At 34.5% G+C, this 60,460-nt stretch overlaps 2 protein-coding genes across 2 annotated transcripts; both read left to right on the forward strand.

Moving 5' to 3' along the window:
- The first annotated feature begins 25,798 nt into the window (after positions 1–25,798).
- LOC130052808 (fibrinogen C domain-containing protein 1-A-like) lies at positions 25,799–38,125 on the forward strand. The gene is made up of 4 exons (XM_056158850.1): positions 25,799–25,921; positions 27,579–27,675; positions 28,130–28,291; positions 36,669–38,125. The coding sequence occupies exons 1-4, from the start codon at positions 25,802–25,804 to the stop codon at positions 36,911–36,913; spliced, it is 624 nt and encodes a 207-aa protein (XP_056014825.1). The 5' UTR covers positions 25,799–25,801; the 3' UTR covers positions 36,914–38,125.
- A 3,491-nt stretch (positions 38,126–41,616) lies between these two features.
- LOC125646721 (multiple epidermal growth factor-like domains protein 6) lies at positions 41,617–47,388 on the forward strand. Its single transcript, XM_056158854.1, has 5 exons — positions 41,617–41,701; positions 44,470–44,525; positions 45,661–45,792; positions 46,048–46,107; positions 46,807–47,388. Exons 1-5 carry the CDS (start codon positions 41,625–41,627, stop codon positions 46,863–46,865), a joined length of 384 nt encoding a protein of 127 aa, XP_056014829.1. The 5' UTR covers positions 41,617–41,624; the 3' UTR covers positions 46,866–47,388.
- Positions 47,389–60,460: the final 13,072 nt, after the last annotated feature.

A 60,460-nucleotide genomic window follows, 5' to 3' on the forward strand; every position in this document is an offset into this window, starting at 1 on the left:
AGTGGTGTACATGTACGTATACCCAATTTATGTACATACAAATGATTCCATGATAAAAGATATACCACACATTACACACATGCATTAATCATAATAGCAAAACTATCAAAATTCAGTTTGTTACTTTCGTTTTACATGTACATTGTGAATACCATCTTCTAGAAATATTTGTTTTCAGATAAAATGTAAAATCTAATTGCAAACCACATGTATCTATGATATTTATAGTTTAACACAGTTCAAATTATTATCAAATGTTGTAAATATACTCAAATTTCAAATGTCGTATGAAAATATGATAATGTATAATTCAAGATTTTTTTTTGGGGGGGGGGTGTACTTGTTGTAGAGCTTATAGCTTTTAAAATGATGCGTCAACATATGATTTTCTTATGCAAATCCTTTTTCTGAGATAATAATCTGTAAATTAGAAACAATTTATTCAAGGTTTAGTCCATAAAAATTGGAGGAAAAGACCAATATTGACATCAAATGGCATTTTCAACAGTATCTCTTTTAACATGTGTGGGCTCACAAAGTGTACATTATGAAAATAGTTATTCAAATGTATTAAGATAAATGATTACATATCATTAAATAATGGGTATATAGTCTATGTTGCTTATTACAGCCCATTTGTTTTGGAAAAATAATAATTATTAAGAAAAATAAGAAGGAGGAATACATTTTCATTAATGCTGATTATATGTGGATGGGGTACTTACTTTTGAGAAGCAATAACAATGAAATTATCATGTTGACATATATATTTGTCAATGTTTATCTGTTACTGGAATATATATTTATCTTATAAAGGCAATTTTTTCATGATTGAGTCCATTTAGGGCAGAGTATAGGTCTACCTTAAGCAATGTGTAAAATATAATTCCAGAAGTAAATATGTACATGTATGTGTTACAAAATACATGTAATAATTGACATCTAGAATAGGCCATGAAATTCTAAAACTAATTGATATTGGTTTTAAGATGATGAACAAACTGAAAATTCGTCAGCATAACTATTGAACATTTGTCTATCACGTGACTGTAAATAATTTCTCCATTACTGTATAAATCGTGCAATTAGCAGAAATGTCCAAAAACGCTTTAAACATTGTAAAAGGGATTCCTCTGCAATTTCTAAACTGTAATAACTCATATCAAAATTTTATGAAAAGTATGCACGTCATATTGATTTACGTGTCTATTGGAGAATTCGCGGCATCGGGAAAATGCTAAAATAATAAATGTACATGTACGTCACTGAAGAATCAGTAACTGCGCATGTTTAACACTACTGTTAATTGATATATAAACTCAAGAGGAATGAAACTAAATGTATTGCATTAGTTTTGACTGTGTGTCAGATCTCCAAACTTACACTGGTCCATTGGTATCCTGATTTTTTAAATATTTCATGGCGTCACGGCATTGTATTAAACAACAATAATAGAAGTCATTGATAACACAACTGTAGTACATGTATAAAAAGCGACTGTAAGTCACGCAGGAGATAGTGAGGATTTCTGTCGCGGAGTGTGAGTTTTTTCTCATCGTTACTTAATTTGACTTGTGCTAATACTTGTGCTGGATCTCTAACCGACAAAATGAAAGCGATCATTGTTTTCATCCGCTGTATTCTGTACATCATTGTATGTACTTTGTCAAGAGCAGATGTAAAAACACAACGCTACACGGTGGACGTTTCACTTGACAACAAAGCGTCGAATGTCAGCCTCATTGGAATACATCATTCGGATTCCCTTACTGAATGTTCCGCTATGTGTGGTGAACTTTGCGCATGTTTTGGCTTTAATTCCCAACTAAAGAAGTGCCGTGTTCATCAGTCATGCGATTCATCAGACATGACCATTAATGAAACAGGATGGAGGAATTTTTATCCTGACGGTATGTTACAATCCTTATTTTTGGAAGTAGAACTTCCCTTGACCATTACACAATGTGACCATGAATATATTGGATAGGACTTTGATGTGTATTCCATCACATCCTCGTTTTGAAATATACACCACACATAGATACACACATCTACACACAAACACACGCACGTATGTAAATATATATAAAATCCAATATATATGTAACTAATTCTAATTGTAACGGGGACCGTTACATATGTTCCCCAAACCTCCCCTAATTTAAAAGTGATGTCATTGTAAACCTATACCAAAGAATCATTTTATTTCAGCTTTTAATTACACGTAGTGCGTTTGATATGGTCATTTCAGTACCAAGAGATGAAAAAAGTAATGCACGTGCATATACGCGCACGTGAGTATGAGTTGGCTCTTCTGTTGATATCATTCAACAGACATTTGTATGAGTTACTCACAGCATGAATTTCATAACGTTTCCATCATATGTAAGGAAGTTATAGTGATTTGAAAATCGTCCAATCAGAATTCAGCACACCTGCATGCACGTGCTTAGCAGTAGTTTTAACCAGAGCATTTTGGAAAGAATACCAATACACACCTAGAACCTCAAGATCAAAAGAATTTAATAAAAAACAAAAACGTTTTCATCCTTTAAAAATTAACTTTTGAAAGACGATGCACACGTGCATGCACGTGCGCATGCTGAGCAGTAGTTTTAACCAGATCATTTTGGAAAGAATACCAAGACGCACCTAGAACCTCAAGATCAAAAGAATTTAATAAAAATCAAAAACGTCATCCTTTAAAAAATTAAGTTTTGAAAGACGATGCACGCGCATGCGCGTGTGTGTTGGCATTTATTACACCAAGATATATATAAACATATTATCTAGCTATGGTGTGAATATCAACTCATTCGCTTTATTCATCAAAGAGTTACAGGTGTTTTAGTATTATCCAATCAAAAGGAAGCGCACGTGCATGCGCGTGCAGATTTGTAATTTTGACCATGCACATCAGTTAAAGATCTCAATACCTACCTATGATATGAATATCAAAATATTTTAATGAACAACAAAAAAGTTAGACTGATTACAAAGTTAGTGTACGGATAAATTGTGATGCACGTGCATGCACATGCCCGCGCTTGGAGACAAAATGAATATCATTTCTCACATCTACAAATGATATACTAGCATCTTATGAAGGTTTCATATCGATCCCGTCTGAATTTCGATTTCGTAAATGTACCAAAATTACAATGCACGTGCGCGCGCGTGCATACAAAATGACCATCGTTCTGCACATCTACGCTATACTACCATCCTGGAAAGTTTCATATTGATCCCTTTTGTAGTTTTTGAGAACACTCCCGGACAAAAAAGTCCGGAGAAAAATAAGAATAACTAGAAATGATCTCGTTGCGAGCCACGAATAGGTCTTCCGTCCAATTTCTGACGAGATAGGCTCTTGACTGGGATAATTCAATTAGTGAAGAACGAATATACATGAAAGAAATAAACACGTACATGTAACACGTGATTTATCAATTATAAACAATTTCGGTTTTGTTTTATTCACTTTCGAGTATCGCGGGAGTCCATAAAACGAATAAAAATTCCAAATGGACGGGGTAGGAACCCACACTAAAAATTGTCATGAAAAATACTGAGTTTTCGGACAACTTCCGGTTTCTAACAACCAACTTCCGGTGGAAATGGTATGACATATATTTTTAAGGTACTTCCGGTTGTTGACGGAAGTGACGGCAACAAAATTGAAACACGTATTTCACATCTACAAGTCACCATATAACTTTCCTGAAAGTTTCAAGACCCAACCATTGATTATTTATGAGAAAACGTTTGGAGAAAAATATCCGGAAATCGTAGATATTTAACGAACGGAATTGAATTTTGAAGAAAATATTATCTACACTCTGAAGATGGATAATGTCAATTATATATGTAAAAATCATATCAAACACTTGATTTCTAAGCGAGAGATATGATAGCAAAGAAAGAACAATTTCTCGAAGATTGTTTCTAAAAACCGGAAGTTGCTGGTTAAACTTCTGGTAAGTGTAACATTTTCTGAAACTTCGAAAGAGACCTAATTAATCTATGCAAGTTTTGTTTTAAAAGCACAACTTTGAAATTTGACGTTTCCTTTGTTCACTTCCGGTGACGGCCTGAAGAGACGGATCGCAATGATAAACCTCATTACAAAGTTGCAAGTCACCATCCATCATCTCTGAAAGTTTCAAGACTCAATCTTTGACCGTTTATGAAAAAACGTCTAGACAAAATGTCATTTTAAAAACGGTAAATCGGACGTAACTTGCGACCTGAAGTAAAATTTTCCAAAATTGAAACGACGGTACAAACTGCAGATGGCAAGACATCTCCCTGAATATTTGAAGCAAATCGATCGAGCCATCTCCGAGAAATCCTCTGTACAAAATCGGTAAGGGGAAAAAAGAACAAAAATAATAAGAAGAAAAGTGAAAAATCAACAATAAAACTAGTTCTAATTGTAACGGGGACCGTTACATATGTTCCCCAAACCTCCCCCAATTAAAAAGTGATGTCCTTGTGAATCTATAGCAAAAAATCATTTTATTTTAGCCTTTAATTACATGTAGTACGTTCAATATGGTCATTTCAGTACCAAAAAATGAAAGACAGCGTTGCACGCGCATACACGCGCACGCGTGTATGATTCCGAATTTTTGTTGATGTCGTTCAACAGGCATTTGTATCATATACCCACAATGTGAATTTCATAACGTTTCCACCAAATATAAGGAAGTTAAAGCGATTTTAAAATCGTCCAATCAGAATTCAGCACACGTGCATGCACGTGCTGAGCAGTAATTCTAACCACAGCAATTTGTAAGGAGTACCAAGACACATCTAAACCATTAATATCAATGGAATTTGATGAAAAACAAAAACCTTATCGTCCTTTAAAAATTGAACATTTAAAAAACGTTGCACGCGCATGCGCGTGTGCGTTGGCATTTTTTGTTACACCAATATATAGATACTCATATTGTCTACGAATGCTGTGAATATCATCTCATTCGCATTATAAATAAGATAGTTACAAATGTTTTAGTATTATCCAATCAAAATAAAGTGCACGTGCATGCGCGTGCAAATTGGTAATTTTGACCATGCAAATCAGTTAAGGGTCTCAATATCTACTTATGATATGAATTTCAAGCCATTTCAATGAACAACAAAAAAGTTAGACTGATTCCAAAGTTAGTGTACAAATTATGTAATGCGCGTGTACGCGCATGCGTGCGCGTGCTGACAAAAATAATTATTATTTTTCATATGTACAAATGATATACTATCATCCTATTTAGGTTTTACATCGCTTCCTTCAATATTCTGATTTTCCATTTTTTATACCAAAATTGCAATGCACGTGCGCGCGCGTGCATGCACGTGCAGACAAAATGACTATCACTATGCACATCTACAAACGCTATACTATCATCCTGGAAAGTTTCATATCGATCCCTTTTGCAGTTTCTGAGAACACTACCGGACAAAAAAGTACCGGAGAAAAAGAATAATAACTAGTTCTAATTGTAATGGGGACCGTTACAGATGTTCCCCAACCTCCCCCAATTAAAAAGTGATGTCCTTGTGAATATATAGCAAAAAATCATTTTATTTTAGCCTTTAATTACATGTAGTACGTTCAATATGGTCATTTCAGTACCAAGAAATGAAAGAAAGCGTTACACGTGCATACACGCGCACGCGTGTATGATTCCGAATTTTTGTTGATGTCGTTCAACAGGCATTTGTATCATATACCCACAGTATGAATTTCATAACGTTTCCACCAAATATAAGGAAGTTATAGCGATTTTAAAATCGTCCAATCAGAAATCAGCACACGTGCATGCACGTGATGAGCAGTAATTCTAACCACAGCAATTTGTAAGGAGTACCAAGATACATCTAAACCCCTAATATGAATAGAATTTGATGAAAAACAAAAACGTTATCGTCCTTTAAAAATTGAACATTTAAAAAACGTTGCACGCGCATGCGCGTGTGTGTTGGCATTTTTTGTTCCACCAACATATAGATACACATATTGTCTACATATGCTGTGAATATCATCTCATTCGCTTCATAAATAAGATAGTTACAAACGTTTTAGCATCATCCAATCAAAATGAAGCGCACGTGCATGCGCGTGCAAATTGGTAATTTTGACTATGTAAATCAGTTAAGGGTCTCAATATCTACCTATGATATGAATTTCAAGCCATTTCAATGAACAACAAAAAAGTTAGACTGATTCCAAAGTTAGCGTACAAATTTTGTAATGCGCGTGCACGCGCATGCGTGCGCGTGCTGGCAAAATAACTATTATTTTTCATATGTACAAATGATATACTATCATCCTATTTAGGTTTTATATCGCTTCCTTCAATATTCTGATTTTCCATTTTTTGTACCAAAATTGCAATGCACGTGCGCGCGCGTGCATGCACGTGCAAACAAAATGACTATCACTATGCACATCTACAAACGCTATACTATCATCCTGGAAAGTTTCATATCGATCCCTTTTGTAGTTTCTGAGAACACTACCGGACAAAAAAGTACCGGAGAAAAAGAATAATAATAATAATAATAATAAGAAACAGAGTAAAAACAATATGTTCCCAAACTTTGTTTGGGGAACATAATAATAACTAGTTCTAATTGTAACGGGGACCGTTACAGATGTTCCCCAAACCTCCCCCAATTAAAAAGTGATGTCCTTGTGAATCTATAGGAAAAATCATTTTATTTTAGCCTTTAATTACATGTAGTACGTTCAATATGGTCATTTCAGTACTAAAAAATGAAAGAAAGTGTTGCACGTGCATACACGCGCACACGTGTATGATTCCGAATTTTTGTTGATGTCGTTCAAAATGCATTTGTATCATATACCCACAGTATGAATTTCATAACGTTTCCACCAAATATAAGGAAGTTATAGCGAGTTTAAAATCGTCCAATCAGAAATCAGCACACGTGCATGCACGTGATGAGCAGTAATTCTAACCACAGCAATTTGTAAGGAGTACCAAGAAACATCAAAACCCCTAATATCAATAGAATTTGATGAAAAACAAAAACGTTATCGTCCTTTAAAAATTGAACATTTAAAAAACGTTGCACGCGCATGCGCGTGTGCGTTGGCATTTTTTTGTTACACCAATATATAGATACTCATATTGTCTACGTATGCTGTGAATATCATCTCATTCGCTTCATAAATAAGATAGTTACAAACATTTGAGTATTATCCAATCAAAATGAAGCGCACGTGCATGCGCGTGCAAATTGGTAATTTTGACCATGCAAATCAGTTAAGGGTCTCAATATCTACCTACGATATAAATTTCAAGCCATTTCAATGAACAATAAAAAAGTTAGACTGATTCCAAAGTTAGTGTACAAATTTTGTAATGAACGTGCACGCGCATGTATGCACGTGCTGACAAAATAACTATTATTTTTCATATGAACAAATGATATACTATCATCCTATTTAGGTTTTATATCGATTCCTTCAATATTCTGATTTTCCATTTTTTGTACCAAAATTGCAATGCACGTGTGCGCGCGTGCATGCACGTGCAGACAAAATGACTATCACTATGCACATCTACAAACGCTATACTATCATCCTGGAAAGTTTCATATCGATCCCTTTTGTAGTTTCTGAGAACACCACCGGACAAAAAAGTACCGGAGAAAAAGAATAATAATAATAATAATAATAATAAGAAACAGAGTAAAAACAATATGTTCCCAAACTTTGTTTGGGGAACATAATAATAACTAGTACTTATTGTAACGGGGACCGTTACAGATGTTCCCCAAACATTCCCCCATTTAGCAAGTGGTGTCATTTATTTCAGTACAAGTGGTTTTGACCATTGCAAACTGTGAAACATGTGAATATATAACTATCTTATAACGTTCAGTCCATTTCATACTAGTTCAAATCAGTTATAAAGATCTGAGAGTTTTGTGCACGTGCACGTACGTGCATGCACGTGCATATGAATAATTCGACCATCTCAATACATTAGAAGTCTTACTGTATGTGTACAAGAGAAGTTTTACAACTGTTCAATGAAAAACGAGAAAATAACGGCAACTCGAAACTACAAAGACCGAAATCAATGCACGTGCATACACGTGCGTGTGAGTACCACACAACAATTTTGTTGATACTATTCAATAGACATTTGAATAATATACTTACTATATGAATTTGGTATCGATCGCTTCACTCTTAAGAAAGTTATTGGGATTTCAAAATCGTCCAATCAGAATTAAGCGCACGTGCGTGCACGTGCAGGGAAGTGATTTTGAGACTATTAATAAATTAACAGGCCCAAAACATACCTACAACCTAATTTTCAAACCTATTCATTGCAATCTCAAAATGTTATAGACCAATACTTAAATTTAGATGTCAAAAATTACAATGCACGCGCATTCACGCACACGCAATTTTGATAATGGAAAATTTGTTGACATCATTTCATAGACATTCATATCATAGATCCTCAGGGTAAATTTGAATTCATTTCAGTTTTTAATTCAATAGTTATGACCATTTTAGTACCCGAAAAATGAAAGAAAAGCTATGCACGTGCATACACGCGCACGTGAGTATGACTCAGCATCAATGTTGATGTCATTCAATAGACATTTGATAGATATACTTACAGTATAAATTTCATATTGTTTCCATCATTTACAAGAAAGTTATGGCGATTTGAAAATCGTCCAATCACAATTTAGCACACGTGCATGCACGTGCCGGATGGTAATTATGACTGTACACTTTTGTTAAGAATATCAAGATACATATACAATACAAGTTTGAAAAGATTTGGACAAAAAACAAAAAAGTTATGGTCATTGAAAGAATTGAACCTTCAAAAGACAATGCACGTGCGTGCGCATGCGCGTTTGCAATTTTTATTACATCAATCTGTATATATTTGGCATGTCTACCTATCCTATAAATATCATTAAATTTCCTTAATTGGTATGAATGTTATAAAGGGTTTTGTATTATCCAATCAAATTGAAGCACACGTGCATGCGCGTGCAGAATTGAAATTTTGACGATGCCAAACAGTTAAGGGTCCCAAGTTATACCTACCATATAAATAGGAAATGATTTCATCGAAAAATAAAAAAGTTAGACTGATTCCAAAGTTTGTAAACAAAAAATCCAATGCACGTGCATGCACATGCATGCATTTTCAGACAAAATGACATTCGTTCCGCACATCTACATATGCTATACTATCATCCTAAAAAGGTTTCATATTGATCCCTTGAGTAGTTTCTGAGAACACTCGTGGACAAAAAAGTCCCAAGAAGAAAGAAAGAATAATAATAATAATAATAATAATAATAATAACTAGTACTTATTGTAACGGGGACCGTTACACATGTTCCCCAAACATTCCCCCATTTAGCAAGCGGTGCCATTTATTTCAGTACAAGTGGTTTTGACCATGGCAAACTGTCTAGCATGTGAATATATAACTATTTCATAACGTTCAGTCCATTTCATGCTAGTACATATCAATTATAAAGATCTGAGAATTTTGTGCACGTGCACGTACGTGCATGCACGTGCTGATAAGTAATTTGACCATCTCGATACATTAGAAGTCTTACCATATGAGTACAAGAGAAGTTTCACAACAGTTCAATGAAAATCGACAAATTAACAACAACTCAAAACTACAAAGACCGAGATCAATGCACGTGCTTACACGTGCGCGTGAGTACCACAAAACAATTTTGTTGATACTATTCAATAGACATTTGAACAATATACTTACTATATGAATTTGGTATCGATCGCTTCACTCTTAAGAAAGTTATTGGGATTTCAAAATCGTCCAATCAGAATTAAGTGCACGTGCGTGCACGTGCAGGGAAGTGATTTTGAGACTATTAATAAATTAACAGGCCCAAAACATACCTGCAACCTAATTTTCAAACCTATTCATTGCAATCTCAAAATGTTATAGACCAATACTCAAATTTAGACGTCAAAAATTACAATGCACGCGCATTCATGCGCACGCGATTTTGATAATGGAAAATTTGTTGACATCATTTCATAGACATTCATATCATAGATCCTCAGGGTAAATTTGAATTCATTTCAGTTTTTAATTCAATAGTTATGACCATTTTAGTACCCGAAAAATGAAAGAAAAGCTATGCACGTGCATACACGCGCACGTGAGTATGACTCAGCATCAATGTTGATGTCATTCAATAGACATTTGATAGATATACTTACAGTATAAATTTCATATTGTTTCCATCATTTACAAGAAAGTTATGGCGATTTGAAAATCGTCCAATCACAATTTAGCACACGTGCATGCACGTGCCGGATGGTAATTATGACTGTACACTTTTGTTAAGAATATCAAGATACATATACAATACAAGTTTGAAAAGATTTGGACAAAAAACAAAAAAGTTATGGTCATTGAAAGAATTGAACCTTCAAAAGACAATGCACGTGCGTGCGCATGCGCGTTTGCAATTTTTATTACATCGAGCTGTAGATATTTAAAATGTCTACCTATCCTGTAAATATCATTAAATTTCCTTAATTGGTATGAATGTTATAAAGGGTTTTGTATTATCCAATCAAATTGAAGCACACGTGCATGCGCGTGCAGAATTGAAATTTTGACGATGCCAAACAGTTAAGGGTCCCAAGTTATACCTACCATATAAATAGGAAATGATTTCATCGAAAAATAAAAAAGTTAGACTGATTCCAAAGTTTGTAAACAAAAAATCCAATGCACGTGCATGCACATGCATGCATTTTCAGACAAAATGACATTCGTTCCGCACATCTACATATGCTATACTATCATCCTAAAAAGGTTTCATATTGATCCCTTGAGTAGTTTCTGAGAACACTCGTGGACAAAAAAGTCCCAAGAAGAAAGAAAGAATAATAATAATAACTAGAAACTTGTTGCCATGGCAACAAGAAGGTCTTCCGTTCTTTCCTTGTCCAGTAGATAACCTTAAATTCTTCATTTGTTATAAAGTGGGGAAAAAATATTAGAGTAATCTGGGGGATTGACCCCGGGTCGCCCGCATGAAAATCCACCACGCTAACCATTAGGCTAGCGACGACCTCGCTTCAAAAAGAAAATTACAAATATCTAGAGTTTGGTTTGATCAATTTAAAAACAAATATCATATTCAGCATTCTATATAATAATATAGACTTAATAAATTAGTATAGTTTCAATTTAAAGGAAAATGTTTGAAATTTGCTTCTTTCCATCACTTCCGGTGACGACAGGAAGTGACGGTCGACATGTTCAACCCCCTACTGCACGCCTACAAACGGAGATTGATCTTCCCTGAATATTTGATGAACCTATATTTTACCTTTTCCAAGAAAAATGCTGGAGAAAATTCATTTTGAGAAACAGAAAATCGGCCACATTTTCCGACCGGAAGTGAATTTTGTAAAAACAAATAATTATAGCAAGGTCATTTCATAAGACATTATTCCTGAAAATTTCAGCCATCTCTGAGAAATCACTCAAACAAAATCGGAAAATCGAGATTTTTTCAAATACTTCCAGTATAGACCGGAAGTGACGGACAAAAAATTTAATGTATGTGTACAATGGACTAATGTTAGTTGATCAACTCTACAAGTTTTAAGCGTCTATCTATATTCATTATTGAGAAACTGAAAAAACAAGGTTTGAACATGTCAACCCTATATCTCACGACCGGAAGTGAATTTTGCAAAAATATTTAAATTTACTCTAGACATTTATAGTGTCTATAACATATGTAAAACTCAAATCATTAACTTGTTTTATGACCGAGATTTATGGCACTGGAAATGAGAGAATGAATAGTCTTTCTTTGATATAACTGGAAGTTCGAGATTCAACTTCCGGCGGGGTAAACATTTTTTTGAGAATGGGAACCAGACCTAGTAAACCGATATAGGTTTCAGTTTGAAAGAAAAAAGTTTGAAATATATGATTCATTTAATCACTTCCGGTGACGACCGAAAGTGACGGCCGAAATTTTTAACCCCCTACTGCACGCCTACAAAGTGAGATCTAATAACTCTGAAAATTTGGTGACTCTATCTTTTACCGTTTCTAAGAAAAACGCTGGACAACGAAAGCAGCTAATAAGCCGTATTTGCCGACCGGAAGTAAATTTTACAAAAATATTTGAGGTTACTTTAGACATTAATAGTGACTATAATATATGTAAAACTCAACTCACTAACTAGTTTCATGACCAAGATTTATGGCACTGAAAAATGAGAGAATGAATAGGCTTTCTTTGATATAACCGGAAGTTGAAGATTCAACTTCCGGTGGGGTCAACATTTCTTGAGAATTAGAACGAGATATAGTAAACCGAAATAGGTTTCAATTTGAAAGAAAAAAGTTTGAAATTCATGTTTCCTTTAATCACTTCCGGTGACGACCGAAAGTGACGGCCGACATTCTTATCCCCCTAGTGCATGCATACAAAGTGAGATCTATTACCTCTGAAAATTTGGTGACTCGATCTTTTACCGTTTCTGAGAAAAACGCTGGACAAGATATCTTGTAAAAAGACGAAAATTGGACATATCTTGCGACCGGAAGTGAATTTTGAAAAAAATGAAAAAAAAATCTTGAGATACCATCGTTCTCTATATCCTGTGAGAGTTTTAGGAAAATCCATCCAACGGTCTCGGAGACGAAAGGGAAAAAAATTATAATAATAATAACTAGACACGATCTCGTTGCGAGCAACGAGTAGGTCTTCCGTCCGATTTGTTGATGCACTCGGAGTTAAAAAAAAAAAAAAAAGACAAATGAGTCCCAATTTAGTTTCCGACTTTAAGACACTTTAGATATAATCAATTTTTCATATCATAAGCTTCTGAAGCAAAGTTGCAGTGAAATTCGTTTGAAATTCGACTCTCCAGGCGAGCCATAAGGCCCGCGGGCCTATTTCTTGATGTCATTTGTTAGCCCTCTATAGACTCAACAACTTTAGTTCTATATGTCTTTACAAAATATTTACCTGTAAAAAGTTATTGAGATCGACCGATATCAACAAAAAATCGACTCTACAGGCGAGCCATTAGGACCATAGGCCTATTTCTTGATATCAATCGATAGATCTCGATAAACTGAACAACTTTTGTTCAATATGTCCTTACAAAATATTTACCAGTTACAAGTTTTTGAAATCGACTGATATCGACAAAAATCGACTCTACAGGCGAGCCATGAGGCCCACAGACCCATTTTTTGATATTGATCGATAGGTTATGACACATTGAACAACTTTTGTTCAATAATGCTTTTCAAAAAATATGTCGTTTTAAAGATATGAGGCGTCAAATATTTACGATTTTGGCCCTTAAAATCTCTAATTACGTAATATATGACCTACTTTTTGATTTGATAAGATCAAGCTCGTTGAGATGAACATTTCCGCTTCTACAACTTATTATAAAATATTAATAGTTTCTGAGATATTCTCAAAAACATTTGGACCCTTCTGAACCCCTAATTTAAAGGGCCAGCCCGTTTTGCTTGATATCGTAAGAAAGGCCTTGTCATTTTAAACATTTTTTGCTCAACAAGTATTTAGAAATTCTTTACCGTTCTCGAGTTATCTCTACAAGAAATATTTAGGGGCCAAACTGTAGCTCCCTAACGGGGCCACATAGGGAAAAACCGAAATGTACATATTGTTTAGATTATCATTCTGAACAACTTTTGTTCAATAATGCTTTTCAAAATCTTTGTCGTTTTCATGATATGAGGCGTCAATTATTTATGATTTTGGCCCTTAAAATCCCTTATTACGTAACATATGACCTACTTTTTGATTTGATAAGAACAAGCTCGTTTAGATGAACATTTCCGCTTCAATGACTTATTACAAAATATTAATAGTTTCTGAGATATTCTCATCAACCTTTGGACCCTTCTGGGCCCCTAATTTAAAGGGTCAGCCCCTTTTGCTTGATATCGTAAGAAAGGTCATGACATTTCAAACATTTTTTGTTCAACAAGTATTTAGAAATTCTTTACCGTTCTCGAGTTATTTCTAGAAGTAATTTTTAGGGGCCAAACTGTAGCTCCCTAACGGGGCCACATAGGGTAAAAACGAAATATGCATATTGTTCAGATCATCATTCTGAACAACTTTTGTTCTTTATTGCTTTTCAAAATATTTGTCGTTTTCGAGATACAAGGGGTAAAAAATTTATGGTTTTGGCCCTTAAAATCCCTTATTACGTAACATATGACCTAAATTTTTATATCAATAGATTTGGATTGTTGAGATGAACATTTTTTGTTCTTTGACTTATACCAAAATATTAACAATTTTTGATCTAGAATTTGAGCCCTTCTACATCCCTAATTTAAGGGGCTAGCCCCTAAATCTTGATATTTTCGAAAAGATCTCGTAAATGTGCACAACTTTTGTTCTACATGTCTTAACAAAGTATTTGCAAGAAAAATTTTGGCATCCATTTTTTCAGGTCCAGGCGAGCCTTTAGGCAAATCGCCTCCGGTAAAATCGAATCCCCCACAAATCTTCTAAAATGTTTACTCTATCTTGTGTAGAAATTTCAAGACTCTAGCTTCAAAACTAACGGAGGAGATGTGTGGACAACAAGGCCCTTCAAAAAGTCACTAAAAGAGAGATAACTCCTGACCGGAAGTGACGTCAAGCACGAAATTTTGCAAGCAAAGTCTCGTCACCAAAAGACATCTTTCCTGAAAATTTCGTGAAAATCGATCGAGAAATGGCTGAGAAAAACGCGTGTACTACCAAGGAAAATAATAATAATAATAATGAAGAAGAAGAACGCGAACAATAATAGTAAGGTCTTCCGCAGGAGACGGAAGACCTTAATAATAATAAGAAACAGAGTAAAACCAATATGTTCCCAAACTTCGTTTGGGGAACATAATAAGAAACAGAGTAAAACCAATATGTTCCCAAACTTCGTTTGGGGAACATAATAAGAAACAGAGTAAAAACAATATGTTCCCAAACTTTGTTTGGGGAACATAATAATAGAAGGTTCTTCTGCTGAAGACGGAAGACGCTCATAATAGAGGAAAAGAAACATAAGTATCACTATAAGGTATACCGTTGAGACGGAAGACCTTAAGAAGAAGAAGAAGAAAATAATAAGAATAATAAGAAACGGAGCAAGAACAATATGTCCCCGACACTATGTGCTCGGGGACATAATGATAAGAAAGAGAGTAAAAATAATATGTCCCCAAACTTTGTTTGGGGAACAATTGATACATGTAGTATGATAAAGAATCAAAATACTGATAGTACTGACAGACGGTGGCGTGGGTTTGGAAATGCTACAGTAAATTGAACTTAAAAGAGTACAGAGATAGGAATTGTCTGAATGAGGAATCATTAATGGTAAATCATTTTATAATAATAATTTAATAATAGTAAAACAGTGTAAAAGAGTTCATAGATAGTGTTTTCAATCCTGGTGAAAAAATATGTACATATAGTTTAAAACTGTAGTTTCCATAATTGAATTAAGATCATGCCTTGTAAATGCTCACGAGAAAAGAGGAACATGAAATTCATATCCATGCACTGTATTTCTTTTGAACTTATAGTGTATATTTCAGAACTTTGAGAATGGTCACCTTGTAATATAGAGAATGACATTGTAGTGTGTGGTCTTTCCATTTTGAAATATCCATATGATTCTAGCATGCTATGGCACTCAAAACTTAAATATTAAACTCAGAGGAAACAGTAATGTTATGTTTCCTTTACAGGTCAGGATAATAAACTTTTTTTTATTCTATGATCTCATTACCTGATAAGTAGGATTTTATTGTGTACCGGTATGTATGGAATGGACAAAGGAATATCACATTTATATACTGTTTTTCAAAAGATATTTCAAACGAGTCATTCATCATGTGTTAAAAATATTCTTGCATGGATTTTTAATCTTCAGATTTTTTCTCGCGATCCAGATTGTTCCCGCGCTCTGTCATGTTATTTCAAAATGAATTATAATATAGATTCGCGAAGTTTTCAAGTGATTTCTCAAATACACCTCATATGTTTGAAACAGTTCTCAAATCTTAATTAATATAATACAATAAAAGAAATTACCCTATATTCTAATTGCTGAAGTATTAGAATTCCCAATCATAAAATTTTACACCTTGAAAAATCATTAATTGAATTCTCGAGTTTTCAGAAGATATATTGACTCAGTCAGAGTGTTTTAATCGTGTTTGTTCCTGTATGTATTTTTTCAAATTATCTCAAATATACATGTAATGTCAAGTCCTCAATCATATGACATTTTAGTTATGCTATCTCAATAAAGATTTATCAAACTCTCAAAAGTTCTCATATATCAAATAATTTCTATCTATTCTAATCATTGAAATATTTCTCATGTTCATAGATTTGCAAATATTTCTCATATGTTCAAAAAGTTATCAAATTGTTTCATTTGTTTAATAATTCTTGATATGTTTATGACATAATTTTTTTGTCTTCTAAAGTCTCGATCAAAGAAACCTCAAAACTGTAAAAAGGCAAGTAATCTTAACGGTAATGGAATCTTCAAGTTCTCAAAATATTTTGACTCAGTCAAAGTGTAATGTATTTCAGTCGTGTATGTTCCTAACTTTCTGTAAATTGTTATCCTATTTTCTCTCATATATAATCCTAAATTTTAAATCATTTGTTATTCTTATCTTTACAGTCACAGACATGTAATCGTAAAATTAAATGATCAAGTTCTCAAAAAATATCTGAAAACTGTTCATGCCTTTAAACTATTTTTGTATAACACGTTAATTATTCAATAATTGTCTGAAGTAATTCTCACACTAATAGAATGTTGGAGTTTTCAAAACGATATCTATGGTAGACTCGATCAGAGTATAGGATAGCGTGATTATCCGGGTTATAAAGGTCCCCAGTAACCGTTGCTTCTTGTAAAATGTTACTAAATGGGGCGGCCCTTCGGATTAGAACGCAAAAAACAGAGATCCCGTGTCACAACAGGTGTGGCCCGATAAAGGTATCTCCCTGCTCAAAGGCCGTAAGAGCCGAGCATAGACCTAAATTTCACAGCCCTTCATCGGCAATGGTGACGTCTCCATATGAGTGAAAACATCTTGAGCGGGACGTTAAACAATATACAACCAACCAAGGGAGGATGTAAAACCCAAAACGAATATGCAAAATTAGCTAGAAGCATTTCAACTAATTGCAGCGAGGTAGTTAGACGATAAACTTTATTAGCATCGAGGGAATCTCTTTTCCGGTATTTGGAAACAGGTTGGGGTCAGCTTCAAGTTAGGTGAAAAGCAACATGAATGAAAACAATGTATAACGTAGACAATAATTTTACTCCAAATTATCGTAAAGATATATTTCCTGCTAAAATTACAACACAAAGAACACTCTAATTTGCATTTACCTAAATGTAAATGTCAAATCTCTAAAAATTCTTGTGCACCAACTGTTGTAAATGAAAAATTCGGCACAATTTATTCCATCGTAACATCATCGACAGTCCTCTACGTACTTATGGGGAAATTGAAGATCGGGTCTTTAAAAAAACCAAATATTGTCAATTCTAATTGTATACTTTTGTCTATTTAATTCCCAGAAAGAATTGTATGTTGAGATGTGATTAGTGACTTTATAATAAAACCAAACTGTCGGTAAACGATCGATGTACATATGTACATATCTACAAAGCTTTTTCATATCATTTAACCTGATGAACATAATACATTTTACGTTTTACAGAAAATCATATTTCTATTTTTTTGATTGAGCAATTTTGACTAAAATTAAAGGTGTTCGACTCTGTGCACAAAGAATGGAGAAGATTAGTACTAATAAAAAGTTAACGTGATTACATGTAATTATACACAAGGAGTGCTGTAAAATCTTATTTGCGTGCCTAATTGAATATTAATGAGATAAGTATTATGGAAAACTATTTTACAGTTATAAACAGATATATCTATTTAGCAAAGAACAACTAAAGTTTTCCCGATTTTTTTAACCACGAGATCCACATGCTCCCTTTGACAATCAGTCGGCGCTTGCTGCCTATTAAAAACTGAAATTCTATAGCGTGTGGTGTATTTTTTTTCGAACTTCTTTATTACAAAATTTTCTTGAGAACAAACACGAAAATTATCCATCGTAGTTTTTTTAATTCAATTCACAAGTGAAAGTTTTGAAAACTTCCCGGTTTTATCCACGCTAAAATAAAATGAATGTACTGTCGACCTCATGAAACAAGTTCTTGATTTTATTAAGTGGACAGTGAATGTGGTGATTCATGCTAATTTCACTTCAATTAATATGATTTGCTTTTGTTTTTTACTTGATCTGTCTTGACGTTCGATGGAAACATACTTTTCTATTGTCACATATTACACTCAATAATTTTAATATGTAGACGTTTTGTTTGTTATCAGCTTTTGTAGTTTAGTTGTAGTTTTAGTTTCCTTTTCTATTTAGTTTTCTTTTCTATGCAAATATCCAATCGTCCCGAGGAAGGAAACGTTGTCCTGAAAATTTGACAATTCACTATTGTTCGTGTCGTTGGTTATTTTTAGTGCTTTTAATTCCTTTTTTATTTGACCTCGTATCTACTATTAGATCGGACACTTTGGATGTTGATTGTTGTTGGACTATAGTGCTTAATATATATATATATATATATATATATATATATATATATATATATATTCGAGTTCTCGACAATCGTTCGGTCATACGAATCATCGACTATAATTTATTTCATAGTCGAGTACTCGTTAAAATAGCTAATTCTAAATACGTCAGTGTTTTTGTGATTAAAAGTCATGCAAGGGTAGAGTAAAACCGGTTTTAATTCGTTCATGTTCAATTAAATCCTCTGAGTTTGGATACTGGTCTGTAAACATGCCTCCGAAATCCACTGTGTGGATCAAATCAAACGGCCTCTCACCTCTGGTCTGTGCGGGGTTCGAATCCCGCTCGCGCCGGTAAATGAGAAAGTTTCCCAGTTTACTTTCGGAAGGTCGGTGGTCTCTTCCGAGGTATATTTATTGTATGTGGGTTCTCTCTTCCACCAATTAAAACTGGGCGCCACCAGATAACTGAAAAATTGTTGAGTGTGGCGGATGACAGCAAAGCAATCTCTCTCTCTCTCTTTCTCTCTCTCTCTCTCTCTCTCTCTCTCTCTCTCTCTCTCTCTTGTACTATGATCCAACAACACTCAACGTCCAACGTCGGAAAGTCTCGTCATGTGACTCGCGAGAAATAACGTGAAATCGTACTTCCGGGAAGTTGTCAGGATGGCAAGATCAATAATATACTAGACTCGCTACGTTGAAAAATCACACAGAGCTTACTACAAAAAGCGATAGAGCGGTGGATAACAACTGGGTTTAGAAGATTCGTACTAGATAGAGTTCTGCGTTATTACCGCGGTTGTTTTTGAAGGGTCAATACGAGACATTTCCAACAAAGTACAGGTATGTTTACATTAGTCTGCATCATATGTACTGTAAAGTCATTTGCATCATATACACCCATACATCTATATCTCTGAGTTTAGTCCAAGATATCGAAAGTTCTCGATCAAAATGTCAGCAATAACCCCCCCCCCCCCCCCCCCGTAAAAATCTGCATCAAGTGAAAATGCTAAAACACTACAAAATAATTAAAAATGTTCCTGCTGTGTATAACATGGATATATAGCCCTATTTTATTCCATGTTTTTGAACGATTTACAGCTTCATTTATTTATTTAACTGATTTCGTGAAGATATTTCTATAAAATGAAAACAGAACTGACACCAAGCATGTCAGTGGCATATGCAATTCCAACGAGTCAGTTTTGTTTCCATTGTATAGTTGCAGTAATTTATAATATTACAATATGTAAAATTGCATGAAGGGCAAATCCAGAAATGCGGGAGGGGGGCTTTAAATCCGCGACTGGCATATTGTAATGGATTTTAGAATTTAAGATTTAACATACTTCTTATGAATTTTGATTTTTCTGGATTTCAGCTGAATTATCACTAATCCAGATTGTCAACACACATTTTAGTGTGCAATTCTATATTTACTAGTATGGCAGATCCAGGAATTCAAAAGGGGGGGGGGGGGGGTCATGAGGTAGGTAGAAATCTACCCACCCACCCCTTAAATCCGCCACTGGCATATTTTGTGGATTCTATCTTATGAATTTTGGTTATCTGAATTTCAGCTGAATTGATAGAACATGGTACATGTTTATTATGAAATATCAATTATTACTAGTCCAGATAGTCACTTTACATTTTAGTGCGCATAATCTACATGTTTTGTGTAACAATGACTACAATGTTAATTTGTTAATCTTTTAGATATAAAAGGGCAAACAACACAACTGGATCAAGCATCCTAAGTCTGCACCTCGTAATGCTATAGCAATGACACAAATGTATCCACCCAGTCAATCAGAATATAGGTAACTCACCAGAGCTCTTTATATAATATATGCTCGTCAAACTATCAATATCAAAATGATATTTATTCTGTAATGAATACTTGTATACCTGTATGTTCAGTTGATCCAAAACATATAAAGGTTCATCAAAAATGAATGCATCTCCACACAATATAGAAGTTTTAAAAATGTCCTTTCTCTGCAACAGCAAAGGATGCCTGTGCAAACATATAAGGGTTTTTTACTAGGTAAATGCAGATATCACTATAAAGTTTTTCTTAACAAATTCCCTTAGACCGAAATATAAGTAAACACATTTTATTATGCTATAAGAAAATGGTGCATGTCCAAATAAGAATGATCTAACATTGGTATTTTAATGACAGAATATATATCTAGTGGATGTCAGTCTTTTTAGATATATATTTTTTGTGTGAAATTTTCAGAGTGCGACCCGGAAGGTGCGCTGCAGCTCAAAGAGAGCCATGGTTATTGGTATCAAGTTCTCCATCAGCTTTACCTCACAGGCACCACTTGTGATTTCACAGTTTGTACACCAATGAACATGGGAGTGATTCCCATCCTTCGAGTTGAATTATGGGAATTATACTTGGCAAACATGATTGAGCCTTTGTGCCCTCTCTGGAATAACCAACTAGACAGACTTGTGAGAATTCAAATGTCGTCCATTATTCTTATTTCCCCCAATCCATGCCATCAGTAACTCGTAACGCATTAAAGATATAAGGGTTTTAAAGAAAATAATTCGTATTTTCAATGCTTTATTTCTGCTACAAATGATCAGTGTAAAGATGTGCATGAATCACCATTGTAAAACTAGCAACCTTGAATAAATGTTATGTTGTTTGCTTGAATACATTTAATACAACTTGACAATGCAGAATAATGAGAGTCAGAAGTACATTTACAGTAACTAAGTCTGAAGGTAAAATTTGATAAATTGTGGAATTCAGATCAGCTATTTCCTTCAGTAGAGGATTTGCAAATGTGCAAGAGCCACACAGGGTTGAAAATCTTAGTGAACAGATATATGTGTCTGTATTGTGAAGGTATATGATTTAGAATATGGATATTTTTAATTATTCAATTGCACACTCCACATGAATTTGACTTCTCCTGATCTTGTAACAAAGCTGTGATTCATCCTTACTGAAATGAGAGTTTGATGAAAGGAAAGGTGGTATGTCCAATGTCATTCCTGATTAAAGTTTATCAAATATATCAAATCCTTTTTCAGCAAGAATCATATGTCAGCTGGCTTCAACATCTCCAATACACCTCAGTAATCAACAATGTCACCATCAGAGGTGGATCCTAGATAGAATTCAGAACAATTGTGCTAGACATCTGATAACTTTTGCTGTGTGACACATTTTGCACAATGTAGTTGTTGTCTGATAACGACTACTTATCGTTTTTTATAAAAGTTAAATCCAATGTTATGTTTGTTGTATTCATTGCGATCTTTCAGAGGTATATGTAAATTCGGCATTGACCCCTCTGACCCGCTAAATGTAGATCCCTTAGATTTAGGTGGAACTTCATAAGAGTCATGAGAAATTGATCACTGGTGTGAACCTTTGTACCGCCCATCCTAGAAGTTGTTAAATAGACCGTTTCTCTTCATAACAGCAACCAACACATTGAATACATCTGAAGGAAATTATGTATATAAAAGCATCTGTAGCAAGCATAGACATCAATTGAATATCATAAAAAGTATTGCAGAGGTGGATCAAGAAAATTTGCAAAGGTGGGGAAGGGGGTGCAAGTGTAAACTATTCCCCTAAAAGTGGTATGTGTGTAAAATTATCAAAATTGCAACCCAATTCCCCATATTTGTTAAATATGAACTACCAAAGGGAATGACACCCCTCCTCTTGTCCCACCACTGCATTATAACAGTAAATAAACATATTGTATCAACATTTTCATTTTAAAAAAGAATTCAAACACCACAATCTAAATTGAATTCATTTAAGATCTGAATGTTTGGGTGAATGTTTAATATTTATTTGTTGCCACAAGTTTTACAAACGTATATAGATTAATGAAGTACGTGTGTAACAGAAACTTGTTCTGGGTCTTGTATTATGTTTCTTATTGTAAATATTGTAAAACATGTTATTTCAGTTTCAGTGATGATCAGATCCCAATTTTCTTTGATGAATTTTTCGTTTCCAAATTGGTGGCATTTTCCGTGAGGGTCACAAAAAACCCATTAAGCAATGTCATCATTAATTAAAACATAATGAAAATGAGAAACTGCATTGCCTTGTCAATGTGTGGGTCTCTGTTTCCCCTAGCTACATGTATCAGCATCCCATAAAAATGTGTAATTACAAGTTTATATGATCAACTATTAATCAGGGAGATTGACAAAACATGGTACAAATAGAGATAACTGCATATATTTACTTTGCCCAACTAATTGTTTTATTCCCAACCCCTTACCCCCTCCCCAACCCGTTTGCATTCAGTTTGTCTCCTTTATCATTAGTAACATACAGCATAATTGTGCCATGTATTGTTAGTTCTAACTCATAGAAAACTAAATCCTTCAACTTGACAGCTGTTTATTGTCGAAAATATTCAGTAAAATATGTTTTAGATCAATCACACGGTCGTGGGTAAAGCTCACTGCTTCTCAGTTCTCAATCGGCGATTTAGCTATAAAAATATAAGTATTATGAATTTGTTTACCTGCATCTACAAATCCACTTCTTCCTCTTTTTGGATAAGTGGGGAATCTATCTAGGCTGTAGGTTCATTTTAACGCTGTCATCTGAGCATAACCAAAGCAAAAGAAAGCGGTATTTTTTGACTGCTGTTCTGAAGTAGTAAATCGAAAGTGAAAGTAAAGGAGACTTTCCGACCCTAGATACGATGTCAAATCAAAGTCATACACGATGTAAAAATGTATAGGTTTATTCAAGATTTTTCCTTGAAAAGAGGCCTGGAAATACAAGTTGTACACACGTGTTTTAACGGCACTCAAATTGTATGTACAAAATAGGGATGCGAACTCGACTTTTTCAATGAATTTAATAGAGCAATGAATACATAAAGTTGAATAATCAATATTCCATGATGATACTTTATTCATCTTTTTCCTTTATTTCCGAAGTTAAAAAATATTAATTTCTTTTTATTCCAACGTGTTCATGAGTCATTAAACTATTCCTTGTTTAAACTAACCTTAGGATGAAACAAATAATGGCGGGGAAAAAATCAAAGCGTGCAGGTCATGCCTAGCGTTTCGTGCAGACCGTGCACAACCCTTTACCAGTCCAAAACTATTTCAATCTTTCCTGACGAGAAATTTCTTTAAATCATATTATCTGTTTTCATCCATGTACACATGCATATAAAATGTATAGGTTTATTCAATATCTGTCTTTGGGAAGAGCCCTGGAATATACAAATGGCAGAAATATTTTAACAACACTTAGAATGAATGTACAAAAATAGCGAAACAGACGCGACCATTTCATATTCAGTTTCAATGAATTTAATAGAACAATGAATCAATAAATTTTGATTAATCAATATTCCGTGACGATATAAGTTTTCTTTTATTTCCGAAATAAAAAAAGAAATTCATTTGTTTTCATTCCAACGTGTTCGTAATTTATTGATCTAATACGCAAAAACGAAATTTACCGCATCGTACCTGAGCAATCGTTTTAAAATGAATCATTATCATTTCTTTCTCAACCTTTGAATATCTAGAATATTACACGCCTACCGTTTCGTGCAGAGCGTACACCAAACGTGCAAGCCCCGCCTACAAAGTGATCATCGTTTCGTGCAAACCGTTCACCGTTCCGTGCAGACCGTTGAGCGTTTCGTGCAAGCCGTTAACCGTTCCGTGCAAGAATCGTTTCGTACCGTTTCGTGCAAGTGGTGTAGATGTACGCTTCAGGGTCTGTATAATCACTGCTACACAGCACGTGGAAAAAACAGTCATATATGATGCAAATTTAAATCAAAATATGGTCTTACAATCCCGTTCATATGTCATATTGTAATTATCGTAGGTGAGACTTCAATTGTTTTTGTAAACACGATAGAGGTATGTAAAGAAGGTCATAATTACTTATTCAAATTGTGCCGACAACAGAACTGGAACAAATTACGACAGTAACTTAATACACAAGTACATTTAACCTACATGTACCTATAGGCCTGCAAACCGATGAAACACCAAGTCCGCTAAACACATATTGATCCCGTATGATGGATAAAAGTGGCGAGATTACGAGTGTTGAACATGTAAACCTGTACATATAAAGATCCGTACGCAGTAGTAAACGCTTGGTAACACTGACTTTTCCTCCCCAGTCTTTATAGACACAAATACTCCATCCCCTTCAATAATACAGATAAAGCATTTCGCTGAAAGCTTTGTAACTTATCCAGCTTAAACGTAGTCAACATCTTCACTTCGAAAGCATGTTTTTCTATGCTCCCGTACACTGAAAATAAGGGGCATTTTCATTGGTTGAACATCACAATAAGGATTGGTAAAGCGACCAATAGCATATAGAAGGCGGGACACACCTTCCAGCGAAAATATCAGCGTTTTGTCCCAAGGGAGGTAAACGTAGTGCGACCGACCGTGGATTTCCGACGATGGAACATATTTGGAGTCGAGGCATTTTGCCTAAATCCAAATTTATCCGTTCATATTGACCATGAACAGCTCAATAGTGCTGTTCAATTCTTAAATAGACGTCAATAAAGTGCACCCTTGAGAGAGCTTCTACACCTACACACTGTGTTTATTTATAGTATAAATTATTTATGTTCGGTTGAGTGTAACGAATTAGAACATAAATGAATAAACTGAATAGTGAATGATTATGGAAATGTTTGAACCGATGAATTGAACCTCGTACCTCTGCTCCCTTATTTCGTCTAGAACGTTTAGAATAATTATGGTGGGTATATTCTCTGTTTTTAAAATATATGTTGATTTGTTAAAAAATGTTAATGCGATTTTGAAGTTAACGTCTTCTCACGGTCTCCCCTTTTGTATGAAAAACAATGTCACGTGCCTGAAAAGTTCGTCTTCAATTGCCAAGCATATCGTTAAAAACTTTACATTGTTCTATCTTATACAAAACCTTGTATCAGTCTACAATTGCACCAACATACGTACATCAGCATGTGCATTAAGTAGTACTATAACTTTATAAATAACAATCAATCGATGATTATGTCTTTCTTCCAGTGCGTTATCTGCCTAAAAGCTGCATGGAGATTTTACAAACTGACCCAAGCGTGAAAGAAAAAGATGGGATATATTCAATAAATATCAGTGGTCGGAAAAAGATATCGTACTGTGACATGACTATAGATGGAGGGGGCTGGACGGTAAGTAAATAGAAATCAGAAGGTTAACTTAAGAATTTCTAAAGTGGCGATAACGCTGTAGTCTTCTGTAGTCTTTGTTAGATAAGTCAAGTATCTGAGCTGTGCACCAAAAATTGCCCGCTGTATACCATCGTTATGTAAATCGAAATATTAAGTAATTGATATTGATAGATTGATGATTGTATGTTGTTTAACGTCCCTCTTGAGTGCCTTCCACTCATGTGCAGACACCACCATTACCGGTGGATGGTATTGAAAATATATAAAGATTTGATAATTCTAACAATAGTAAAAACAAATCCTGAATCGATGATTTGGTTTAACATCCATTTCAAATGCAACTTCTCGGAAAGGTCACAAATACATGGAGATAGCAAACAGGAGAGTGGTCAACTTATCTCATTGGCGATATTTAAAAAAATCCAGAAAACTTAAATCCTCCAGACAGAAACTTTGTGGGGAAGTGCATTTAGATGTAGCTGAGAAAATTGGTTGTATCAAAACGCACGATTCTGCAAAAGACATCTCCGAACTGTACGTGACTCCACCTCTGGTGTGTCCAAGGGTTCTTTTTTGCCCAACTCTTTATTTTGTATTCCTTGTGGGAGTTATGAGATTGATCACTGTTCATTATTTTTGCCTTATATTACACATAATGTGTTTAGATTGTCTTAAATTCTACAGTTAAATATAACAATGTTATGAACTGGAATCCCCTAACAAACAATAGGCCTAACTAAAATTTATCAAGTATATAAAATATGAACCATGTTGTTTTACCACCTAGTTAAATTCACACATGAGAAAAAGCCTGTTTGAAAAGCTGTCTTAAATTGGTTATTAAGTCCAGCCCCCTGTAATGGATTATCTAATTTAATACTATCAAGCTGCATATTACCACAACATTTACCGTCTGTCTGTACACAAATTAAACTAAAATTCTAGATAATTCCAGTTTTCAAAATTATACAACTCAGAACAAAGAGTTTATTACGTAACGGCAATTGAAGTCTTCCAAATATTATTCTAGAATAGAACATTAAGAATATTTTAGTTGACATGTGTCAATATTTAGTAAGTTGAATTGTACAGTCAAGTGCTTTGTTTTCAATCTTTGTTAATGCGATAACATTTTGTTGAAGCTTCAAAGAATTGCGGCAGTTTTTATATGTTGAGATTAGTTTGATAAGCTGTGTTGTCATAGCTAGTAAAGAGAAGACAATCATGATTATGACGTGGAGTCTTTGACATAGTGCACGTCAATCACTTGTTCAGTATCATGCCTGTGTATAATATGTAGATTAACCTCCACCTAAAGTAAAAAAAAAACAAAAAAAAGATATAGAAAGCATCTATTTTGAACTACTTTTAACATGTTTGGAAATAGATGATAACGACAGCTTCATGTAAGGTGAAGATAATGAACAGTGATCAATCTCATAACTCCCATAAGCAATACAAAATAGATAGTTGGGCAAACATGGACCCTCGGACACACCAGAGGTGGGATCAAGTGCTTATTTTCTGAAATACGATAAAGATGAGAAGTATTACACTATTTTGCTATTTGCCTTGATGTATACAGGCCTTGAAATCAAATTTGTATGCATTTGATTACCTTACAGAATATGAAATTTGTATGTCATATATTTTGTAGGTTATCCAAAAAAGACAGGATGGTTCTACAGATTTTTTTAAAACTTGGGCAGATTACAAGAAAGGATTTGGAGACCCATCCAAAAACTACTGGTTTGGTAAAATTACTATTCATGTTACATGTAGAACGATTGAGATATAAACGGTTTGGCATTAATATATCATTGCGTCAATGTCGCCAACCATGTTAACATGACCAGTAATTGAATCTTAGTATTCCTGCGATATCAGGAAAATTGTATCTCCCCAAGTCGGATAAATTTAAGTTGGACCCTATTATATACATGTAGCATGATATACGCAAATGTATGCTCCTCTATCCATGATATACTGGAAAGTACAATTATCAACGAATGCTCAATACCTGATCACGTACATTGCAGTGGGTACTTTTTGTAAGCTCGGAATCCAAGATGCCCAAAAATTCTGGAAAAAAAATAAAAACATTTCAATTCTGTAAAAAGTTTATTTTGCATGTCTCTACAGCAAACTGAATATCCATATCATTTCTTTCCATGTACCAATATTCTTTTTGCATTTCTTGATAAACAGGAAACGATGCAATTCACTATTTAACAAAGACAAATCAGGAACTACGAGTGGAGCTGTTGAGTTTTGCTGACGAGAAAGCGTACGCCCTGTATTCCGCATTTCAAGTTGGAAACGAGAGCAGCAAATACTTGCTTACAGTTTCGGGGTATAATGGAACAGCGGGTATGAATGGTTTACATATCATCCTAACTAACCACAAAACAAAATACATTGTTACCGTATCAGTTTTACATTAAAATCACACACACACAATATTATACAAAATAAATTTACATGCAAAAAAAGTCAATGAATATGCACATTAACTGATTTTTAGGAATCATTGTATTCTTTTGTATTAGATGTTCTAGATTTATTGGCATAACTATCATACACAATTGATTATTTAATCGATCGATGTTATCGACACTGATGAGTTCGAGCTCCGCTCGTGTCATTGCCGAATCAAATTTAAGACGTAAACATAAGTTTTGATTGCTCTTTCCTAAACGCTCGTCATTTAAAAGTAAAAACCCCGGGTCTTTCGGATATGATCTTGAAAACGGAGGTCTCGTGTCGCACCAGGCATTGGTATGTAAAATAACACTCAATGCTATGACCTCGAGAGCTAAATATAAGTCTAAATTGTGGCACGTTAACTACAGCTAGTGACATCTCTTTATGAATGAAAAATTATGAACAAATTCACAACTCTTCATTATCTAAAATTCATTTATAGGAAAGTAAGTTTTTTCACATAATAAAAAAACGCTATTTTTTATTTGAATTCTAAAAGGTCATGTTTGAATGAGTTCATTTTTCGTAAGAAAACGAGCATTGAATGTTCAACGCCTTGACTTCAAGGGAGAAAGGGGGTTTCCAAAATATATTCATTATCAAGATATAATCAATTAAGCACACTCTGAGATCTATCCACATATGTCACAAATTTCACATTGCTCAATATAATGGTACAATTTGTTTGATGTCAAGATGTAAAGAAGATCTTTATTGTATTGTCAATGCATGCGGCAGGTTACTGGCAAACAAGTTCATATTACAGGAGTTTTAACATTCTCGATTAAAGTAAGCGTTTTGTAAATTTTATGGTCGTTGTAACGATCAGGTTTGACAATACACCTTTTATTTTATTAAATGCTGTCTGATGTGTTTCACACCAATTGTTAAGCCGTTCTTTATAAACTGCTTTTGACTACAGATTACTCGGTTTACCCGATCTTGATACAGGACTCACGGTGGGCGTGACTGTCGGTAGGGGTTGCTTACTCTTCTTGGGCACCTAATCCCTCCTCTGGTTCATTTAGAGGTCCGTGTTTCCCCAACTCATAATTTGATTATGCCCCCGAGATCAAAAATGGGGGGGGGGTTATTGTTTTTGTCCTGTCTGCCATTCTGTAATTCTGTCATTCTGTTATTATGTCCGAAACTTTAACCCTGCAAATAACTTTTGAACAGTAAGTGTTAGAGCTTTGATATTTCACATGAGTATTCCTTGTGACAAAACCTTTCCGTGTGTACCAACATTTTTTAACCTGGGACCTTGACCTGTGAGTTTGACTTACTTTTTGAAAATTTTAATCTTGCTAATAACTTTTGAACAGTAAGTGCTAGAGTTTTGGTATTTCACATGAGTATTCCTTGTGACAAGATATTTCCGTGTTTACTAAATATTTTGACCTTGGCATCTGACCTACTTTAAAAAAAAATGACATTGGTAATGATTTTTGAAGGTAAATATTAGAACTTTCATATTGCAAATGAGCATTTCTTGTGACAAGATCTTTCTACTGGTACCAAAATAGTTGTACTTGTGACCTTGGCCGTCTTTGGAATTGGCCATTATAGGGGCATTTGTGTTTCACAAACACATCTTGTATTTCTTATAAGAGTTATGAAATCAGTTAGTGTTCGTTATCTTCACCTTTTCATACAATAATGTACAGTTATGGACTGGGTCCAAGGAAAAAAATGTTTTGTTTGACTCGAGAACAGATCTCTTGCACAATGCATGTGTATGATACAACCCATCTCTTTTGAATATATGTATAATCCAACCCTTCTCTATTGAATATCTGTTTAATCAAACTCTTCTCTGTTGAATATGTGTATAATCTAACCCGTCTCTAATGAATATGTCTATAATCGAACCTGTCTTTGTTAAATACGTGTATAACCTAACCTGTCTCTGTTAAATATGTGTATAATCCAACCCTTCTCTGTTGAATATGTGTATAATCCAACTTGTCTCTGTTGAATATGTGTACAGTCCAATCTTTCTCTGTTAAATATGCATATGATCCAACCATTCTCTGTTGAATATAGGTATGATCCACCTTGTTTCTGTTGCATATGTGTATGGTCCAACCTGTCTTTGTTAAGTATGTGTATAATCCAACCTTTCTCTGTTAAATATGTGTATGATCGAACCCTTCTCTGTTGAATATGTGTATAATCCAACCCTTCTCTGTTAAATATGTGTATGATCCAACTTGTCTCTGTTGGATATGTGTATAATCCAACCCTTCTCTGTTGAATATGTGTATGATCCAACCTTTCTGAGATTATGAAATTGATCACTGTTTGTTATCTTCACCATTTGATATGTAACATCGCAGAGATGAAGGTTCATATTCTGTTCCATTCTCCTTTTTTCACTGGTAGGAGGAATTAGGCTATCAATGGATTGAGATCGAATATGGATGTTACTTCAGAGATTCTAACCCTGGTAATGATTTTTAATCTCATTCCCAATTTCGATTTCTTAAAAGTTACGTTTTGAAAGTGATTGTCGTAAGTAATTTTGAAATACACATGGTCATTTTACGATCGACAGGGTCGATCAAAGCGCCACTCGGAAGGTGTCATAAAAACATCAAAAACATAACATCAGGCATGTATCATCGTTTTTCAAATGGCTGGGAAGGGTAGCCGGAGGAGACTTTGGTAGTTTTCTTGTCCAAAAAAAATTAAAAAGGGGTGTGTGGGTTCTTCTAGGTTTCGGATTCCTACATCCTCCGCTATAGATGGGCCCGATTCGTATTTTTTCAAGCTTAGATATAGTCTTATCATTCACTACTTTTATCAAAGTTAGTTGGAAGGGTGTATTTGCCACCTAATTTATCTTTATTTGTAAACAAATATAACGAATACGGGTCTCTGCATTCAGTTCACCTATACTTGTCATAATCTTTCATCTTGATAGTCAAGGGAAGTTACTCATTTAGTCAAGAAAGATAATTCAGTGAACATTTAAAAAGTAAACTGTTGTCATTTCATACCGTAAATATATCATTTGAAATTTGTTGTTTTCACAGTATGTACGTGAAAATACGATATCTATTTCATTCAATAGATAAATTACGGTATTGCACTGTTCATTTTACACATCACACTACTATACAGTCACCCGGCGCGCAGGTGCGCATTTTTACAGTAAAACTTTCACATAGAAGTTTTCAAAGGACCTCACTTAGTGCGCATGTCGCCGATTCCTGCGAAGAACATTGAGTACATTAGAGTATGTTGAAGAAGGGTGCATTTTTTCGTGAAATGCTGGAGCGAAATTCAACATCTTCTAACAAAACAAACTCTTCAAGGGCAATTTTCAATGTATTGAAATGTTTAAATGGATTGTAATTACATTTGGCTGTGTGTTTTGATTGAGTACCTTCCGCGGAAACCAGCTACAGTTAAATCAACTACATCGCTAGATGTCTTACATATGTATATATTTATAAAGCACATTTAGGAAGTTCTAAATCAAATCTACGCTAATTTGCTGAAAAATCAAATTACGCCAAATATCTTGCATGTTAAATATATTACATTTACAGCATTTTATATGGTACTAGTACATTCGCAAGTATTTGGTTGATAATGATTATAATTGTATATGAGATTTAAATGGAATGAGTAAGAAACCCGAGATGCCCATAAAATTATTATTCTCTGCCGCTAGAATTATGTTCCCACAAAATTAAAGGATCAGAAAATGAACATATCAATCACAGTCTATGACATAGCGACTGATAAATGTGTATTTATATCTGACAAACAAGTTGATTGTGCAGGGGTTTAACAGTCTCGTTTAAGCTCATCATTTCGCAAATTATATGGTCGTTATAAGGATATAGTTTGCCAATACAATCCATCATTGGGTCAAATGCTGTCTGACATGTTTCATACCGATTGTTAAGCCGTTCTTGGCACACTGATTTTGACTACGTATTACTCCGTTTAGCTGATAAAGATATAGGGCTCAGGGCGGGTGTGACCGGTTGACAGGGAATGATTACTCCTAGGCACCTGATCCCACTTCTGGTATATCCAACTAGGGGTCCGTGTTTGCCAAACTCTCTATTTTCTCTTCCTTGTATGAATGGTGAGATTGATCACTGTTCGTTATTTTCGCCTTTCATCAATATAGGCAACCAGTCATGCGATTTTGAATCTAATTCAGAGGAATTCTTAAAAGCGAGATTTTTGCTTTAAAATGACACAGATATATCATTTATCGCGCATTGACAATTTATGGTTTTATCTTACCTCGTTACGAAAATACTATGTCATGAATCTGATATACCATGGTGTAGAATTTCATTCATTTATCTCATTCATGCAAACCATTTGAAGTTAATTTTAAACAACTTTAATGATATTTATTATTAAGAACAAACATGAATGTTTCAATGTTTTTTTCATGGTTGTTTGTTTGTTTTACGTCCCGTGGAATTTTTGTCACTCATATTTAGATGTCACCACTTTTAGGTAAAGTATCCAACATATATAGACATACACTTAGCGTTTATGGTTGTTAACAGTGACTGACTGTTACCATAGCAACTTTTACTATTACATGATTATGAAAAACAGTTTTTTTTAACTTCCCCTGGAAGTAGAATTGTATAAAAATAGACTTTAAAAAATGCTAATTACATATAGTGTACCGTTACAAAGTATATCACCTCAATATATATATATATATATATATATATATATATATATATATATATATATATATATCAATTACCAATATTCATGCAGGAACAAGGATAGGGGCTTCGTAGAATATTTACTTGATCCTGCAATGTATCTTTGTTTGGGAGGGTTTTTATGAAGTTTAGGGATCCAGTATAGGTACGGTAACTCATATGCATTCGACCCATTGACTGGGATATCCAAATACGTCTAAAACAGAAACATGATTTTGAAGAATTTCATCTTTTAAAAGAACAGTTGGAGTACAATTACGATTACTAAATGTGGAATTAATGCCAAGTTCGTTAAATTACAGTTGTAAAAATGGTCCTTACATACACAGACAATGTTGTTAAAAGCTGTGTCAGCTGGAACCAAAACATATTCCTCATGTAACTTATCTAATTCTTTTATCACTTCTGGTTTACTAAACATAGAATGATAAATGGTACGTACTTTCGTTATGATCTGTCTAATACGGGATATTGATATTCCTATTACACTTTTAACCCATTCTGACAAGATATCAAGTTCTTTTTATATTTAACTCAATGACTGACACAATCTTCAACAGAACTCATACCAGAGATGAAGTTCAATTGAAATGCTGAGGTTATCTGAATTACGGACATTTTAAAATAAGTGATTTAAGGTCCTCATTTTCAACTATGTCAACATCAACATCAATTTTACATTACCACAACCATAACCGCTCTCAGATGATTCTCATGAAATATAGTTCCACATTTCGAATTTTGTGCAGAAAAAGACGGGTCTTTTCAAGAGTTATATCGTATATATAATCGATGATTGAATAGAACAGACACTCAATGTACAGGTCGATTGACTCGCACTTAATCTTTCATATTCCTATCTACCACAACACTTTACGAAAAGGACATTTAAATTAATCCTCTGTCACGAAATGCACCGCATTTGAATTTAAAGTCTCAAGATCCGTCACAGTTATTGTGATGTGGTATCACTCTACAGAGATATTTTATAATGATTGACAAATGAGATAATTTTTTATATTGTTATTGAAGTGTTCACTCTATAGCACTAATAGTTATTGAGGGTTAGTAAAAACCATCGGTATGTGTTTATAAGTACTAACAATATGTGTCAGTATTCCCAGCATGTATCAATAAGTATTATCTGTATGTATTAGTAAGTATTGTCAGTATGTGTCAGCATTATTATCAGAATGTATTGTAAGTATTATTAATATGTGTCAGTATGTCCAGTACATATCAGTTTTATTGGTATGTGTCAGTACTGTCAGTGTGTGTCAGTATTATCAGCATGTGTCAGTATTCTCAGTATTTTTCAATTTTATCAGTATGTGTCAGTATTTTAAATTTGTCAGCATTATCAGTATGTATCAGTATTATCAGTGTGTGTCAGTATTATATGTATGTGCATGTGTCAGTAACCATCATCAGTATGTGTCGTAGGTATTATCTGTATGTGTAAGTAATTATTTTCAGTATGTGTCAGCAAGTAATACCAGTATGTATTAGTATGTATGATCAGTATGTGTCAATATTTTCAGTATATGCCAGTAAGTATATTCAGTATATAAATTAATATTCAACAATTTGTTAAGGTAATTTCCCATACCACATCTTAATGTTGAAAAACCTGCAGATTTCAATCAAAGGTTGCATGTATTTTGTCGAGGATGTATATTGACCACATTCTCGAAGAAAAATGTTTCGCGGCCTTTCCCAGAGTACAGCCACTTCTAAAAATAGAACACATCACTTTAAAACAAGCAGTGTTAATATACATACATTTTAAGGCACTGTCTTTATTTAAACGATAGAACTATGATTTTTTTTTCATATGAATTGAAGAAAATGTATTGACTTTGACTGTTTTCAATAATGTTTCATCTCCTAAACCATTCTCTTGGTTTCAAAGTGATGAAAATGCACGTATAGTAGTCAAAATTTGATTAATCATAGCCTACCATATCCGGAAAATTGTGTTTTCAAAAACCTACAGATTATTGAAACATTTCAATATGTTTTACCTTTACTCTCCAGCAATAATTTGACATAAGAAGTAAGTAGGGTATCGGATAATTTGAGAGCCCAATGACCCCCTATAGGTTAAAAACCTTGAAAAAAAACGCATATTGGAAAATGGTGTTTAAAATTCCTATCTCTGCAAACATGTTTCATTCATCATGTACATTACTAAATTACCATTTCAAGAAATATTACAAGGTGGTTTTAAAACAAACAGTTGAAAACATTAAAGCTTCAAATAACTAAAACCCACTTTCATTGATTGCCGTAAGCTTTAGGGATCGGGCTTGAAGATTAAAAAATCCAAACTTTATGATAGCGCTTACTAAATCCATAGCCTACGTCACATGAATACTAACATAACGTGACAAGAGATGAACAAAAAAAATAAAATTACGTCTTCAGATCTAGTTGGAACAAAGTGATGTAAATCAGAATGATTTTTACATTTTTAACGCTCATTCAGAGAATGCTAACCTATGCTCAAGTTATAAATTTTGGGAAATTCGGATATTCTAAAACACCCGAATTCTGTATGCAATCCTCGCCCCCTTGGTAATTTTTAGTTCCTGGTAGTTTTTAACAATACGATACACCCATGCGATGTGAGTGGTACCTAACGACATGTAACTACCGCGTACATTCCGAGATGTTTCAATAAAGACATCATTGAAGGTCATGTCCAGCCAGAAAAGTGTTTCAGATGAAAGAAAATTACATTACAACATTTTGTTGTATAGGATATTCGATATTTCTACCCGTCATTAATGATCAGAAATTACATAAAAGAAATGGCCTAAAATAGATACATTGAAAGTTGGCAACATGATTTAACATTATAATCTGTAATATTTGCAGAATTCTTACGGGAATTACTAAACGACTGTGTGTCACAACGCAATGTGTATGGAGAGTTTACGACTTCGTGATGTATATAACTATAAGCATTTTCTCTCCCGAGCGTTGTTTTGTATAGAACCGGCTTGTTTATATGTTATGATTCGTATGTTGTTGTTTTTTAATTCAAAATTTTTGTTGTTTGCTTTCAAACAATCAGTCCTGATACGGTCTACAAAATTCACCAAAATGCCACCAGGTTCGTTGAATGGGTGATAACGTTCATGACTCGTGAATAACGTTTCTAATGTTATTTGACGTGGTATGGAGAATTACCTTAATACACTGTAATATCAATTATGGATCACAATCAAACGTTGTGAACTGTACAATAAACTCGATGTTCCTCAATAAAATGTCGTTCAACCCATTCAACGAAAGGTGAAGATAACGAACAGTGATCAATCTCATAACTCCTATAAGCAATACAATATAGATAGTTGGGTAAACACGAACCCCTGGACACACCATGGGTGGGATCAGGTGCCTAGAAGGAGTAAGCATCCCCTGTCTACCGGTCAATACAAGCCTCAGGAACGTGAGGATAGATATCATCAGAATGTAATGTTAAAGACTTTGATTAATTGTTAATGTTCATGTCTATAACAATAAACAATACTCTGTTGTAGGAGACAGTTTGGGTCGGAACGATGGAAAGAAGTTCAGTACGTGGGATCAGGATAATGACAGAAGCAGTAATAACTGTGCAGTAGGCTATCACGGAGCCTGGTGGTACAATAAGTGTTCATACTCTAACCTGAACGGACAATACGTGGGGTCTGCTCTATCTGCTAACAAGTATCCGACCTGGTGGCATTGGAAATCTCTTGAAGCGTTAAAGGGCACAGCGATGCTGATAAGACCCAAGAATTAAAATCAATTGACTAAATTCATGTCCTAGATATAATTATATATCTACACATGCATGACGGAGAGAGAATATTAACGAACGGTTCATAAATAGGAATGAAATGTTCAAGTATTTTCCACAATCTAATTGTTTATTGAGTAGTGAACTATAGCATTTGGTATAGTGCTGTAAACTCTGAACGCTCAACGTATATATTTTTGTGATAAAGTAAATTATGCATATAGCGAACATAATTTTAGCGAATTCACGTATACTATAATATTCATTTCCCTACGTGAGGAAAATCATGAAACTTTTATAAAATACAGCAACGTTTGGTTAAAACGAACTGTTAACGTTGTTCACTGGCTATCGAAGTTTTCTATAACCATATTTTATTACGTACAAAACCCAGCTCAATAGATGAATTATGATATACATCCAGGAAATAAATTCTGTTCATAGTTTTCCCTCATAGAACATACTGTATATGCATATATATTATCCACGTTCTCTATATGAAAGGTGAAGACAACGAACAGTGATGAATCTCATAACTCCTATAAGCAATACACAATAGACAGTTGGGCAAACAGGGACCCCTGGGTATACCAGAGGTGGGATCAGGTGCCTAAGAGGAGTAAGCACTCCCTGTCAACCGGTCACACCCGCCGTGAGCCCTATATCTTGATCAGGTAAACGGAGTTATCCGTATATACATTTAAACATTGATACATAAGTATCTGTCACACAATCTGGGCATTATACTGAAATTATAATGGAGAAGTTTCTTGAGTTGTGTTCGCATTAGTTACAAACATTTATCAGAAAGGACCGTCAGTATTCAAGTGATATAATTCCTATAAATAAGAACAATTAAGAAATAGAGAACAAAGTCAAGGGGAGAGCGTAATGTACATACGTACACGATCAAACATAGTACATTGTCATAGGTCTAAAATATACGGCTATTTCCTGTTTTCAAACAAATATGTATATATATAGAAGTACTTTAAGTTATTTCTAAATCAATATACACGTGTGCATTGTTAAGTGCCTCATTAATTCCCCAATTCATTCCTTAAAATACAAGTTATTTTTATGTATTAAAACTACGAAACTGGTCATATTTAGTCTTTGATTAGAGATTTACAATGCACATTTCTAAGCGTTTTAGTTAGATTCAGCACGCAAAATGTAACAGGTGATGATAATTTTGAATAAAGAAAATAAAAGAAAATAATGGGTGTTCATTATTTAGATGCCAATGAGAAAGGTAGAAGCGAACATTGTGGCCTTTTCTGAGTGTAGAAATCGAACTGAAGATCGTATATGTACATGTAGGCTCAAGATAAAAATCTTTATTTCTTTTTTTCAGATTGAACACTTTAGGGAATTTACCCTATAGTATTTATTAAACTGTTTCAAGTGTCAATAGTGGACAATACGAGGTCATTTGAGTGTTTATGTACTATCATACGAAAATAATTTACAGTACTAAAACGACATTCAATTGTTTTCCTAAATTTAACTGTACACTCACGAAAATCCATACAATGGTAGATGTATAAAAAGAACAAGTACTGGTGTATCAGACAATTTACAATTTATGGTTCATTTTATATTGAATGAAAGAAAGGAACGCCTGAAAATGTTGACATTTTTGCTATTTTTGTATACTTAAAACTCTAGTAAGTGAAATATATTTCATGTAAAGCTTTTGCATACATGTAAACATTCATTCTCAGTTTTAATGGTTTGAATACAGTACACGCGAGTCCAGGGAGACAAATCGATGCAAATACTTGTGATTTCATTCATTATTTCTCTTTTAGTTGATTATGATCTACTAACGGGACTTATCTTAATCATTTATAGACAGAAAATGGCTTTGGTAAAACAATGAACAAAATGTTTAATCGTTGGATGTTACATGATTTTTTTAAGTGGGGTCACCATTCGCTTGAATGACTTTGAGGAAACTTGAAAGGGATTACGTACTAAGTTTTTGTATTCTTTGTCTGAATCTTAAAAAGGTGGCACCACAGAAGTAAGCCATAGAAGGAACCCTAACTCGGTGCTATTTCTACGTTTTGAAATATAAAAGCCAAGACTATTATATTTCAAACATTATTTCAAGACTGAGAAGGTCACCCTGCCTCATTCACGAACACAAAAAGTTTTTTTCTATTCTACTACTCTCAGAATGTTAGAAATATACAGCCGATCGTTTCTCTACAGAGACACGAATTAGGTCACTTCACGACATAACGACAGCTTCCGAAACGGAATAAAAGGCTAAATGGAGCCACTTTTCCTTAAACCAAACACATATAGTGCAGATTAAAGTTTGTTTCAATTATGACACCATCACCCGAGGGTAAGGAAGAGCTAAAACAGTGAGGTTTTATGTTGAATATATGGGGACACATCTTTACAAATCGTCTTCCGAAGAACAGCAGGATTATGATAAGTTGCATTGATAGGTAAGTATCTTCAGATACTCCGAATTCAAGTTTGTTCATTTCAGGTGCCCCGGGTAGGTTGGGGACATAATAGAAAATAAAATATTTATATGGGAGTATGTAGGAAATTAGTGAAAACAAATTCTTTTCAAGAGTAGGAAGGCCCCTCGAAATCATATGAAAATACAAAAGTTGTGTGGATTCAACATTTGTTATGCCTCTGTGACTTAAGTTCGTGGTAGGGGTACTGTTTTTGTCCTGCCTGTTTACTAAGCTTTAACATTGCTCTCAACTTTCCAACGGTGAGTGATAGGGCTGTCATGTTGCGAATGTCCATCTGTTTTGGTTTTAAAGTTGATAACCCTGTAACTTTGAGCTTTGAGTTTGACCTACTTTTAACAAAATCTAACTGAGACAATATCTTCTGAACAATCGGCTTTTTGCATTATATATATATCGATTCTTTAGGCAAGTACTTTAATTTCACATGATGAATTTGTACCTTGGGATCATATTTCATGAGCCGTTAGGGCTAGTTTGGTGCCACACTATGGGGTCAAAAATGTTCATGGTAATAAATATCGAAACAAATCTTTTTAGAATCACAACATCTGAAAATAGTGGCCAAGGTGACTCCGATGAGCTATATAGCCCACTGGTGTATTGTTTGATGAATGTAAATAATCTTTTTGCCATTTGAAAATTTATTTGTTTCAAACATTGACTTATTTTCAGGATAGTTAAATAAAAGAAACAGTTATCTATGTTATATTAACAAAACACTGTAAATACAGAAGGTTTGTGTAGGATCGCGGTCACGCTAAAATAGGTCTACACGCATGTTTATATACATCGGTAAGCTGTTTATGGTAATACATAACGTATAGTCAAGTAAAAACATGAAATCCATATGATCACAATAGTGTTATGGGTCAGCAGACAAAGATTCAACACAATTTATTTACAATTATTGAAAGAAAAACATAGCAACATCAAGTTAATAATTTACGATAGATATACAAAATCAGTGTCTTGTGCGGGTTTAATGACCATCTAAATTCCCACACGAGGAATGTAAACTGTTACCAATCAGCTATTATATCCTAAATCAGTCTAAAATCCCAAAATATTATCCACTACTTACATGTACGAGTGCTTAATACTACAACATTTACAGTGTATTATACTGAAATGAAGATTCCAGAGTTTTTGTTTCTATAATATCTTATATGGATCTGACATAGATCGTTCTAAAAATAGAATGTCTAGAAACTTGTCTAGGTCACAGGTGTCAATCAAGTACAGATGTATTACATGACAATACATGGTCCGAATTTTTTTTTTTTCATTTCGTAAAAACGTTATTAAATCATCGCACGCATATAGTTATGAGGCTGTATAACATGTCATACATTATTTCACCTGTTTTAACCAAAATTACTTAATTCTAAATCGGTGTTTACAAACAACAGCGTCACTCTGCCATTTCAAGTGACAGTCACGTGACCAGTTCAAACTTTCAGATGATCGGTGATCTTATCTGTGTAAAGCTCTGTATTTTGTTACAATAGTACCGTGCCATATGTTTAATAGAAATAAAATACCTCATAGTAATTCGTTGTTTTACGCTCTTTCAGTCTTAAAACTAGACAGTTGCGTCTGAGTTAATACATCATGTTGGGATTCCCATGACGCGCGTGGGGCTATTTATAGACGTCTAACCCTGTATAATTTATGCGTTATCTGGAACACCTCGGACCTTTTACCGAATACATCGTGTTTTGGGTGAAAGGCCCGAAGTTTTCCGGATGATTTATATATGTACCACACTATATTTACTTTTCAAATAATATTCTCACTGCTTTCTTTTATATGCAAATGTTTTCAAGCATGTAATTAAGGGAAAGTTCATAACTTTGTAAAGTAATTAATCTGCTTCAAAGTAATGATGTACAAAAATAATACATGGACACCGGGTCATACATTTCAAACCCACAGCTGCAGTGCATTCATTGGGAATGGCTATCATTATGATTTGTAAAGATACCAAAGTCAGACATTGAAAATATAAATATAGTAAAATGAACTTCATAGTTTCAGAATATTGCTGGCAGTTGTTAGCCTCCTGATATTTTGTCGTGATAGTCACACATGTAGTCCGTCAATGAGGAAGTATCAAGTGGAAAGAAAACAGGAAGTAAACAAAATGAAAGATATTAGCATCGTTTTTTCCTGCATTATTTATGCATTAGAACACAGTTGGAATCAGCATGTTTGCATACTTTGTTATCTTTGTTTCATTTCAACATCATTGGAGTATAGCACAGAAAGGTGGCTGTGACGATAAGTATGTTTGTTTTTCTTCTGGATCTGAAATACTTCAATTCCATGTCATAATGTTTAGTGTTTGTTAGATCGATGATGATGATGATGATGGTGATGATGATGATGTATCGATTCTGATTGGTTTGATTTTGCTGATATAACTTGAACCACAAAATGTAAGGTGACTCTAATGATGAAAAATGACCCTAACCTTTTCAGAATGATAGGCGTATCAACTGAAAATTATCAATATATATCTAGCATTGCTATGCAACAATGCGTTCCATTTATTGGTACATGTATAATTTTCCATGCAGTATATGGCTAATACTTGATCTTTCAATAACAAACATTGAAGTGATGTCTACAATCATGGAACTTCACAATTTTTAATTACATACGAAATTCCAGATCATATCCCGATAACAAATATAGATATTGCAAGTACCCTTAAAATGTTTTCTAGCGAAAACCACGTGTAGTGATTTGCATTCATACATGTAGTCGGATTTGTAGACATACCTTTTATGAGGTGTAGACAGTTGTGTATAAACTTAATAATTGCTAGTGAATGGGTTATTTTGGTCATTTTAGCCGGAATTTCCTGGCCTCAATAATTGAAATTGCAACAATCGATCATGCGTTAGTATGACGGAATTATGCAGTTCATGTTACCAGACTCCGCCATTGAAGACTAGTTAAACTATATCTAACAACAGCTTTAAGATTAATTCGTATCATTGATTGATGTCGATGAGATGTAAATGAGTGTAATTCGTTTATCCGATTTAGTGGAAACTGCGATAATCACGAATCACTGACCAAAATCCGTCATTGATGGGAAAGAGTGTGGTGAACGGACACCTTTGGTTTTCGGAGATGATTTGACTTTTATTGAATGATAAAATCGACTATAACAAGAAGTGTTGCAAATGGTCAAGACAAGTCGCTGGCATTTAACAATGACTGCAATATATGTACGTGAGCCATAGACATGTCTTTCTAACAGAAAGTTTCTATTCTAGGTGAGGTAAAACTGTTTTACAACAGAGTTGTTTATATATTACTTGAAATATGTAGGTGTTTCATTTTAAGTCTTATTGATAGAGTTATAGTGAGATACACTGTAATAATGGATATGAAATATTTGTAGTTCCTCAGTATTAAGAGTTATTCATGCATTTGATCTGGACCTTACAATTTAAACTCAACAAGGGACATAATCTGTTTTAAATAATAACATTCGAGTTTCATATCTTAATCCAATGATATAAATCTGGCAGCAAAATTTTAATGTTCACAAGCTTAAATGTTGTTTCTCATTCTAATAGCTCAGTGCATGACATACGTAACAATCTATTACTTTCTTGGTGGAGCGGTAGAGAAGTGAATGGCATTTGTTTTTATTGAGTACACTAAAATTATTGATTACAAATTTGACAGAACTTTTGTTTTAATTCTCTTGACAGTCGTTTATGAAACATTGCCGATCTCGATCAATATGTTCTTATACATACGCACAGTAACTTGTTCCCACGTCGGAAAGATACGTGCTACCCTGTTAGATTCCAATATATACATAAAGGTTGCGTCATCACACTAAGTTGTTTTCATAGCAGCTAACCAATCCCGTTTCAGATAAACGTACACTTGTGCATGGGTAAGCTGATTTTCCCAATAGCACCGGGGCTGTGCTAGAGCCCTTCAGCTCGTACTCGCGTTGCAATCGTACGGAGAGAGTTCAATGGCGTAGCTAAGTTTGAAATGTTTGTAAGCAGGGGGTCTAGGGGGTGGCAGACCCCGAGAAATTGAGTATATTTTTCGTAATATGTAATAAAAATTTAACGAAAATACTTGTAAGCACGTGCATATAGTGTTACTGTGTAGCTATGCCACTGGAGTTTAAACTTTTTTATCATGACGTAATGTGACTTGTATGCTCTACCCAACTAACTCTGCTTTCTACGTGGATTAGAGTGGTAGCGACATGTCTTTCTTGCAAGGATACTGTGCACACATGTGTATGTTTTCAAATAATGGATGTGATTGGTTGGAGTATTCAGGGGCGGATCCAGGAATTGTGGTTACGGGGGACGCCACTTTATGAGGCAGGGGGATCTGGGCGACGCCCTGGTGGGGGCCCAAGATGTGAAGCCCCCGGAATTCTTCTATTTAGTCATTTGTACTATATTCTATCATTTTTAATGAGGTGAAATTAATTAAATAAAGCATTTTTTAAAGGGGTTTTGCAAAAAATTAAATTCTCCCAATAAAATAGTTCAAAAAATCAAAAGCTTTTGTCATCTATTTCTTTGGAAGTGGGGAAAAGTATTGCTTCTTTGATGATTTAGTACTCTTTTTAAACAAAAGTCCACGATTTACCTTAAATTTGTCACTGGTACTATATATGGGAGTATGAAAGAACATTGACATATTTACATATTAGATGTATTTCGGGGTTTTTTAGCTAATGTGCACGTTTTGAGTGGCATAGTGTGCCACTCTGGGAGTCATAGAATTATAGTAATCTCGGATGTCATTTTCATTTAAATCCTTGCAGATTGATGGATTGTACATGTATATTGTTTAACGTCTCTCTCTCGATAATTTTTCACTCATATGGAGACTTTTAAACCTTAATTGATAACGGGAGGATATTTAAAATTAAAACATAATCGTGATCAATACATTGTTTGGTATTTTGCAGCACGTTGAATTATTGCGATATTGTTGACTTATTTTTGGGACAATTTGATAAAGGTTTTCCTTATGTTTACATTTTATTTTTAGTAGGAATGGATGTTGTTCTGGCACAATTTGGAATGAAACGCTCGGCAAATGCACAGGTTTGTTGTAGATCCTATAGGTTGTTAAAATGACGTAATTTACCTGGTATGTCACAGAAAAAAATCATAAATTGTTTACTTTGTGGAAGTCACATCAACAACTGCATCGATTCATCCAAAGTTTCAGTAATTACGAGTACATGTAAGTATGGAGTTGTTCATCGAGACTTCTGGTGCCGCATGACACATCCATGCTATGTCATCCAGAGCATTTCCAGATTATGTATTTGTTATAAAAAAAACTGACATCATTGATTCATCAGATTCCTTAATATTATGCAATGTTGACACTCATTCGCAATTACGTATTAAATCAAAGTAGAGTTTGCACTCATGGGAGGTGTTGAAAGATAAGAAAATACTCTTTGTATATAATTAGTTTGTATGTAATTATCAAAGTATTTCTGTGGGTTTGTTTTAAATGTCTTATTCATTCTTTTTCATAAAGTTCACATTTAGGCAGTTAAAGTTGGTTCAATGAATTCATATATTTATTCAATTATCATTTCCGTCAATATTCTCAACCGTTTCAATAGAAATACCGTATTTATAAATCACGATTCATACGTGCATTGTTCACAACTCCTGCGCATCCATGAGGAAATGGCTACCATCGAATTGGAATTTTTAAAGATATCAAAAGCAAAAAGATTTGGGATGTACATGTTATCTTTTATGCATAGTTTGGAAATCTTGCATTGCTTGAGCTCGTTAACGCAAAACAGGACTATGTTTCACTCCCCATCAATCCTTACAACGGTTTCCGTAATTCAAGGGTACAACTACATATCAAAAATGCTGTGGTGAGTTTCTGAACCAGATAAAACTGGTTTAAATGATATAGGATAATGGATTATAAAAGTTATGAAACAATAAAGAAAACATGATTACAGCCGATTAGATTTGTTATAACAATGAATTCATGATAACGAATTGGAAATTGACTGTTGATGGATTCTAAGTGGAATTCTCTGTCGATCCCTTTCGACGCATGTTGATTCTGATGCACTTTAACAAAAGATCAAGGTAATTCCGAAGCAAATAGTTTGTGATACTTCTGTAAATAACAGTGCACAAACCAAATAAAATGTGCCAAATAAACAACATATGTATTTTGTTTCTATCCTATTGACAGGATGCATGCCCGGATACTTTGGCCAGAACTGCAATAAAACCTGTAAATATCCACGTTACGGTATGCGCTGTATGGGGAAGTGTGACTGTGAACAGGACAGATGTAACTTCAAGACCGGATGTCCCAACTATGGTTTGATTAGCATGTATTCAATGAAGGGATTTTAATAAGTATTTGTTAAAGGATACAGTGCATTGATTGTTAATAAATCAAAGAGAGCAACCTAATGAATATTACTTTTGAAACCTTGGTAGCCAAGGAGAAATAGCTTGAAGGAGTAAAACAACATGAACCTTTGTTTGCCATGGTAAAATGGAATTTTGATAATTGTGACTGAACATTTTAACAATACCACTAGAATTTTACATTTACATATGAACATTTCAGAGTCATCAACGATGTTAGAACTATCAAGCTTCATCTCTCGAGATCGAAAAAGATCTGCAGGTGTGTATGCTATGTTATCTTCGGAACCAGACATGTCGTTTTTCTGAAATGGTTAGTTTTAAGAATTCTCTTAAAATTTACATGTTTTAATAACAAAATACTTCATGTTACATTTCTTGTTACAAAAATTGCGTTCGGTGAGATGGAATGTTGTAACACATATATGTCTGCACTCAACTTCATCATCAAATAAATGATGATTTTTAAGATTCGTCAAGCAAGGATATAGTGGGTTAGGTGTTGTCAAGCTCCACAACCATCAACTGCGAATACACATGTACTGACTCAAATTTTCAAACGAAACATATCCATGATGTATTGATAGAATATATCTATAGTCAATGAAATGTATTTTAAGATAATATTTTGAATTCAATTCAAAATAACAATGAAAAAACATATTGGGGATTTTATCAAGGTTATGTTATATGCATGCTTTTTTTTTTAACTCTGCCTACTACATGTACCAGTTCATGCGTAGGGATGTGCAGCGTGAATACATGTACATACCTACACTCTTTATATTGATTTAACAGACAGAAAACTCGAGAAAATTAATATAGTAAATTACCGTGGTTAAATGATGTAACCCAATAAATCAAAGTAACTGAAAAACAATCAATAAAGTGTCCATGATGCGTTTAAAGACAGGATGCGTTTAAAGACAGGATGCGTTTAAAGACATGATGCGTTTTGCAGATAGGATACGTTTAAAGACTGGATATGCGGTTTACAGATTATGCGTTTTACAAACATGATGCGTTTACAGACATGATGCGTTTACAGACAGCATGTGTTTTGCAGACAGCATGCGTTTTACAGACATGATGCGTTTTACACAAATAATGCGTTTTGAAGACACGATGCATTTAACAGACATGATACGTTTTACAGATAGCAGCGTTTTACAGACAGGATGTGTTTTACAGGCAGCATGCGTTTTACAGATATACATCATGTCTGTAAAACGCATGCATTATGCGTTTAGAGACATGGTGCGTTTTACAGACAGCATGCGCTTTCCAGACATGATGTGTTTTACAGACAGAATGTGTTTACATATCCTATATCAAATGACAACTTTGATACCATTCATGATAATATAATGAACAATCACAAGAAAAAGGAAGATTTTAGTTTGCATTCGTTTTATGAAATTAACATTTTCTTTCTGTGGGGAAAACCAATCGATATCAGAAGAACAAGAGAGACTCGTCGGCGGGATCGTATCAAGTGAAATCAGAAAGTTCAACATTGTAAAAGTATCTTGATACCAACATGCAGCTAAAGTAACTGTGTCTTTTCTATGTACTATCCCAGCTGTCAGTGTTGACATTCAGGAGAATCTAACGTGGAATGAGAGTGTAAACGTTCTTGTGATGGATGCTTGGAATGAAAATGTTCTGATTTTAAGGAGTAGATAAAATGATTAAACAAATCTTGTGTTTTATTTTCAGATTCTTGTTAATAAATATAAACAGCTCACCCCAATTACCTTTGGATTATTGTATCTGTTTTTGTCAGATGCACGCACTGTATGAATATCTGTAGTCCTGCTCCATTAATCAGTAAACTCAAAAGTTTCCCATTTTCCCATTTGCTCGATGATCAGCTACATGTAATTTGATATAAGAGCAAAGGCTTAACGGGCACGTGGAGATGCATTATGCATAAATAAAGATATCTATGATGCACACATTCACACATATACTCACAAACACACACGCGCCGCATGTACGTGTGTGTGTGTGTGTGTGTGTGTGTGTGTGTGTGTGTGTGTGTGTGTGTGTGTGTGTGTGTGTGTGTGTGTGTGCGTGCATTTTCAGTTCTTATATTTATATTAGTTGATGTGACATGGGTTTCAACAATCTCGTTAAAAGTCAGCATTTCGCATATTCCATGTTCGTTACAACGATCTAATTTACCAATACAAATTATCAGTAGGCAAAATGCTGTTTGCCATGATTCAAACTAACTGAGGCCGATTTCAACTCCGTTTGTCTGATCAAGATATAGGGATCACGGCAGTTGTGGCCGGTCGACAAGGGGTTTTTACTCCTCCTAAGCATCTGATCCCAGGTGAAAATTAAAGTTTGTTGAAATTCTGATACCCAGGGGGTAGGGTGTGGGCACAACAGATTATCAAAGTTTTACGTGTCTGCCCAACTCTGTATGGTGTGTCCCTCATAGGAGCTACGAGATTGATCACTGTTAGTTGTCTTCGCCTTTCATAATAGTGTCGAATATTTAAGAATTTTAAATTTAGAAATATTTCGTTATGTGATAGTTGAACTTATTTTGTATGGACTAGGCTCATGCATCTTCAGAAATGTGGGCATACCTATAATAAATCTATACAATTTGTAGACCTGCATATTTTTTACGTGTTATACATGTATACCGAAAATATTACCGATACCGAGGATATCTACTCCTCCCATGTACCTGATCCCATCTCGGGTATTTTCAGGGAGGTGTGTATGTATGTGTGTCTAACTCTTAAATTATTTTCTTTATAAGTCCACATAAGATGAGATTCTTATTTTTGCCACAAGTTCGGCAATAAAACAACACAACACACAAAATGAACTAGCAACGATACGCAGCAGCTTTAATGTTATAACAATACGATGTAATACATGACAGCAGGTGCATATAAGTTGGATTGTATCCATTCATTCGTGATACAAAATCAGTAATAAGGTAACATACATGTTTTTGTAACGCACTACATTGTACATGTAAGTGAACTAGGCAGCAGTTTACAATGCAGAGAACCGGGAAGACATACTGAAACATACATCTACATTTATTGAATTCATCTGTAATAAATCTATCAATACATATGGAAATTTAAATAATATGAATCACATCGTTGCTTAAAATAATTAAAGTTCAAGATTGTTAGACACATAAAATTGTTCTTTGAGTGGATTGGTAATGCATCCATCTTTCGCCAGTCCCGTCAATGACTCTTAAAAATTCCACGAACCACACAAACCGTAACTACACCAGATTGCAAATTATGTAGTATATACACCTAAATGTGTTTGACAGTTCCTGTAAACGCTTTGATGAAAATCTGCATTTTAGTATAGGACAGAAGTTTACCAATCACGTATCTCGAAACCATTCTCAATAACTTCAACATCAGGTTTTTTTTTAATTTGTAAACACAATGTTAAACATTAAATTGATGTAACAAACCATCATAAAACCCAAATGGGATATCCCATATGAATTCACACTTAAAGAACATGCCACACAAATCTTTATCAATTATCAGAATTTGTATCAAACGACAAATTTCAAATATTATTTCCAGCTTTCATGTCAAATAAATGACAGGACGTACAAAATGTGCAATTAACTAAATTCATGTCAAATGACAGAACTGCATATAGGATAATACTGGAAATGAAAATAAACAATTAAGATTCATACCAGAAAGAAATGATTGAATAGTAGAAAAACTTTGATCTCTCCCAAAAGCATTCTCTGAAACCAAGCATAAGAAATTGCAAGCATTCTACATTTTAAATCTTCTATACTGAAAATACTAGATTTCAATTTTCCAGATGGGTAACATTCGTTCCCAACAGGACGATTTCTCCAGTTTACAATATGTGCTTTGATAATATTTCAAATTGAAATAAACCAAAAAGACGAAGATTTTTACAAAGGAACTACATCTACATGCGTGCAAAATCCTTTACATGTAAATATGTATTCTAAAACTCTACCAATCAAATAAATTGAACGAACTATCCAGCCATTTTTCCATTTCAAGGTAAAATTATAAAGTGCAAAGGAGCAACATTTTCAACTTTTGCATTATAATCACAAGTAAAAACATATATGCCGTAAGGACCTCATGCACGAGAAATTTCATCAAATAGACTTTGAGTTGTCTCCCAATCATTAAAATCAACAATATGACTTAGATAATCTGCTTGATCATTCATCTCTCTGAAAACCCATTCTATCTGTAAACGGATTTTATATTCTAGACAATTTAAAAAAAAAATCGTTGCAATTTCTTGTCATTTCAAAATCCCCTTCCTTACAATAGACACAACATTCATATTATTTGTGAACCATTTAATATATAATAATATATTATTATTTTTATGTTCCCCAAACAAAGTTTGGGAACATATTGTTTTTACTCTGTTTCTTATTATTATTATCATTATTATTATGTTCCCCAAACAAACTTTGGGAACATATTGTTTTTACTCTGTTTCTTATTATGTCTCCGAACACAAAGTGTCGGAGACATATTGTTTTTGCTCCGTTTCTTATTATTATGTCTCCGAACACAAAATGTCGGAAACATATTGTTATGGCATGTCAAACATTGCAATATTTGATCTTTTCCATTTGCATCGTATAATTTTCCATTTGTATTCTATATTTTCCATTTGCATTGTATAATTTTTCATTTGCATTGTATAATTTCCATTTGTATTGTATGTTTTTCCATTTGTATTTTATATTTTCCATTTGTATTGTATAATTTTCCATTTGTATTCTATATTTTCCATTTGTATTATATAATTTTTTCGTTTGCATTATATAATTTCCATTTGCATTGCAAAATCTTTCATTTGTATTGCATCCGAGAGATTGTTTATTTTAATTTGTTACGAAGGATTTCATTAGTTTAGGTCCCACTTATATTTAGCCGTCACCAGCTGCAGGTGACGTACCACAAATAGACTTACTATGCTACATGTACGGGCACAGTGGCGTAGCAGTGGGGGTTCAACGCCTGTTGTAACACGGGATGTCTGCTTTTAAGGTCACATTATCCGAAAGATCCGTGATTTTCACTTTTAGATAGCAATGCGTACGGGAAAGTATTAACTATATTTACGTCTGAGGTTTGATGCAGCAATGACACGAGTATAACTCGAACATGCGACTTCACGGTTACGAACCAAAGGATATATCACCGAACTACCGCGATCGGTTCCATTATAAGGACTAGTTGAACATACATGTAGTTAGCAATGAGGAATCTTGCGCCGGGAGACCCCCTCCCTCCCTTCACAAATATGATATTTTGTATATAGATGTCGAAAAAAGCATGCATATACGTTTTATTTTATCAGAACGCACTTGTTCCAGGGGCGGATCGGGGAATTGCGGTTACGGGGGCGCCACTTTATGAAGCAGGGGTCTGGGGGCCGCCTCAAGACCGCCAGTGGGTCCAGGGCAAAGCCTTGGTAGGAGTCCAGGAGACGAAGCTCCTGGATTTTACAGGGCTTGAAATATGTCATTTTTAATAAAGTGTAAAATGACGCCAATTTTAAGGGTTTCTGGAAAAATGAAGTTATCTCAATAAAGTAAACAAGAAATCATTTTGTCATTTATTTCTCCGGGAATGGAAGAAACTATTGCTTCTTTTATCGCTTAATACATTTTTCTAAACATGAGACCAAGATTTACCTTAAATTTGAAAATTTTAAGCTACACCCCTTAAATCCGCCACTGACTTCGCACCCCTCCCCCCTCTTGCAACTCCCCCTCCTTCACCAAGGTTTTGCACTGGACTTACTAGGGATCTTAAGACAGTCCACAGACATCCAGCAGTTTACTGCATCCTTTCGTTCAGAATCATCTAGATCAGTCAGTGGTTAAATAGGAGACTAGTTTGAATATGCTGATCACATTAGACGCATAGAAGCGATCAATTAATTGGGTGGGGGGGGGGGGGGTACGCCATTACACTTAGCAAATACGGTACATTCCTCCGAAACGTGGCTCCTGAACTTTACCTCTTCAACATCTCGCGCATTACCAAATTCGATAAACGATAACTTAAGATTAATCCATTGAATAGTTGTAACAAACCAAACTCGATGTGGACCCATGGGTCGAATTAAGTCCCCTGAATCTACTTTGAATTCTGACTAAATAAAAATGTGCATGCTTTTCTGGACAGTTCTATTTTTTAAAAAATGATCGGGGGGGGGGGGATTCGCCATTACTAGAGCTAACTACGTATTTTAAAAAATAACTAGTCCTGCATGGACCTGGTCGCGGTAGCTCAGTATATCGCTTGGTTTGTGGGCGAGAGGTCGTGAGTTCGAGAACCGTTACTGTCATTGCCGCATCAAACCTTTGACATAAACAAAGACAGTGATTGCTCCTTTGCCAAATACTCGGCATTTAAAGGTGAGAATCACGGGTCTTTCCGTAACGACCTTAAAAACAGATGCACAGGCGTTGGCACTAGAAAGAACCGTCATTGGTACGGCCCTGTGTGCTAAGCACGTCTACAGATGTGGTACGTCAGTGACGCTAACTAATGAAATCCTTCGTAACAAATCAAAATAAACATTCCCTGGATACAATACAAATGAAAAATTTTACAATGCAAATGGAAAATATAGAATACAAATGGAAAATTATACAATACAAATGGAAAATATAGAATACAAATGGAAAATTATACAATACAAATGGAAAATATAGAATACAAATGGAAAATTATACAATACAAATGGAAATTATACAATGCAAATGAAAAATTATACAATACAAATGGAAAAGATCAAATATTGCAACGTTTGACATGCCATATATTGTTTTTGCTCCGTTTCTTAATATGTCTCCGAACACAAAGTGTCGGAGACATATTGTTTTAGCTCCGTTTCTTATTTTTCTTATTATTATGTTTCCGAACACAAAATGTCGGAGACATATTGTTTTTATTATTATTATTATTTTCTTCTTATTTTTCCTCTTCTTTAGTGAGAAATTTGTCCGCGCGATTTTATGAACATGCTTCGACTGATCCACTTCAAACTTTGTAAGCTGGTAGGGGGTCATTAGGAGGGGTGCAATCAACTTTTCAAATTTTCAAAATGGCCGCCGTTTCAAGATGGCGGCAAAAAAACGACAAAAACTCAAGGTTGTCGGATTTCAACGAAATTCTATTTTAAGAGTCATTTGGTGACCCCGAGTCCATTTCCACCATCAAAATTTATTTTTGAGCCGCCATTTTCAAAATCATGGCCAAAAATCAAGTCCGTCGGAATTCAGCCAAATTTAGTTTCTAGGGTTCTTTGAGGATCCTGGGTGCATTTCTGGCATCAAAAACCATTTTTGACATGGGGAGGTGTTCGGAGACATTTGTGTTGGCATCCCAACACAGTTATAGCTCGTTATTAGGGTCTTCCGTCTTCAGCGGAAGACCCTTCTATTATTCTATTGTTGATTTTTCACTTTTCTTATTATTAGGGTCTTCCGTCTTCAGCGGAAGACCCTTCTATTATTCTATTGTTGATTTTTCACTTTTCTTATTATTATTATTATTATTCTTTTTTTTTTCTCCTTACCGATTTTTGTGCAGAAGATTTCTCGGAGATGGCTGGATCGATTTGCTTCAAATTCTCAGGATTGATGCGTTGCCATTTGAAGTTTGTACCGCCGTTTCAATTTTTGAAAAATCACTTCCGCTTGGAAGTTATCCCCCTTTTATCGATTTTCAGATGACCATTTTGTCCAGACAAAAATTCAAAAACGATAAAAGCTAGAGTGCTGAAATTTTCAGTGATGTTAGACGACATGTTGTAGTTGTGCACCTGTGTTTTAAAAATTTCCGGAAGTGCCTAGTATGGAAGCTCGGTAGGGGTCGAAAATGGAGTTTTAAAAAGTGTCCAATTTTTTTCCACGTTTTGAATCATAACTTTTTACTCGTAAATATTTTGTTTAGACATATATAACAAAACTTGTACAGTGTATTGAGATCTTTCGTGCCATATCAAGAAATGGGCCCATGGGCCTCATGGCTCGCCTGAACCATTGAATTTCTGTTACAATGATTAACTTTTTTCTCACGAAACTTTTGATAAGACATGTAGAATAAAAGTTGTTCAGTTTTGCAAGTTCTATCTAATGATATCTAAAAATAGGCCTCCGGGCGTCATGGCTTGCCTGAACAGTCGAATTTGTATCGCAATTAATAACATTAATAACTTTTTCCTCGAGAAACTTTTGACAAGACATGTAGAACAAAAGTTGTTCAGTTTCACAAGCGTGAACTAACGATGTTAAGAAATAGGCCTGCGGGTCCCATGGCTCACCTGAACAGTTGGGTTATTGTTGTAATCTATAATATTTTTGTAAAGAAACTTTTAATAAGACATCTATAACGAAAGTTGTTCAGATTTGCAAGATCTTTCGAACAACATTATGAAAAAGGCCAACGGGCCTCATACCTCGCCTGAAGAGTTTGATTAGTGTCACAATCAATAACTTTTTTCTGGAGAAACTTTTAATAAGACATGTAGAACAAAAGTTCTTCAGTTTCGCAAGCGTTAACTAACGATGTTAAGAAATAGGCCTGCGGGTCTCATGGCTCACCTGATCAGTTGGGTTATTGTTGCAATCTATAACATTTTTGTCAAGAAACTTTTAATAAGACATCTAGAACAAAAGTTGTTCAGTTTTGCAAGATCTTTCCAACAACATCATGAAAAAAGCGAACGGACCTCATGGCTCGCCTGAACAGTTTGTTAGTGTCACAATTACTAACTTTTTTCTCGAGAATCTTTTGATAAGACATGTGGAACAAAAGTTTTCAGTTTTGCAAGATCTTTCGAACGATATCAAGAAAAAGGCCCACGGGCCATATGACTCGCCTTAACAGTCTGATAAATGTCGCATAACTTTATACTCGTAAATATTTTGTTTAGACATATATAACAAAAGTTGTACAGTTTATTGAGGTCTTTCGTGCCGTATCCAGAAATGGGCCAATGGGTCTCATGGCTCGCCTGAACCATTGAATTTCTGTTACAATGATTAACTTTTTCCTTACGAAACTTTGATAAAACATGTAGAATAAAAGTTGTTCAGTTTTGCAAGTTCTATTTAATGATATAAAAAAGGCCTCCGTGCGTCATGGCTCGCCTGAACAGTGGAATTTGTATCAAAATTAATAACATTAATAACTTTTTTCTCGAGAAACTTTTGACAAGACATGTAGAACAAAAGTTGTTCAGTTTCGCAAGCGTTAACTAACGATGTTAAGAAATAGGCCTGCGGGTCTCATGGCTCACCTGAACAGTTGGGTTATTGTTGCAATCTATAACATTTTAGTCAAGAAACTTTTAATGAGACATCAAGAAAAAGGCCCACGGGCCTTATGACTCGCCTTAACAATCTGATAAATGTCGCAATCAATAACTTTTTTCTCAAGAAAATTTTGATGGGACATGTAGAGCAAAATTTGTTCAGTTTTGCGAGATATATCTAGAATGATATATATAAAAAAAAAAAATAGGCCTCCGCGCGATCAGTCGAATTTGTATCGCAGTAAATAACATTATTAACTTTTTTCTCGAAAAAAGGCTGACCTCTTTAATTAGTGGCCGAGAGGGGCAGAGAGTCTTTAATTTATAACACTTAAATGATTAATATTTATAAAACATTACTGAAGCTAAATTGTACGTTTAGACAATATATTTGTATCATTATTTATGAACGAAAATCTCAGTCAAATTCTTATCTCATCACATCTAAAATTGGAAGGAAAACCCACTCGTTGCTCACAACGAGATCGCATCTAGTTATTATTCTTTTTTTTCTCCTTACCGATTTTTGTGCAGAAGATTTCTCGGAAATGGCTGGATCGATTTGCTTGAAATTTTCAGGATTGATGCGATGCCATTTGAAGTTTGTACCGCCGCTTCAATTTTTGAAAAATCACTTCCAGTTGGAAGTTATCCCCCTTTTATCGATTTTCAGATGACCATTTTGTCCAGACAAAAACTTAAAAACGGTAAAAGCTAGAGTGCTGAAATTTTCAGTGATGTTAGACGACATGTTGTAGTTGTGCACCTGGGTTTTCAAAATTTCCGGAAGTGCGTAGTATGGAAGCTCGGTAGGGGTCGAAAATGGAGTTTTAAAAAGTGTCCAATTTTTTTTCCACGTTTTAAATCATAACTTTTTACTCGTAAATATTTTGTTTATATATATTACAAAAGTTGTACAGTGTATTGAGATCTTTCGTGTCATATCGAGAAATAGGCCCATGGGCCTCATGGCTCGCCTGAACCATTGAATTTCTGTTACAATGATTAACTTTTTTCTCACGAAACTTTTGGTAAGACATGTAGAATAAAAGTTGTTCAGTTTTGCAAGATCTATTTAATGATATCTCTAAAAGGGCTCCCGGGCATCATGGCTCGTCTGAACAGTCGAATTTGTATCACAATTAATAACATTGATAACTTTTTTCTGGAGAAACTTTTGACAAGACATGTAGAACAAAAGTTGTTCAGTTTCACAAACGTTAACTAACGATGTTAAGAAATAGGCCTGCGGGTCTCATGGCTCACCTGAACAGTTGGGTTATTGTTGCAATCTATAACATTTTTGTCAAGAAACTTTTAATAAGACATCTAGAACAAAAGTTGTTCAGTTTTGCAAGATCTTTCGAACAACATCATGAAAAAGGCCAACGGGCCTCATAGCTCGCCTGAACAGTTTGATCAGTGTCACAATTACTAACTTTTTTCTCGAGAATCTTTTGATAAGACATGTAGAACAAAAGTTGTTCAGTTTTGCAAGATCTTTCAAACGATATCAAGAAAAAGGCCCACGGGCCTTATGACTCGCCTTAACAGTGATAAATGTCACATAACTTTATACTCGTAAATATTTTGTTTAGACATATATAACAAAAGTTGTACAGTTTATTGAGATCTTTCATGCCGTATCAAGAAATGGGCCAATGGGCCTCATGGCTCGCCTGAACCATTGAATTTCTGTTACAATGATTAACGTTTTTGTCACGAAACTTTGATAAAACATGTAGAATAAAAGTTGTTCAGTTTTGCAAGATCTTTCAAACGATATCAAGAAAAAGGCCCACTGGCCTTATGAATCGCCTTAACTGTCTGATAAATGTCGCATAACTCTATAATCGTAAATATTTTGTTTAGACATTTATAACAAAAGTTGTACAGTTTATTGAGATCTTTCGTGCCGTATCAAGAAATGGGCCCATGGGCCTCATGGCTTGCCTGAACCATTGAGTTTCTGTTACAATGATTAACTTTTTTCTCACGAAACTTTTGATAAGACATGTAGAATAAAAGTTGTTCAGGTTTGCAAGATCTATCTAATGATATCAAAAACTAGGCCTCAGGGCGTCATTGCTCGCCTGAACAGTCGAATTTGTATCACAATAACATTAATAACTTTTTTCTCGAGAAACATTTGACAAGACATGTTGAACAAAAGTTGTTCAGTTTCGCAAGGGTTAACTAACGATGTTAATAAATAGGCCTGTGGGTCTCATGGCTCACCTGAACAGTTGGGTTATTGTTGCAATCTATAACATTTTTGTCAAGAAACTTTTAATAAGACATCTTGAACAAAAGTTGTTCAGTTTTGCAAGATCTTTCGAACAACATTATGAAAAAGGCCAACGGGCATCATGGCTCGCCTGAACAGTTTCATCAGTGTCACAATTACTAACTTTTTTCTCGAGAATCTTTTGATAAGAAATGTAGAACAAAAGTTGTTCAGTTTTGCAAGATCTTTCAAACGATATCAAGAAAAAGGCCCACGGGCCTTATGACTCGCCTTAACAGTGATAAATGTCGCATAACGTTATACTCGTAAATATTTTGTTTAGACATATATAACAAAAGTTGTACAGTTTATTGAGATCTTTCGTGCCGTATCAAGAAATGGGCCCATGGGCCTCATGGATCGCCTGAACCATTGACTTTCTGTTACAATGATTAACTTTTTCCTCACGAAACTCTGATAAAACATGTAGAATAAAAGTTGTTCAGTTTTGCAAGATCTATCTAATGATATCAAAAATAGGCCTGCGGGCGTTATGGCTCGCCTGAACAGTGGAATTTGTATCACAATTAATAACATTAATAACTTTTTTCTCGAGAAACTTTTGATAAGACATGTAGAACAAAAGTTGTTCAGATTCGCAGGCGTTACTAACGATGTTAAGAATAAGGCCTGCGTGTCTCATGGCTCACCTGAACAGTTGGGTTATTGTTGTAATCTATAACATTTTAGTCAAGAAACTTTTAATGAGACATCTAGAGCAAAAATTGTTCAGTTTTGCAAGATGTTTCAAACAACATCATGAAAAAGGCGAACAGGCCTCATGGCTCGCCTGAAGAGTTCGATTAGTGTCACAATCAATAGCTTTTTTCTGGAGAAACTTTTGATAAAACATGTAGACCAAAAGTTGTTCAGGTTTGCAAGATCTTTCAAACGATATCAAGAAAAAGGCCCACGGGCCTTATGACTCGCCTTAACAGTCTGATAAATGTCGCAATCAATAACTTTTTTCTTAAGAAAATTTCCATAGGACATGTAGAAAAAAATTTGTTCAGTTTTGCGAGATATATCTAGAATGATATAAAAAAAAATAGACCTCCGGGCGGCATGACTCGCCTGATCAGTCGAATCTGTATCGCAGTAAATAAGATTATTAACTTTTTTCTCGAAAAAAAGCTGACCCCTTTAATTAGTTGCCGAGAGGTAGAGAGAGTCTTTAATTTATAACATTTAAATGATCAATATTTGTAAAACATTACCTAAGCTAAATTGTACGTCTAGACAATATATTTGTATCATTATTTATGAACGAAAATGTCAGTCAAATTCTTATCTAATCACATCTAAATTTGGACGGAAGACCCACTCGTTGCTCGCAACGAGATCGAATCTAGTTATTATTAGGGTCTTCCGTCTTCAGCGGAAGACCCTTCTATTATTCTATTGTTGATTTTTCACTTTTCTTATTATTAGGGTCTTCCGTCTTCAGCGGAAGACCCTTCTATTATTCTATTGTTGATTTTTCACTTTTCTTATTATTATTATTATTATTATTCTTTTTTTTTCTCCTTACCGATTTTTGTGCAGAAGATTTCTCGGAGATGGATGGATCAATTTGCTTTAAATTTTCAGGATTGATGCGTTGCCATTTGAAGTTTGTACCGCCGTTTCAATTTTTGAAAAATCACATCCGGTTGGAAGTTATCCCCCTTTTATCGATTTTCAGATGACCATTTTGTCCAGACAAAAACTCAAAAACGATAAAAGCTAGAGAGCTGAAATTTTCAGTGATGTTAGACGACATGTTGTAGTTGTGCACCTGGGTTTTAAAAATTTCCGGAAGTGCCTAGTATGGAAGCTCGGTAGGGGTCGAAAATGGAGTTTTAAAAAGTGTCTCATTTTTCTCCACGTTTTAAATCATAACTATTTACTCGTAAATATTTTGCTTAGACATATATAACAAAAGTTGTACAGTTTATTGAGATCTTTCGTGTCATATCAAGAAATGGGCCCATAGGCCTCATGGCTCGCCTGAACCATTGAATTTCTGTTACAATGATTAACATTTTTCTCACGAAACTTTTGATAAGACATGTAGAATAAAAGTTGGTCAGGTTTGCAAGATCTATCTAATGATATCAAAAACTAGGCCTCAGGGCGTCATGGCTCGCCTGAACAGTCGAATTTGTATCACAATTAATAACATTAATAACTTTTTTCTCGAGAAACTTTTGACAAGACATGTAGAACAAAAGTTGTTCAGTTTCGCAAGGGTTAACTAACGAAGTTAATAAATAGGCCTGCGGGTCTCATGGCTCACCAGAACAGTTGGGTTATTGTTGTAATCTATAACATTTTTGTCAAGAAACTTTTAATAAGACATCTTGAACAAAAGTTGTTCAGTTTTGCAAGATCTTTCGAACAACATCATGAAAAAGGCCAACGGGCCTCATGGCTCGCCTGAACAGTTTCATCAGTGTCACAATTACTAACTTTTTTCTCGAGAATCTTTTGATAAGACATGTAGAACAAAAGTTGTTCAGTTTTGCAAGATCTTTCAAACGATATCAAGAAAAAGGCCCACGGGCCTTATGACTCGCCTTAACAGTGATAAATGTCGCATAACGTTATACTCGTAAATATTTTTTTTAGACATATATGACAAAAGTTGTACAGTTTATTGAGATCTTTCGTGCCGTATCAAGAAATGGGCCCATGGGCCTCATGGCTCGCCTGAACCATTGAATTTCTGTTACAATGATTAACTTTTTCCTCACGAAACTTTGATGAAACATGTAGAATAAAAGTTGTTCAGTTTTGCAAGATCTATCTAATGATATCAAAAAATAGTCATGCGGGCGTCATGGCTCGCCTGAACAGTCGAATTTGTATCACAATTAATAACATTAATAACTTTTTTCTCGAGAAACTTTTGATAAGACATGTAGAACAAAAGTTGTTCAGATTTGCAAGCGTTACTAACGATGTTAAGAATAAGGCCTGCGGGTCTCATGGTTCA

The sequence above is a fragment of the Ostrea edulis genome, chromosome 3, assembly GCF_947568905.1.
Source record: "Ostrea edulis chromosome 3, xbOstEdul1.1, whole genome shotgun sequence".
NCBI lineage: Eukaryota > Metazoa > Mollusca > Bivalvia > Ostreida > Ostreidae > Ostrea > Ostrea edulis.

Coding starts and splice junctions, on each gene's coding strand:
- LOC130052808 (XM_056158850.1), top strand. CDS start 25,802: ATGGAGATTTTACAAACTGACCCAAGCGTGAAAGAAAAAGATGGGATA. Junction 25,922..27,578: donor TAGATGGAGGGGGCTGGACG/GTAAGTAAATAG, acceptor TATATTTTGTAG/GTTATCCAAAAAAGACAGGA. Junction 27,676..28,129: donor ATCCAAAAACTACTGGTTTG/GTAAAATTACTA, acceptor CTTGATAAACAG/GAAACGATGCAATTCACTAT.
- LOC125646721 (XM_056158854.1), top strand. CDS start 41,625: ATGTTTGCATACTTTGTTATCTTTGTTTCATTTCAACATCATTGGAGT. Junction 41,702..44,469: donor AAAGGTGGCTGTGACGATAA/GTATGTTTGTTT, acceptor TTTTATTTTTAG/TAGGAATGGATGTTGTTCTG. Junction 45,793..46,047: donor GACCGGATGTCCCAACTATG/GTTTGATTAGCA, acceptor TGAACATTTCAG/AGTCATCAACGATGTTAGAA.